The 72,089-nt window shown below is 36.7% G+C and overlaps 1 protein-coding gene and 2 long non-coding RNA genes across 5 annotated transcripts; 2 read left to right on the top strand and 1 right to left on the bottom strand.

The window, feature by feature from the left end:
- The first annotated feature begins 212 nt into the window (after window positions 1-212).
- LOC141379451 (uncharacterized) lies at window positions 213-4,118 on the top strand. Of its 2 annotated transcripts, none has more exons than XR_015519203.1 (3): window positions 213-302; window positions 1,675-2,651; window positions 2,863-4,118. It is a non-coding gene; the product is annotated as an uncharacterized LOC141379451 (long non-coding RNA). The 2 variants fall into 2 exon arrangements; XR_015519204.1 differs by lacking the exon at window positions 213-302 and adding an exon at window positions 1,503-1,596.
- A 10,745-nt stretch (window positions 4,119-14,863) lies between these two features.
- Window positions 14,864-31,499, bottom strand: LOC147832331 (uncharacterized). 2 transcript variants are annotated; one of them, XR_015519208.1, is made up of 2 exons: window positions 31,267-31,499; window positions 14,864-19,608 (listed from the first exon to the last, which is right to left on the bottom strand). It is a non-coding gene; the product is annotated as an uncharacterized LOC147832331 (long non-coding RNA). The 2 variants fall into 2 exon arrangements; XR_015519209.1 differs by lacking the exon at window positions 31,267-31,499 and adding an exon at window positions 29,743-29,877.
- A 57-nt stretch (window positions 31,500-31,556) lies between these two features.
- On the top strand, window positions 31,557-49,256 carry trib2 (tribbles pseudokinase 2). The gene is made up of 3 exons (XM_087298921.2): window positions 31,557-32,612; window positions 33,246-33,538; window positions 47,209-49,256. Exons 1-3 carry the CDS (start codon window positions 32,343-32,345, stop codon window positions 47,675-47,677), a joined length of 1,032 nt encoding a protein of 343 aa, XP_087155047.1. The 5' UTR covers window positions 31,557-32,342; the 3' UTR covers window positions 47,678-49,256.
- Window positions 49,257-72,089: the final 22,833 nt, after the last annotated feature.

Here is a 72,089-nt window from a genome sequence, read left to right as displayed (position 1 = left end):
GTCCTCGCCTGTGTGAACAGCGCTTTTTTCAATATACCGGTAAAGTCGTTCCGGAAATTTTCCAGAAATTTACCGGTATCACTGTGTGAAAGGGGCTATTTATTCATCAGGATTGGCAACATAAACCCAAGGTCAGATAGACTTCATAGTGGTAATGTCCTTACAACATCAAGCTGTAACATCATTAAATGTTGATATTTTGCCATTTTTAGGTTCTGTTGGAAAGTGACCAATATCCAGCATTGAGCCAACATCTTAAACCAACGTTTTATTGATGTCAAATACCGACATTTATTTGTCAGGTACTGTATGGCAACCAAAATCCCCTGTCTGATAGATGTCATAGTGGTAACATCCACACAACGTAAAGCTGTAACTTTATTAGATGTAAATATTTGGTTGATTTTAAGTTGTGCTGGAAAGTCACCAAAATCCAACGTCATATTGACGTCAATACCGACATTTATTCGTCAGGTATGGCAACCAAATTCTAATGTCTGATAGATGTCATAGTGGTAAGGTCCACATAACGTGAAGCTGTAACATTATTAGACGTTGATACTTTGTTGATTTTAGGTTGTGTTGAAAAGTGACCAAAATCCAATGTTGAGCCTTCATCTTAAACTAACATCATACTGACATCAAATTCTGATATTTATTCATCGGGTATGGCAACCAAAATCCAATGCCTGATAGATGTCATAGTTGTAACATCCAGACAACGTCAAGATGTAACATCTTTAGATATTTGGTTGATTTTGGGTTGGACATTTGACATTGTACATTGATGTCAACCTAACGTTCTGACGTCAACCCGATTTTCATCTTCAAACAAAATGCAATGCCCCATGACATTGGGGTACAATGTTATTCTGACGTAGTGTTGATGTCCTGTGCCTGCTCAGGGGTGGAGGGATGTATATTTCATCATGCATAAAATATGCAAAACAATTTACGAGCATAGATGAATACAATAGCTTTACTGTTTTCAACAGTACTCAGCTACAGTAATTGAATAATCACACGTAAAATAATACTGCGTAGTCTTCATTGAATAAATAATTCAATGAAAATAATCATTATTAAAGTTACAAATGAGACAATTATCTTATGCCTGAGTGCTTTCGATATAAAATATTGTGCAGTCCTAGTTTTCTTCATGCTGCTGGAATATGGTGTGATTTTGCTGGACGTTCAGCTCATACTGGTCAACTTGTGATTTCAGCCTGATTGAGTTCAGCCTCTGCCCGATCACTGTCCAGTGTTATTGGAATCCGTTCGCTTTATTCACTCGCGGCGACAACAGCCATATCAAAGTAATAACCAGCAATACCCTCGGAAGTCTAATGCGATTTCCACTATGGCGGTTCAATATCTTTCCATGCACAGCAACATGCTGTGGCAATGTGAGGGGGGGGAAATGCTTCTGTTGCTTTATTGGTGCCAGTTTCATCTTTTTTTTTTTTCTCTCTTTTTGACCTCGTCTTGATGGTGCTATCATTAGATCAGTGTTTACTGTAACAAAGTCTGTGATTTTTAGCTGTAAATACCTTTAAAAATGCTACTGTACAGTGCAAATCTGTTACCTGGTTAACAGTAAGTTACTGTATGCAGTGAATAAGTATAAATTGACTTTCACAGAATTTCTTGCATGACATTTTTTTTTTTGTTTAGTTCGTGTTTCTCAACCACGTTCCCGGAGGACCACTAGGACTGCATGTTTTGGATGTCTCCTCTCTCTGTCATTCCCATTACAGGTCTTTCAGTCTCTGCTAATGAGCTGATGGTCTGAATCAGGTGTGTTTGGTCAATAAGATATGCTGTTTCTCAATATGCGTTCTTCAGTGATCTTGCATCCTTGTGTTCTCGTGTAACGCATCAACTGTCAAAGTTTATTTTCAAAACTCAAGAACGCAAGAAGAGAGGATAGTGAAAGTTCCGGATGTGTTCTTCTTGATATCGAGGATGCGTGGATGTAGTCTTGGGTGCAAAACTTGCTCAAGAAGCCCCAGAAGTCATTGAGGCTGAATAAAGGTGGTGGAAAGTTTGTAGTTGCTAAACGTTGCTTGCGATGAACTCATGTCATCATAGTCTATTTTCTGTGTTTATATCAAAGGTACAATGTAAATATTAATACTAATATATATTTGAATACTAAAACCTTGACGTATTAGCATTGTGTAAATCGTGTAAAAATATTGTACTTTATTGTACACTGTAAAAAAAAATCATTATTTAACTTTTTTCCAGCAGCTGGAAAACAACGGCCATTAAATTACAGAAATGTACTGTTAAATTACAGGAATTAACAGTAAAATAACAGACGTTAAATGACAAATTTGCCGGAAATTTAAATTTAAATTATTTTAAGATAAATTTCTGTAATTTAACGTCAGTTATTTTACAATAAATTTCTGTAATTTAACAGCTGTTATTTTACAGTAAATTTCTGTAATTTAAAAGCTGTTATTTTATGGTAAATTTCTTTAGTATAACGACCATTATTTTAAGGTAAATTTCTGTCATTTGATGGCTGTTATTTTACAGTAAATTTCTGTAATTTAACGTCAGTTATTTTACAGTAAATTTCTGTAGTTTAACGTCAGTTATTTTACAGTAAATTTCTGTAATTTAACAGCTGTTATTTTATGGTAAATTTCTGTAATTTAATGGCTGTTATTTTATGGTAAATTTCTGTAATTTAACATCAGTTATTTTACAGTAAATTTCTGTAATTTAACAGCTGTTATTTTATGGTACATTTCTGTAATTTAATGGCTGTTATTTTATGGTAAATTTCTGTAATTTAATGGCTGTTATTTTATGGTAAATTTCTGTAATTTAACATCAGTTATTTTACAGTAAATTTCTGTAATTTAACAGCTGTTATTTTATGGTACATTTCTGTAATTTAATGGCTGTTATTTTATGGTAAATTTCTTTAGTGTAACGACCATCATTTTAAGGTAAATGTCTGTCATTTGATGGCTGTTATTTTAAGGTCAATTTCTGTAATTTAACGACAGTCTTTTTACAGTAAATTTTTGTAATTCAACGTCAGTTATTTTACAGTAAATTTCTGTAATTTAACAGCTGTTATTTTATGGTAAATTTTTTCTACAGTGTAAATTTATTAATGTTTCTATACCGTATTTTTAAAGATAAAATTGTTGGAACCACAGGTCGCTTTAAAGAGTGTTTTTTTATTTACTGATTTGTATTTTGACAGCAGTGCATATCCTTGGCCTGACGTAAGCAGGTATGATGTGTGCAAATGTGCCGTTTATATGTGCACTATGCTTTTTTCCACTACTGGCGCAGGAAATGGAACATTCCAAAGGAATGACAATCAGGCTTGTAGCACATCAAAGGCCTTCAGAAAACAGAAGGAAACCGGCTGAAGTGCCTTAACATCACATTCCAGACAGATGTGATTTAAGACATCTTAAAGCACCTATGAGAAAACTATTTGCTATTAAACCTCTGGTGCTAAACACTGATTCTTGAGTATTAATTAACATTTTCATAGTTGCGTCTGTTGAAGTGTCACAAAACATTGCATTTATTTGCATTTATTTGATCAAATTTTCAGCAACACTGTAAAAAATGCTGGGTTTTGCTCAACTTATTTGTGTTGGGTTGAAATGAATGACTTAGGTTATTTATTAGTTCTTACAAATTTAAATTAAAGTAAATGATCCCCAAAAAACCTCAAGCATTGTGTTCATTCATTTATTCATTCATTTTCATTTTTGGCTTAGTCCCTTTATGATCCGCCAACTTATCCAGCATATGTTTTAGGCAGCTGATGCCCTTCCAGCAGCAACCCATCACTGGGAAACTTCCATACACACACTCATTCACACACATACACTATGGACAGTTTAGCTTATCCAGTTCACCAACACCAAATATCTTTGGACTTGTGGGGGAACCGGAGCACCCGAAGGAAACACACGCAAACATGGAGTGAACATTCACACAGAAATGCCAATTGACCCAGACGAAGCTCGAACCAGCAACCTTCTTGCTATCCACTGCACCCCCGTGACGCTCAGAAGTGTGTTGTTTCAGCTCAATTTAAATAAGTAGTTCAAACTAATTCAAAATCGTCATTCAAAATCAAACAAAAAGGTAGTTAATGTGTCGGTGCTCTTTAGGTAAGGGATTCATAAGGATAAACAACAAAATCATAACTCCAAGGCACTCAAAGTAAGTGAAAATAATTATTAAAAAGCTTTTATGATATGGCTATTCTATAAAATGGCACCTATGTATTTCGGCAACATTTGCCTTTAACTGGGAAACAAAGTTCAGGTGCTTTTGGGCTTACATCAATTGTTAATCAATAAAATTTTGAATAAAACTCTCTTTACCAATAGGGTTTAATTACCTTCCTTACAATAACATTAGTTTGAAAGTTGTAAGTGTATTAGCTACCCTGTGTTCTTTAAATGCTTAAATAATAACATAAAAATAATATAAATAAATAAATATCTTAAGCAGTGAGGTTTTTGATTGTTTATGTGTGTGTATTGCGTGTGGTTTTCTTCTCTCTGCCTCTACAGTCTCCGAATAGGCTTCATCATTACCGCACGTGAATCAGGTCCCAGCCAGCACGTGGAGGCCGGCTTGTTTGTGAAGACAACTTAAACCGGACTGGAACGTCGTTCGGAATGTCTCATCTCTCCCGACTTGTGTATGTTTTGTGGATTAGAAACTGTGTTGTATTTTACTCGGCTAAATTGTTAAGAGTGAATGCTGAGTGTTGACTTTGAGATCTATACGGAGACACGTGTGCTGAGGAGAGTGCCTTTTTGTTTTATTACTTTTTCCTTATGTTTGGTGGTTATTTGGGAGGTAAGTGAATGTTATTTTATTTGTTTGATTTCATGTGCAGGTAAGAGGGTTAAAAACGTTTTTGGTATTTTGGCATTAACCTCCACAAACTTTTTATTGTCTCCTCAAATAAATTTGACTTTACGTTATTTCCTTGGTCATTCATCATTGTTGTTTTTACTTTTAAACGCGAGATGAGTCTCCAGGCTCCTCATTAATTTAAAGGAGTTTAACGTTAATTGTTTTAATTTAATATTATTTATTGTTACGGGTCTGTTTTGCTGTGTGGAGCCAAGCAAAGTTCATAACACCGGACTGACTGTGGTACATATGTGTAGTTTTTTTTTTTTTTTTTTTTTTTTTTACTTGGCAATATTTTTATTTAGTTCATTAAAGTGGCTCAAACTCGCTCATTTTGAGGCAGGAACCGGCGGACGTACAACAACTTTAACTATGAGGTAAACACAAAACAAAACTTTCCATCCGGAGCTCCTTCACGGGACTCCACACTTGTAAACAATCGCTCGCGAAATTCGCGCGGCTCTCGGTCCCACCCAGACTTGTCAGCGCTACCAACCGACCAATCACAGAGCTTACGCTACGTGTCGTTGCGACGTGTAGTTACATTTTTTGAGAGGTGCACGTCAGTGACAGCGATGGCCACGGCGAAGGGCTATGCGTCAGCACCGTAGCATACGCCGGCGTTTGACGCAGAAGTATAAATCAGCCTTTAGGTTAAATCTGTATTGGCTATTTCAGATATTGCGTCCAAAACCATGTTGAAAACGTGACACATGCTTCTTCCTTTACTATTTTAAATGTGTTTCTGAACTCACGATCCTCTGCTGTTTGCCTTTGCTCTGGCCACCATCAGCTATTCATACACATGCCTGGCGCGGCTAATTTTTAAAGTAGTTAAACTTTTGCCACTGTGTGGATTAATACTGAACGCGTATTGTTGTTGTTATTACTTGGGATTAGGGATAAGAGTAGAGTATATGCTGGTGTTTAACTGTATTGCTTTATTGCATTCCTGCATTGGGCTCACGCATAGTCTCTGCTACTTCCTAGCCGTGGTGGGCATTTCTCTCTGTCTCGCACTAAAAACCAGTCGACCAAGCGCAACAGACTGGGTCATCTGACAAAGATTAGCCTCACACAAGAGAGAGGTTTGGGAACAAATTAATCATATGGGAATCGTTGGAATAATTGGGTAAAAATAAATGGATATTCTAAGACAATGAAGTGTTTTTTGACCTTGCAATCAAATTAGCCTGTTGTTGGAGACCCCTAAAAACAAAATATGACCTTATATAATGCAAAATCAGGGTACTTTAAATTTGACTTGCTGAAACGTGCAGAAACCCTTGCATTTCTTCATAAAAATACATCTTTTTATTCGTATTTTGCATGAGGGAAGCTAGGTTAGCGAATGGGAATGTAAAGTCCTCATTTAGATAAAGATAAAATGAAATAAAATTGTATATTGATGCTAAGAAAATATTTAATATTCCATTCAAAACCAATGGAAGATGAAGCTGTAAGATGTACAATGTCTCATTTCTGGAGAATCAGTGTAATGTTCGGTCCGTATAGTTAAATTAGTATCCGAGGAGGGATAAATTTCAGTTTCACAAGCTCGCTCCCAACTGAATGCCATTTTAATGGCAAAGTACTTCTAAAGGTGCTGACTTAACATTTTCCTGCAGTGAAATGTCATTCATTACCATGCAAAACCTTATCTTGCTTAATCAACCGTTTCACTGAAATGTCTTTTGCCTCTCACAGGTATTCAGCGACAACTATCGTGCCATCTAACAAATTGCTCTTCTTGACAGATAAAACCGCAGTGAACTCTTCTCAGGAAATCACACGACTGGCGCTTTAAGTGAAATGATAAACGCCGGCCCATTGTATTAATTGATACTTCAGGGCCTTAAAAATTGCTAAAGTTGTCTAACATGATGAATAAAAGTTAAGGCGATTGGGTTTTAGATGATTTGCAGTGTATTATATGCGAGGTTAATTAAACACACACTCCAGGCTGCTCCTTTTACTCACGCAAGCGTGCCTTTTCCACCGCATTTAGATACGCATTTCTTCAAGGCATGAAAATTGCAGCTAGTGGTGCTGGAAACATGCTCTTGTAATCATAATTATGGTAGCATTACTGTAATTTCGCCTCAACAGTTCGTTAACTGGCAGGAGCTCATGCCACGGGCCTGTTTTGATTATACTCTTGGCTGCCTGGATAAAACGCTTCTTATTAACGTCAGCTATGATCACTCAAACGCCATCATGGATCCAAGCGAAAGCCTCCTGTTGGAGTCTTTGGTGATGGTGTTAAAGTCTGCATTAAAATCTGCACGAATTGATTGGATGGTTGGGGTTTGCTATTGGTGGTGGGTGTGTTGTGATTCAACTCTGAAAAGTGGAACGTTCTTCTGGGGAAAATTTTTTAGTTTAAGAGTAATAATTTGTCATTACTCAGAATTTGTGCACAAATCTAACTTTTTTTTTTTTTTTTTTTTGTATTTTTTTATACATAAACAAATGCATGGCTTCAATCCCTACTTTTCTGCATTTTCTGATTGAGGTTGACTCACTGCTTTAATCTTTCCATATGTAATACCAAAAAACTGTCAGATTTTTGTTACTATATAAAGAACTCTTATCTATTGACTCTGATTAGATTTGGTTCCTGTAATACTTATAATTCATTTATTTTCATACACTTCTATACTATTGTAATTAACCTAGGCTACCCCTTACTTTTTTTTTTTCTTTCTGAAAAATGCGGTTAATGTACCTTGTATTTTCCTTCTATGTCAATTAATTACTTCATAAACAAAAAAGTAATTAACAACAACATTACATTTTTCTGGGAATGTAACATTAGGCGAACATCCAAGTAATGTTATAAGAGAATAGATATTTAAGTGTGCATGCATGATTTGGATTTGTTAGTAGGATATATTTTTTTTTTAAATGTACACTGTAAAAGTGCTGGGTTTTACAACCGATTTGTGTTGGGACAACATGAAGGAATTAAGTTACTTTATTGTTTTTTTACAAATTTAAGTGGATTGAACTTAAAACTGTTAAGTTGTCCTCCAAAAAGCACAGGAATTATGTTGTTTTAACCAAGTTTTTTTTTTCAACTCATTTCTAAACATAATAGTTTTAATAACTCATTTCTAATAACTGATTTATTTTGTCTTTGCCATGATGACAGTAAATAATATTTTACTAGATATTTTTCAAGACACTTTTATACAGCTTAAAGAGACATTTAAAGGCTTCACTAGGTTAATTAAGTTCACTAGGCAGGTTAGGGTAATTAGGCAAGTTATTGTATAACGATGGTTTCTGTAGACTATTGAAACAAAATCTAGCTTGAAGGGGCTAATAATTTTGACCTTAAAATGTTTTTTGAAAAATGAAAAACTGCTTTTATTCTAGCCGAAATGAAACAAAGACTTTCTCCAGAAAAAAAAATATTATCAGACATATATAGTGAACATTTCCCTGCTTCATTAAACAGCATTTGGGAAATATCTTAATGTAAAAAGTTTGGAGGGGGGCTAATAATTCTGACTTCAACTTTAGTTAGTTTGAATAAACAGCAAATGGCATTTTCTGACTGTACTTTTGCTAGTGTGCGTGAAATATTTTTTTTACTTTTAATTAAACACAAGTTTAAATATAATTAATTCTCATTAATAGAGCGATTAATCAAGCACCCATTAATTAAGCACTTAAGCAGTAGTCTTCTAATAAAATGTTGATGCACACTGAAAAAAAAAATTAAGGAGCAAACAAAATAATTTGAAGTAACAAATCAAGTCGAATATTACTTAATTTAATTTGTTTGTTTAAATTAAGCGTTTGTAAATGATTTGAAACTATTTACCCTAAAACAAATGAGTAAATCCAATGAATCATTTTTTTCAGTGTATATAATACATGGAGCACTTTTGAGAATTGTTTTGCTTTGTTTAAACTTTTTTAATATATGGTAATATTTTACTAATTCAGAAGAATCAGTAGAGACTTTTTATGCAGCTTTGGTCAATATTGTCACAGTACTGTATATTGTAATAAAAGCTTCAGCAATTAATCGCAACAACATGTTATACTTTCATAAGCCAATTTTATATGCTCTACATCAGTTTCTAATATGAATATATCTTCATAAATATTTACAGATTTTTCTAGGTGTTAAACTACACTCAAAAAATGACATTTGCTGTTCAAACTACGTTTAAAATGCTCTGAATAATAACAATAATAAAAATTTAAAAACAATTTTTGAGATTTTTCAGGGGACAACTTAATTGTTTGATGTTCAATCAACTTAAATTTGTAAAAACATACAAGCAAACTGATTTTCTTCAGATTGATTGTGTGGAAGCCAGCATTTTTTTCACCTTAGTCCCTTATTTATCAGAGGTCACCACAGCGGAATGAAACACCAACTCCGGTATATGTTTTACACAATATGGCAAATGTTTTGCTGCAATCCAGTACTGGGAAACACCCATACACTCTGTCGAACACGCTCCTACACTGTGGCCAATTTAGTTCATTCAATTCACCTAGAGCGCATGTCTTTGGACTGTGGAGGAAATCCATGCCAACACGGGGAGAACATGCAAACTCCACGCAGAAATGCCAACTGGCACAGTCAGGACTTGAACCAGCGACCTTCTTTTTTACAGTGTAACCTAGTGATTCTCTCTTTGAAAAAATACAAAAACTAGAATACTGAAGAGTGAACAAACACACATTTGTTGTGGAATCACAGATGAGGGGAAATACCTCTGCTCTGGTACATTTGTGAAGCGGTTTTCATTTGTTGGGTGGGTTTCTTTGAACCCGCGGCCCTCGCGAGATCAGTGTCAGATAACTGCGATTCAGATGGTATGTCTGCCACCTGCATTGGCTCAGTAAATGCCTCGACTGCCAGCCTTTTAAAGCAAGAGTCAAAGAGATCTGTGTGTGTGTGTGTTTTCCGTGCCGTCTGTCTGGTAGATAGTAACAAGTCACAGCTCGACTGATTCACACATAGAATGGCATCGTTTAACAGCTTGAGTTTGATGAAGCCAGTCTTGTACTTTCACATTACAGTGAATGATTAAAGCTGGGGTAACTTGTTAGTATGAATGAGTGTGTGGCTAGCATGTTTAACACACTGTTAGCGGGAATTTGCTGGCTTCTTACATATTTTAGCACACTATTGACATGGTGTTTCTGTGTTATGTACTGTAAAAGTACTTGTTTTGTCTGTGTATGGTTGAAGTAGTTGTTTAATATTATATTTTAGCACATGGTTAACCTGCATTATTCTATTGTTAGAATGAATTGTGTTTTAACACTATGTAAGAACCTGTGAACATCCACATTTTTAGCATGTTTTAGCTCATGGCTAACATGTTTTGTCATTTTATTAAAAGTCTTGTACTTTCATATTAATGAATTATTAAAGATGGGAGAACTTGTTAGCATAAATGAGTGTGTGGCTAGCATGTTTAACATGCTGCTAGCAGGAATTAGCATGCTTCTAACATATTTTAGCATATTATTGACATGGTTTTTCTGTTATGTACTATAAAGTGTTTTGTGAAGTCTGTATGTATTTAGTAGTTATTTCGTTTACTATGCTAGCATTTATTAGTTTGTTGTTAGCATTTTTAGCACATGGCTAACCTTTGTTGTTCTATTAGATTGACTTGTGCTTTATGTTAGCACGTGAACATGTTGCCTCCATGTTTTATGTTATGGCTAACATGTTTTGTCATTTGATTAAAACTTGTGCTTTCATATTACAGTGAATTAGCATGCTTCTAACATATTGTAACAAAATACATGATGTTTCTGTGGTATGTACTGTAAAAGTACTTGTTTAGGTTATGTATAGTTTAAATATGAAATGTTGTAGTAGTATTTAGTATGCTAGCACATTTATGTTGTTAGCATTTTAGCACATGGCTAACTTGTGTTATTCTATTAGAATGAAGTGTTGCTTATGGCTAACATGTTTTGTAATTTGATTGAAAGTCTTTCATATTACAGTATATCATTTAAAGCTTGGGGAAATTGTTAGTATGAATGACTGTGTAGCTAACATGCTGCTAGCAGGAATTAGCATGCTTCTGACATATTTAGCACATTATTGGCATTGTGTTTCTGTGTTAGATACTGTAAAAACACTTTTTAGTCTGTCTTAGGTTGTGTAGTTTAAGTAGTTCATGTATTTAGTAGTTTTGTAGTATTTAGCATTCATTATGCTAGCATTATTATGTTGTTAGCATTGTAGCACATGGCTAACCTGTGTTATTCTATTGTTACAATGAATTGTGTTTTAACACCATGAACCTGTGAACATGCATGCAGCCTCCACATTTTTAGCACGTTTTAGCTCATGGCTAACATGTTTTGTCATTTGATTGACTTTCATATTACAGTGAATTATTAAAGTTGGGGGAACTTGTTAGCATAAATGAGTGTGGCAAGCATGTTTAACCTGCTGCTAGCAGGAATTAGCATGCTTCTAACATATTTTAGCACATTATTGACATGGTGTTTATGTGGTATGTACTGTAAAAGTACTTGTTTAGTCTGTTTTAGGTTGTATATAGTTTATGTATTTAGTAGTTATTTAGTAGTATTTACTATGCTAGCATTAATGAGTATGCTGAGTATGTTTTGTCTTGATTAAAAGTCTTGAGCTTTCATATTACAGTGAATTATTAAAGCTTGAGAAACTTGTTAACATGAATGAGTGTGTGGCTAGCATGCTGCTAGCAGGAATTAGCATGCTTCTATTATATTTAAGCACATTATTGACTTGGTGTTCATGTGGTGTGTACTATAAAGTGCTTGTTTAATCTGTTTTAGGTTGTGTATAGTTTAACTATTTAATGTATTTAATAGTTATTTAGTAGTAGTTACTATGCTAGCATTAATTAGTATGTTTTTAGCATTTAGCACATTGCTAACCTGTGTTTTATTAATATGAATTGTGTTTTAACACTATGATAGCACGTGAGAACATTGCCTCCACATTTTAGCTCATGGCTAACATGTTTTGTCATTTGATTGAAAGTCTTGAACTGTCATATTACAGTGAATGATTAAAGTTTGGAGAAGTTATTAGCATGAATAAGTGTGTGGCTAGCACGTTTAACATGCTGCTAGCAGGAATTAGCAAGCTACTAACATATTTTAGCACATATTGGCATGGTGTTTTTTGTGTTATGTACTATAAAGTGCTTGTTTAGTCTATCGTTTAAGTACTGAATGTAGTTATTTAGTAGTGTTTACTATGCTAGCATTTATTAATATGTCGTTAGTATTTTTAGCACATGGCTAACTTGTGTTATTCTATTGTTAAAATGAATTGTGTTTTAACTGTTAGCATATGTGAACATGTTGCCTCCACATTTTAGCATGTTTTAGCTCATGGCTAACTTGTTTTTGTGTTTTTTTACATGGATTTTAAAAAGATGTATATATTTCTTGTATGTTTTAGCACTTTAATAGCAACTTAATTTAGCACATAGTAGTTTTTTTTTACTTTTTGCTAGCATGAATTAGTATGTTAACAATGTGCTAGCATTTATCAATATTGTTAATACATGGCTGTTACAACCGGCTCAAAGTTGCAACATTAAAGAGACAATACGGACCAGGTAAATTGAAAAGAGAAATGATTTATTAACAAAACGTATAATTAACAAAAGTATTTAAAGCAATCAAAGTCAGTATAAGTGAAAGTCAGTAGTGAAAAGCATGTGTATGGTGGTGTACTGAGCTCATGATCCAAACACAAACTAAAATAAATCAAAAACACCAAGCAGAGACGTCCGGCTAATCGAGCCCTTCTCAGATAGAATGCCGGACTCCTTATAAACACCACACAATGGGTCTCAGGTGAGATGACCCACCCACTAATCTGCAATCATCATGCAGGCTCTGCAAATCACAAAAGACGCATACAAACAGGTCTCACATCGGACCTAACAATGGTTAACATGTTTTATCATGTTTTTAGCACAAGTTGTGTATTACACTGATGCATATTAGCATGTTTTGTGATGTGTGTCCTAACAAATGTGATCTCCGTAGATAAAAATAAGCACATCTCTTATTTTTATTTCAAGTTACACAGGTAAATGTGGTTATTGTTTACTGGAAGAAGATATATATATATATATATATATATATATATATATATATATATATATTTAACTGTTCCCATGTGTTTAATGACAACTGACTCCTGATAAAGTGTCTTATTTTAAATCAGATTAAACTTTAGTCAGCATGCCATCTGAAATCAGGATTTCACTATGTGAGCTAACAAATCATTCTTTTTTCAGTTATGCACAGCCTACACAGTACATGCATCCCTCATTATGGTTGCAAAATGTGCCATGAATGCATTTTACGCTGAATATATAGTGCTGCTACAGTATGTTTTATTCAAAAGCAATGTGTAAATGCAAGAAATCCCCCTCTATGACTATCTTCTGTTGTTTGTCTTGTATGCGTTATGTGTACAGCCATCCTCGGTACTGTATATTCTCATGAGGGCTGAGTCGTGTTGCCATAGCATCTGTGTTAGCAGTACGGTATCTAAACCTGCTGCAAACCGCTTTGAATTAAATGCATCAGTTCACATGTAGGACTCGAGCGCTTGATACAGTAAATCCGCTCTGGGCGAGGGTTTCAGACTCCTTTTGGCCTCCGTCTCAGGATCTTTTATTGAGTTTTGAGCTTTCATTGCCTCCTGGACTTGTTCAGGATCTTCAAAGATCACAGGCGTACAATGAGACCTTCCTCCTAGCTTGCATTTTTAGGCCATTCCTCAAGCTTTCAGCACGATTCTACATAATGCATTAAAGCTTCTCTGCCTGTCATTTATTTATATCCTTCCTGCACACATTTTCGGCTCTTTGGGGTGTTTATACAGCTACAAAATAACCGTGTGTCATTTGGCCTTCTTCCTTCATTAATAACCGTATGTATAATTGAATATGACAAATGTATTTTGACGGTCTTGTTGGTCCTCCCTTATGCCTGGAGCTCAAGTTCTTTTATGGTTTTTGTTTGCTGGACATTTTTTTGTGTTGTTATTCAGTCTGCATGTCTGAAATCTGAGTCACCTTGTTAAATCCGAGCGAAGCTCTTTGCGTTTTCTGCCTGGCCTTCAGAAATTCACAAAAAACTCTAGGTTGGATCTAGTTGGATCTAAGGTGGTCTGCTGTGTTTCAGACTTTACAAACTTTTTCAATATATTTGTAAAGTTTTTAGTTTTAAAAGTACATTTCATAGAAATAAAATGGATGATGAAGTTTGTTTGGATAAAACTTTCATATTGGCTTGAGAAATCCTTGCCTGAATGTTTGATAAACCTAGCCTGAATGTTGAACATTTGAAAGTTGAAGCTTAAGGTTAGGTAAAAAGAAATGCATACAGACAGAGAGAAAAAGTATGATTTAGCATATTGCTTTCATGCTTTAACACATTAATTTGTTATGTTACTACTGTAGTAGCACTACCCTATAAAAATTAGCATTGGCTTTATTATACTAAAGGTAACTGTGTCCATTTTCAGAAGGTTGGCATCAAAGAATTGGTTCTCCCAAAAACTAAAATTCTGTCATTAATTACTAGTTCCAATCCCAACCCAGGCTCATTCTGATTTCAAAGCCCTGTATACATTTCTGCAGAGCACGAAATATGTCCCAGGAGCTACGTTTTGTTGCAGTTTTTGTTTTCTTGAATCCACCAGAGGCAACTGTTTATGCTCTTTTAGATCTCTAATTTCTCTCATGAGTGCCATTTGAGCCTGCTGTTGACAGACTGACCAACCCATCGACTGACCCAACTTCCTCCTTCCCTAAACCCAACCATAAGTATTATCAAAAGTACCAATTGACCCGCCCACCTCTTTCCCTAAACCCAACCTACAGTGTTTTCAAAAGCAATCCAGCAAAAGAAAAGCCCTCACCACAGCCTTTTTTTTTTTTTTTTTTTTTTTACTACTTTTTCAGATTTTACTACATTCTTACCCTGTTATTTACTTGTTTATTTTATCTTTTGGCTTTTGTTTTTGTCTTACCTGCCTTCTGGAACCGTTCTTTACTGGACCTTAAACCCTGTTGTCATGTTTAACTACGCACTGTATCTGTTGTGATCACCAGCAGTGTGTTCTCTGCTGGAGATTACTTCCTGTAGTTGGTTGAAATCACCAGCAGTGTTTTCTCCCATTGGAAATCACTTCCTACTGAACTACATATCCTAGAAGTCTTTGCACCAATCACTCCTGCCACAGCTGACAGTCATTTGGACACACACACAGCTGATATTCATGATCCTTGATTACTTGGACTATTTAAACCCCTCTGTTTCACACACAAGTTGCTGAATTTTGTTTAACTGTGTGTGACACTACGACGCGTTTTACTCTGCCTTGCCTTTTCATGTTTGATCTTTGTTTTGATTGTTTATTTACGTTGTATGCTGACTGCCTTTTGATTATCTGCCGACTCTGGATTATCCCTATGCATCTGTTTGTTCCTGTATCGACCCTTCATTTGGAACTGCACCTGTGTTGTCAGCATTCCCTTCACATTACAGAGTCTCAAACGTGGCGTGCCACTGGCCAAACTGGTAACAGCAGAAAAGCCGTCCACACAAGGGTAATCGGTCAGCTTGTAAGCACATAAAGTAACGGTGTCATACCATCCTCTAGCATTCGTTTTAAAGAAAATGCAGCCATACGTACATCTGTCTACATAATTCACACTCTACAGAAATGTATGTAGGTCTATGTTTTCAGAATGAGCCTATCTTGTCTAATCCCCTAGGATTTTTGTTCTTCTTCAAGATGGAAATGACGATATTTTAGAATACGAGAGCTCCCTCATCCTCCATAGATAGCAATGGTCCCAAGACATTCAAAGTCCAGAAAAGGAGGCAAAACATTTCATGTGACTTCAGTAGTTAATCATACCAAGCTCCAGAAACACTTCATTCAAACTTTATTCAACGTTTTCTCTTTCTTGTTAAGTATTTATTGCCACATATTGACGTATTGCCATTTTGTTTGCTTTATGCCAAATAAGAATGTAACTATTTGTACAAGTAAATTACATCCAGTGACACAGACTGGACAATAAGGAATGCTTGATGTTTTGCGTTGCAAAGTCCATGTCAAATTCAACTCTAGTGGAAAATTAATGAAGCAAAAATAACTAAAGCATCACATGAGTAATCTAGAGCAAGTTTGTTTTTTGTTTTTTTTGAGTGCACAACAGTGTTAGAGTTTCATATGATTAATCACATTGAATGTTTTGACAATGTTTTTAGTTCCTTTTCTGGACTTATACCATCTCACAACCATTGCTGTCTATGGAGGATGAGGGAGCTGTTCGTATGAATTCATATGATTTCATTCATACAAGTTAGTACCATTTGCTCATTCCCCAATGATGGTTGGGTTTAGAGGTGGGGTTTGGTGCCACACCGCCTTTTAAATTCATAAGATCAGGCTGGAATAACATAATGGCGAGTAACTAATAACTGAATACGCTGCTGGGTTTGCTCTGGTTTCCCCTACAGTCCAAAGGCATGCACTATAGGTGAATTGAAGATACTAATTTGGCCGTAGTGTTTAAGTGTGTGTGAATGCAAGATTGCATAGATGTTTCCTAGTTCTGGGTTGTGGCTGGAAGTGCATCCACTGCGTAAAACATTTGCTGGATAAGTTGGTGGTTCCTTCCACTGTGGTGACCCTTGATAAAAATAGGGACTAAGCCTAATGAATGAATAAATGTTGTGCATGTTTTGCTTCAAAGAAGACAGAATGAAAAACATTTTTATTTAATTGGTATTTTTGAGCAAGGATTGGTTTCCCGGAACAGAAAGCAGGTTTCTGCATTTCACCAACCCCAAGCCTTAAAATACAGCAATAGAGACATTTCCCAGCAGCAAAATCTCTTCATTTTCTCTCAGCGGTGTGGCTGACAGGAGCGAGTGCCACTGCTGTAGGGGGTTAATGAAGATTTTAGCCGGCCACACTGACCTTTGGAAACTTCCAGAAGTGATCATCTCTCTACCTCCAGGAAGACTCCTCTCTTTCCCCTTTAGTAGAACTTTCCCAATTGAGTACAATTGCACAGTTCAAATGTGTCTGTGCTGAAAATAAGGCACTTTGGGAAAAGATAATCCAGTTTTTACTTACACTTCCAGTGTGCTTGCGTTTCACTGTGTGACACAAAGTGCTTTGACCTAAATATTTAACTGTATCTCCACAGCCCCCATGCATTGTATTAGGGTCTATTAGAGAGGGTGAAATTGAGTCACTCTGAGCCCAATCTACAGAAAGGAGCTAAACCCAGCCTGGGAAATCCTGACCCACTTTGAGTTTTGAACATGGAGCAATATTTCCAGTGCATTCGTAAAAAGTAAAGCCTCCAAAAAACGATGTTTGATTCTATCCAAAGTCGCACATTGGATTTATAGGAAAGCATTTGGTCAGTGGGAGGCTCTAGGAAGCAGCGTGCCTTTCATTGTCCACATGGTTTGCGAATCGATAAGTGAACAGACCTTTACTCGTCCTTTTGTTTTGTTTTGTTTTGATGTGTTTTTTGTACACACTCAGAAATAAAAGTACGAGAGCTGTCACTGGGATGGTACCCTTTCGAAAGGTACACATTTGTACTTAAAGGGTCCATATTAGTACCTCAAAGGTATATATATTAGTACTAAAAAAATTTAAGAGGTACACTTTTGCAATTTTTAGGTACTCATATGTACCGTTGAGGTATTAATTGGGACCCTTAAAAGCCCGTTTCCACTGAGTGGTATGGTATGGTACGGTTCGGTAGGCTTTTATGGCCGTTTCCACTGTTAAAAGGTATCAAAGCAATTGCACCATACCACTTTTTGGGTACCTTTTGAAAGGGAACCTACTGTAGCACAACAAAAGGGTACCAAAAGACAGAGCAAGATGCGCAACTGATGTTTTTACAGAGAAACATCACTAGCTCGTGCACAAGCCCGGAGAATGAAAACAAAGGGACCACCATTTTTAAATACACAGCCGAGACATTACACCATTATAATATATGCATAGAATAACGAGTCATGGCTGACCCTGAATTAATCAAACCTTGTTGTCATCTTAATGAACAACCACAAAGCCAAGAAGAACAGCAGAATCTACCCTGTGCCCTGTAGTTGTTTACACGACCAAAAGCTTGATTGGTTGTGCTTTTTTGTGTGCGCTCGCCGCGCATCTACATTTGAAATAACAAACTTCTTGAGCTTTCAGAAATGGAAGCTGAAAAAAACAAAGGAGCAAATGATTCTTTCAGTAATCTAACACATGAACAAACTGCCATGTTTAACTATTATCATCATCTTTTGGACTATTATGAACTAGGAATGATGGAACTATTCTCTAACTGAGGTTACTTGTGCTGATAAAGATTAAAGATGCAGATGAGAGGTTTGCACTGTCTGAACTATGTTGCATGTTTTTTTTTTTTTGTTTTTTTTTACCCAAATAAGGACTAAATGTATGCTCTGTTTTTTTCTGTAATTGGTAACATATCAGAGACTGTAAGGGTCTGTATGTGTTTATATAAGTTGCATTTATTAATTTATTTTATATAATTGCAGACTTTACAGTAGGCTATTTTATACCAGCAGTTATAACAATATCATGTTTATAGAAAGGTTAGTAATGAACATTTATACACAAGTATTTATGTGTATAAAGCATCTGTTTTGTAAGAAGTACTTCTCATATGACATGTGACCCGTACAGCTTTACTTTAACATTTGCTGAAGCGAGAACGACGTCTACTGAAACTTTGTCGTACACCATGCCCATTGGTATCTTTTTGGCAGTGGAAACGCAAACCTTATAATGGTGACCCGCACTGGCCCATACTGTACTGTACCACTCAGTGTAAATGGGCCATTAGTTACAAATGTGTACCTTTTTGAAAAGGTACCACCCCAGTGACAGCTCTTTATTACTGAGAGTGTAGACTGTAAAGTAACTGAAATGATTTGACATAGTTATATAACACAGTAATGCGGTCAAAAACTGCCTAGAACTACTTTAGCTTTTTCATAATAACTTTACAGCTTAAAATGCTTATTAGCCAATCAGAATTAAGCATTCAACATCTCTTTAAAAGTACATTGAAAACAATATTCATTGCATTTACTTATTTTTTTAAGGTACGTGGTTGCAAACAATTTAAATGGGCTGAATTTTAACAAACAAATACCATTTGGAGATGTTCAATTTAATTTGTAGGTTTAAATTCAGCCCATATAAATTGTTTGAAACCACTTACCTTAAAAAAGGAGTAAATCCAGTGAATATTTTCTCCTTGGAACCACCAAACAACCTTTGTTTTAAGAGTGCATCTAAAGCTGCAGCAGTCTTTGATGCTGGAATAAAGGGTCTGTTTATGTGTTAGTCTCATGAAGCGTGGGTTCAGCGAGGCCGTGAACTTCAGGAGAAGCTTCGTAGGCTCCCCGTCCGCAGTGTTCAGTCAGGGGGTGGAATCTGTGTGGAATGAACAGCTCTGTCTGTGTGTCTCATCCAGCTGTGTGCATTCCTTGTGACGCCCTGCATTCCTCAATGGAGAGTTGCTCAATCCTGCATTCACTCACCTTCCACCCCCTGCTCCGGGAAAACAGTTCAGGAGCTCAGGAATGCAAGTGGGAAGTCGCTTTCTGAGATGAACAAAACAGAAGAATCGTGACCGCTTTACACTAGGCTGCTCGTGGTGTAGAATTAAGTGTAAAACATCCCTACAAGGACAAAGCTGAGACAGACTCCGGTTTCTAATAAAGCTTAAAGTGCTGGGATGATGATCATTTAGGCATCATTTTGTCAGTTCCTTTGTCACCTGATTTTGTTCTTACTCCTCTATGATTGGTCATTGTGTTCACGCTCTCAATAGGGCTGCGATTAGCTCTAAAACTGTAAGCACTGTTCACTAATGACACTGAAGTATAGCCACGATTACAGTCTATAGATAATGCGGGGTTATCACAGCTAATTCGTAATAGACACGGTGGGGAAAAGCTAGCTCTACAGATATGCTTGTGTCTGGATCCACAAGTATTACATTAACAGCCGAGACAACGTTGCAAACATCTCAGCAGTTTAAATTTCCAAAGTGATGCAGAGAGAGAGATGGAGTTTTACAGCTTTCATTTTCTCCCTAACAGTAGCCACATTTCCATCCACCTATTTGTATGTGCATTTTGGAAATGCTCATAAATGCCGAGAAATGCTCATAAATGTTGAAAATGCACATAAAAAAACACATGCGCATGACCAAAAAAATGCGATGGAAACACTTTTACCAAACAAATTCCAGTATGTGCATAAAAAAAGGTCATGTGATTTTGTTATAGGAGATCATGTGGGGATGAAAATGTGTGCGAATGGACAAACCAGCAGGCTGTGCACATTGTATAACATCTGAAATGTTGTTTTGGTCATTCTAAAATGCCTTAACTATCTCAGTATTAGTGGTATTATCATTTTAATTACCTTCAGAATCGTGGTGTGCTCCGCATCTGACACCTTCAAACCCCACCGCGTGTTCACTGCGTGTCAGGATTGCCTTCTGAGGTGCAAGTCATTTATTAAATGAAGAAAAGATTCACTCAGCTTCTCTTATCGCTGCAAATTCCATTTTTACTATTAATATTTGGTGCCAGTTAATAAGGAAGTGACGATTTTGTTCGCTTTGACTTGTTGGATGGAAACGCTGCTTTATTCGCATGTCATTTATAGTTAATTCGCATTTATGGATATAAACATAGCTAGATAAATAGGTTAAATAGGTTTCTGGGTTCTGGTGTACCTACAGTGTCAGTGAAAGACTGTCCAGCAAAATCACAAGCAGTGAACTGTGCACAGTTGTCGGTTTTTAAGTAGCTGGAGCGTTTTATTTACTCTCCCTCACTTTCTTCACCATATTCTACGGCAGGGGTCACCAACCTTTTGGAAACTGAGAGCTACTTCTTGGGTATTGTTTAATGTGACGGGCTACCAGTTTGATACACACTTCCTAATAACAAATTTGCTCAATTATTATTAATAATTAATTATATTCATCTATGTGAAGACACTGATTATGTTAATGATTTCTCACAATAGTTGTCGACATTGATTGGAAACAGATAAATGTTAATATGCAACACTTCAATTGTCTGAAATTGTTTTTACAGTTTTTTTTAAATATATAACTTAAAGTCATTTTCAATTTTTCACCAATGCAAGTGTGATTTAAAAAGAATAGCTACAAAAAATATTAGATGCAGTGGTATGTGGTGCTATGGTAAGCTAATTTTTTAACAGGCCCACGGGCAACTCATGTGATCCTCGCGGGCTACCTGGTACCATGTTGGTGACCCCTGTTCTACGGCGACATATGAGGTAAATGACGTCAGCCCGTAATAACCTTTTCTGATTTATTACCGAACCGATACCAAATTGTCCACGTCTGCATCAGGTTACATCGAAGAAATATACATACCTGTATATATTTTTATCAAATTTAATATTTAATTTCAATAATAGTTTTGATTGGCCATCTCTTAATATAGATTAAAGCACAATTTAGTTTAATAGGTTTAGATTGTCTTTTAAAATACATTTAGACATTTCTTTTTGTAATACATAATTGTTGTTTATATTATATACTTTTTATATATTTTATTAATTTACATACATTGTATAACATAAACAATATATGGGCGAAGCAGTGGCGCAGTAGGTATTGCAGTCTCCTCACAGCAAGAAGGTCGCTGGTTCGAGCCTCGGCTCAGTTGGCGTTTCTGTGTGGAGTTTGCATGTTCTCCCTGTGTGCTCTGGTTTCCCCCACAGTCCAAAGACATGCGGTACAGGTGAATTGGGTAGGCCAAATTGTCCGTAGTGTATGAGTGTGTGTGTATATGTTTCCCAGAGATGGGTTGCGGCTGGAAGGGCATCTGCTGCGTAAAAACTTGCTGGATAAGTTCATTCCACTGTGGCGACCCCGGATTCATGAAGGGACTAAGCTGACAAGAAAATAAATGAATACAAATATATAAAATAGCAACACAATTATAAGCTAGTATAAATCATACAGAATCTGCTGTACAGCTTTCTTTTTCCTGAGCTTGCCAGCCTCTGTTTTCCATTCACTTCCACTGTAAAGATGAGAACAATGTGAACTTTCCACAAAATAAAGAGAAGTCATGTGGGTCTGACTTTGAACTAACATCAGAGTGAGCGAAATACACGTTTTCACTCGGAGTGAACGTATAACATTTCAATTGTGGGACATAAATATGTCACTCAACCCACCATTCACCGTTACACACAATAAACACTTTGTGAATGTTCCAGAGCGAAGCACAACAATGCCATTCATCCAAAACACACGAATTATAAAATAAAATCCCCCTCCTCCCGATTCCTCAAGTACATGTACTTAATTTTGAAATTTAACACCGGTTGTACAAATGAAGACATTGTGCAAGAAAAATAACAAGACACGACACAACTGGAGCATATTAAACGCAGACATAACAGAGTGTGTGCAACTCATCAGTCAAACTCTCAGATGTTTGTGGTGAATTTTACATCAGTTCATCAGTGTCGCGGCAGATGAACGAGTAAATGATCTGTCTGCTCTTATGAAATACTCTGGCAGATATGAGTCACATCTAAAAATGACTTCAGGATGCTGAAATTGCAGGGTAACATCAGTTGCATGTGTGTGCGTTTGTATATACCTCAAAAATAATCTTGTTTACAATAATTGGTTATGTGTTTGAGTAAAATGAAGTTGTGTTTTATTTTATAGCCTACTAATGACATTCTCTTCCAAATAATAATTAAAAAAAAGTATTTTCCAGACATTCAGAGAAAAAGTGAAAGTCAGGGAATATAGATTTTTCGTATCCAAGAATTAAGGAATTTGTGTTTTTCACTTTAAATTTTTCTTTCTATTTATCTATTCCCTCATTGTTTCATGCCTGTAATGCTGTGTTCACACTAGATGCCTCTTGCATAAATAAATTGCACTATTCACGCATAAATAGACATGTGACTATTTTGAGTTGACTCGCTTCATTCGCACATCAAATTCGCTTCACGTGTGAAATTCACTTCACTATAGACGCGGATTCGTGCCATGGTCGAGGTTTCTGTCTGTCCAGTGACGCTAGTCTTATTGCTAAATGGCTAACATGGACTTTAATGAGAGAGTAGCTGCGTCTATGTGCTTTAGGTAGGCTGAAAAACAGTGTGGATTTATTCGGTGCTGAATGATGGAAGCTTTCAGCGGTGCTTCTGACTGAGCTGAGTCCTGTTTGATGAGCTGTTGTCAGATGTCAGCAGGAGGATTTCCACTTGGGACAACAACAACAGGCGTAGTCACGCCCATACTAGAGCACAGCTATCAAGCCGACCAATCACAGAGCTTGCGCTATGCATCGTTGCTATGTGTATTTACATTTTTTAAGAGGTGCACGTCAGCTTCTGCATCAGCCACAGCGAGGGCTATGCGACCAAACGAAGGCTGCACCCAGGGCCGGAGCAAGCTGAACTGCCGCTCTAGGCAGAGGACGATCATGCCGCCCTCAACCCCAATGTGAAAACGAAAGTGACCGGTTATGTAAATGAAGTGAGGTGTCGCGGACCTTTTTTTTTTCCAGATCACTATGCGCGGATATAATTGAGGACGCGTGGGTGCTGAGGGAGGGAGGGAGGTGTCGCGGACACTGCGCTCTCTATTCTGCCGCCCTATGCGCGGATATAACTGAGGACACGCGGGTACTGATGGAGGTGTCGCTGACGCCGCCCTCTCTATTCTCTATTCTATTCGCCGGCCCTGGCTGCACCGGAAGTATAAATCAGTCTTTACAGTGCGAACCCTGAAAATAACTAAAAGGTGCCATGTTTTCAGATATGCTCAGGGCTTAATTCTTGCTGGAACACGCCAGATCCGGCACCTCTGAAATCTGATCCGACACCTCATTTTACTGATCCCCTCCTCAACCTCCCTCCTCCCTACGGTTGGGTATCGTTTGGGTTTTTTTCCGATACTGGTGCCTAATCGATACTTTTAAAACGATACCGGTGCCAAAACGGTGCCTGAATCGATACTTTTTAGCCACAAAATGATGGTGGATGACTACAAAAATATTTTATTTGACAAAATATTTTTTAAAATATTTTTAATAGAACAATATTATTACAGTTTAACGTAACCAAAAATTCATATTTTATTACATTAATACATTTCCTTTGATCATTTGTTGGTTAGCATGAATTTAAGATTTGCATTATGAAATTACATTAGCTTACTATTAACCTGTGTGGGGTGGGCAGGGGCCACGCACTTTTAGGAGCACATTTTAACATACATTACAAAATACTTAAAACATTATTGGAAGTTATTTGTTTTCATGCATCACTCTGCAGTCTTCATAAACAAGATAATTAAATAACTTAAACTCAAAATAATCTACCTTGTTTATTTATTTGACAAGTAACGTTATACTGGTGTAGGAGTACATATTTCTAACATTCATTAACATTCTAACATTATGCCTGTTAAGGTTTACAGTTGAAGTCAATTTATTTTGCCCTCCCATTCATTCACAATAATGTTTCTGAAAATGTTACACTGTTTCCTAAAAAATTATTATTCTGGAGTCATAATAAGTCCTATTTCTTATTGTTTGTTTCGTGCGTTGATAATGACCAAAACACATTGAATGACAGTAAAAAGTAGCAATTTCACCCAATAAATGCGTTAATAATATCAACTGATTTATATATAGTCATTCAAATGAACTTAAAACGATTAAAAACTACAACAAACATTTATTAAGGCCCAAACCACAAAACCAAATGTAAAACAATTTTAGTATCAGGTTTGCTTAAGTTGCCCGCTAGTGTTGCAGGAGAGGGGAGTGGTCGCTTTAAGACTTGCTATTTAAGGGAGTTGTAGTCCATAGCGAAGTGTATTGTGGGTAGTGTAATTCAACACACATGCTGGATGACGTGAGCTTGCTGTGTGCTGTGCAGCTGAAGTTGAGGAAGAAAGTTTTACTCTGCGTTGTTTTATGTTCACTTAAGTTATTCCCCCCGAGAGCTGTTCATAACCAGATAGAATAGACAAAGAGATAGAAATAGAGATAGATTGATCTCTGCAGCAGCTGCCGGAGAGCAGATGCAGCTGGTGTGAAAGGCAAACGTCTGCGTGCTGCTGCTCTCCACACGCGCTGCTCACGCACTGCTTTCACACTGCTTTCGCTTGCGGTCTGAAACAGGCGTCAAAGGCAAACGCTTGCATGCTGCTTCTGCTCGACATACGCGCTGCGCACGCTCTTATAGGCACCGAATTAGGCACCGAAATTCATATGCTGATTTAATACCGGTACATACCGGTTACCTAGGTACCGGTGCTATAATGGCAGCGGGTTTCGGTACCCAACCCTACTCCTCCCCTGTCTGCTGTTCACTTTCACTTTCTTCCCTAACCCTCTTCATTTTCGTCCACGACACCCCTACCCCAGTCTTCACTTTCGTCCGCGACACCACTACATCCTCAGGTAAGATGCTGGATCCGTCACCCCGATCTGTTCCGGAACCTCGCAATTCACAAATTAAGCACTGGATATGCTTATATTAATTTACATTTTAAACGACACAATATTAATGATTTTATTTTTAGAAGATTTAAGAACTCAATCTTTGTTGGAATAACCTTGGTTTTTATGCCCCTTTCATCTCAGCAAGAGATTACATTTAAACATTTACTGAAAACAAACATTTTCTAAATGACAATACATTTAGTTGCAATTTGAAAAAATAATAAAACGCTCTAAAATAAAACAAGTACTGTCATTTTACTCAGCATTTTACTCAAACCAATTTCTAATAAATAGTAAATGCAGAGAAGCTGAGAATTTTCTAGTGGTCTCTCTCATTTTTTACAGAGCGATAGATGAAGAGATAGAGAGATAAAAATATTTCATGACATTCACTCTACGCTTATTGGAAAAATAATCTGCTCATATTAGTTGTAGTGTCTTGTAGTTGTATTACGAATGTCCACATCTGGTTTTGTTCAGAAACACAGTCCTGCATCCTGCATTTCTAAAGCAGGGGAACAGACGTGCTATTAACATGTGGGGATTTAACCTCAGTCGCCATCTGGCCAAGAATTACATTCCAGACTTCCGCTTACAGTATATAGACGTAAAAACGGCTTGACAACCTACACACTCTTGTATTTCACATTTGAGAACAGCCGTGTAGTAAGATATTTGTATTACCGTATGGTTGAAGGGACTTTATGTATTATTCAGAAAGTCTTGTTTCTAGTGACACTGGTGGCCATTATGTGAACTGCAGCCAGTAAATTACTGTTGCATGAACATATTGTACAGTAAACTCAATGCGATTCAATGCCCTAATTTACTATTTGTAGAATTTGATATGCTGTTAACAAACACCAAGGTGTCAATACAACAACAAAAATCAGTCTAAGGCACTTAAAAAATGTGTAAAATTTAAAAAGCCTTCATTCACATGGCTAAACCTTAAAAAAAACCCTACACATTTCTGCAAGGAACTGCCTTCATCAAGGTAAAAGTGATCAGATGCGTCTAGAGTCTCTATTGAGTACTAGGTCACATGACTCATCTAAATATCTCAACAACACTGTTTTGATGAATCCTTCACCCAAAGAGCACCGATCAAATATTTGAGCTACCCCTGAGCTCTTTTTGTTTGTTTTTGGATCAAGGTGTCAATGTTTAGATTGATATCTAATTATATGCAGCACTCTTTCTTATCTATACGTGTAGATCTGGCTATGTAAGACAGTAGGTTTAAATGAAGCCCTTTTCTTTGCACATTGATGTTACAGAATGGATCTTCTGGCATTGTCTTGAACAATATACAGTAAGCATTCATTCCACGCATCATAAAACAGAAGAGAGGCCCTTGGGAGCACATATGAAGATTGCATCCTTTTGATTTTCTGGAAAATTCCATTTAGATGCTTTTACGCAAAAATGAGTGCTTTCATAGACAAGTAGAAGGGGTCCCAAGTTTTTCATTTCATAAAAGTCTGTTCACAAATTGGCAATAAAAGGAGCAATTAATACATAAGTCATGCATATAGCGTCTTAAAAGATTATTGCGAGTATTATTCATATTCAGCCAAGGGTTGTTTCAATATGCAATGAACATTACACGTCTCCTGCATAACATAACATAAAGTCTTTTATCAATTTGCACATATTATTACAAGGGTGAAGGACAGAATGTGTAAGGCAGAAATGCGTATAGGCCTAAAGGCAATGATAGCGGTGTGATTAAAGGGGTATTCAAGAGTTCACACTTAGATATTGCTTGACAACTGTAAGCAGGTTTGGCATGCTGTCCCGGGAGAGAACCCTGAGCTCGGAGATAGTTGAGTCCAGGGCTCCCGCCAGGTCCATAGAGCATGTAAGGGAGTACGAGATCAGGTGGTTCTCAAGAGCTCCCCTTTTTTGTAAAGGAGAAAAGGAGGAGAAAGGGGGTGGATGGGGGGTTTCTTCGGAAAACGAAGATAAGGGAGTAATATCTAGCTAGGCTAGTTATAGTGAGTTAGGATAGATCTGATTGGCTAACTAATAAGTGTAGACAGGTGGCCAGCTGCAGTCAATTATATCACGTGCTCCTCTCGAAATTAGTTTAAAAACTTCACTTATACCCAAAAATGAAAATGTGCTGTTAATATATTACCCCTCAGGACATTCAAGATATAAGTGGCTTTTTTGTTACATTAAAGAATATTTTAAGCTGAAACCGTGATCTTTGGTGATTCAAAAAATGAAAGTCAACAGATTCTGGCCAAAGAGCATAGAATCACCATGAGGCAACGCTCTAGTGCAATTTGAGAAACAGCCACTAGAGGGTGTGGCGGTCATTTTAAAATGAAAACTCTAATTGAACAACAGCATATTAAAAGTCTGTAAAATAAACTATTAAAAGTGCTGATGATAGATGATACATAAGTGCTGTATTGTCGTCTTTCTCGTTTGATCTCAGCTTTGAAGTGCTTTTTAAATAAATAAATAAAAAACAAAGCAGCTGCTTGCCATCGCTACAGCTATACGATCCAGTGGACAGCCAACCGCTTTCACTCCAAAATGGCGGAATCCGTGGCTGTTGCCGGGCGCTGCTGTTGCAATGGAACGTTCTATTGAGTGTCGCCTCTTGGTCATTCTAAGCTGTTAGTTTTAAGAGTAAAAATAATCATGCAGGAAAAACTAAATTAATACCAAGCATTAATGATGCGCTTACATTATTTACATTTTCATCTTAAAAGAGGACCTATTATGCAAAAATCACTTTTATAAGGGGTTTAATCTCAGTTATGTGTCAACAGTGTGTGAATATAGACGGCCTCTAATGGTAAACATTAAATAATTACATTTTTTATAATCACACTTCATAAAAACTGGTTGCAGAAACACTTTGATTGATATTCTCTCTTTGTACGTGTCATCAGAGGAGAAAAGCCTATTAGTGCGGATCTCTCTCTCATTAGCATAAACAGCCTTGTGTTTTCACACTGGAGTCTTCATATAGACTGCGTTCTTCTGACAAACTTCACATTTTCAGTTTTTCACAGTGATAATGTTAGTTCTTTTTAAAATCTGCCGCTATGCTTACGCAAAGGCATTTATAGCTCCGCCCTTTTTTTAAAAGATCTCATTTGAATTTAAAGTGACAGTCACCAAAAACGGAACAATTTGTAATAAAAAGCCTAAAAGGGGGAGCTACAAAGAGTTTTGAAACATTATCTGTGTGGTATTTTGAGCTGAAACTTAACATTCACACTCTTGGAACAGACTCATTTTATGTCTTGTAAAAAGGGGACATAATAGGTTCTCTCATATGTGCGACTGGAATGCATTAAAAAATCTGAAAGGGTTTGTAAAAAAAGCTCTAAATTACCCATTTATTTTAAATTGGGAAGAAATGTCATCAGTAGTGGCAGAATAAAGACAATGTTTTGGGTAAACATGTCTGAAAACATGGTATCTTTTTGTGTTTTTTTTCAGCAAATTTATTATAAATTTAAGCAAACTATTTGTATTTATATGTATATGTATTTATACAACAGTTCTGTCTGGTTCTGGAATCCGATTGGCTAATAGCCTTGCATTATTCTGCAGCACTCGTAAAGCCTCCACATCCTTCTGAATTACTCCACTCTGTATTACTAGAGTGAAGGCCGATCAATAAACTCACTACAGTTTGACAAATATTGCAGCTGTTGGACAACATAATACATTTTTTGAGGCTTTTTAGGCGAGAATGTAGTTGTTTAGATTACAAATGTGCAGTTTATTTATCAGGATAATGGCTTTTTTTATTTTTTATTTTTTTATTAAATATTTCTAATTTCAGAGATACCGCGCGTCAGTATCCATCAACTTGTCATTGAGCAAAGGTCGTTGACAATCCACCACAAGATGGCGACAGACTGAATAATAAGCCCTTAGAAGCGGAAAACCCAGTGTAACTTCAAACTACAGCTGATCAAAACATTATAAAACAGCTAAGTGACTTTCTAAGTTAATCTACATGTATCTGTTTTGTATGTTGTAGTGCTGTTTTTATACCATAGTCTGGTAGTGTTTCTGGTAGTGTTTGCTCTGCTTTGGCTTTTTCTGGGTTAATTATTGTGATAACCCGATTGCAACGGGAAATCTATAGGGAAATCTCTGTAGATGAAATGATGACATTTCATGCCGTTCAGCCTTATAATCTTAAAATGTCTGCAAAATCACCTGTTTTGTCATCACTTTAGACATTTTCTTGTCGCTTAGTCCCTTTATTAATGCGGGGTTGCCACAGCCGAATGAACCACCAACTTATCCAGCAAGTTTTTATGCAGCGGATGCCCTTTCAGCCGCAACCCATCTCTGGGAAACATCCATACACACACACACACACACTCATACACTATGGATAATTTAGTCTACCCAATTCACCTGTACTGCATGTCTTTGGACTGTGGGGGAAACCGGAGCACTCGGAGGAAACCCACGCGAAGGCAGGGAGAACGTGCAAACTCCTCACAGAAACGCCAACTGAGCCGAGGTTCGAACCAGCGACCCAGCAACCTTCTTGCTGTGAGGCGACAGCACTACTGCGCCACTGCTTCGACATATATATATATAAAAAAACAGTGGTGGGCTGTTATCGGTGTTAACGTGCTGCGTTAACGAAAAACTCTTATTGCGCAATAAAAAAAAAAAATCGCCGTTAATCTATTCTCAAAGTTGAGCTGGGTCTATATGCGAGCTATGGTGACTTTCACTTTGATATTTTAGCGTGGATGTATACCTGACCGGTGAGCCGTCTGACAAAAAAGTGCCCTTCTGAATCAAATCAGCAGGATAACGTTACCTGACTTTAACTGCAGTTCGGCAGTTTCACTTTAACTCATGAACATTTCATTCATGCCGTCATGACAAACTGGGGTATTAGACGCAAATAAGGAGTAAGGACTGGTGAGCGTTTTATGGAATTTAATAACGTATGCCAAATGGAAAGAAAATACTTCCGCATTTCGCGATGTTTGTGTGTGGTCCTTTACTGACAGTCATGTGTGTGGTACTTGTCGGAAAATATGACAAAGTCCTACATGACGGTAGTAGTTTGATTGCAGTGTTTACTTCCACATTGCCACTAATATATGCACACTCCACATGTCTTAATTACATTTCTGTTTTGTTCAGTCTTGAATTTAGACTGATTAAGGTAATCAAAAAAATGCTGTTTCGAGCTTATCAAGGCTTACAGTTCAAAAATCATGTTTAACTGAATTAATAAACACAAGTACATCTTATTGGACATCATTTATTTTCATCACCAGTTATCACAGTAGAACAGTTTCTCAAGCAGATTGTGATGCATTTTGGAAACAGGAGATGAGCCCCTGGTCTAATGCGCCACCTGGCTTGAAAACCCTTTCTCAAAGACTTTTTATTTGGGTAGCACACGTTCTGAATGCCTTCGGCCGAATTCAAATGAGCCATTTTAATCTAGATTAATGTAGATTAATTCAGAGACTAATTTAGATTAATCTTGATTAAAAAAATAATCTATGCATTCCTGTAATATGCACATAAACATAAATCATAGTTTAAAAAATGTGTGTGTGTCCTGCATTCCACCTCTAGTAATTATGCAACAGTAATCATCAGGAACCATAGACATTCATTTTTTTTTTGTATCTTTTTTTCTTGCACTTTATGAACCACTAAGGATCATTGCTTCTGCTAAAACTTTTTATTGCATTAGCTTACCAAATACAAAAACGTCTTCATCTTCCAAACTGGCAATCCCTTCCTCCAGAGCTTTGTCATTTATGCTTCATTGCAGAAACCAACTGACATTTAATCATAACACACTTCTCTCCCCCTGTCTACATTCACCCTATAGACAGATAATTTCGGCTGCTTCAATTAAAACTCCAAGGACAACAATCATCTCACATGACCGCGCGGACTGTGGATGTGTCAGCTCCGAGCGAGCGGCCAATGAGAGCGCGCCTCGTGGGTGACGTCATGGGGGCTGGTCGCGCGCGTGGAGCTCCAGTCAGTCCCGCGAGCGCAGTCAGTCAGTCAGCGGCTCGTGTGTGTGTGTTTGTGGCTGACCCGCGCTTAATGGACTAGATTTCCAGCCACGTAAGTAAGATGATGATGGTGTCCTGTTGCTGAAACAAGGGATAGGCCCAGGGGGAGAACGTCGGCCGTCCCTTCTCGCCTTTGTCTCCGAATTATATCCATCCGTCGGAGTTTTGCGTGCTCGCGCGGAGAGAGGACATCGACTTCCCAGGCGTAACAAAAGGCGGCTCGCGACCTGGAGGACAAAAAAAATATCTCCCTGGCTATATTTAGGTAGATACACGGACATGATTCGCTCGGAAGCCCGCATGAATGAACCCGGAGCGCCCTCTCAGGATATCCGAACCCGGCTGGCACTTTAAATTTCATGCACAAAAAGGGAAGGAAATAATTGTTAATTTGTACCTGCTGCGCTGCATCGATTGTGACGTCACACTCTTTACATTCACAATCGCGACGTATTACATGCATTTTCGCGTGTGTTAACCAAACCGTGCTTCTTTTTTTTTTCTTTGAGGGCACCGTGAAGCATAGAGGTCACAATTCATGCATGCACGTCATCGCATGTGTGCTCAAATGACGCCACATTGGCATTGCAATCAGCATTATTAAAGTCGAGGGGAATCGCCGCTTGCATTCATGCCCAGTGTTAAATAGAGGGCATCTGTTTGTTTGTTTTTTTGGCATTCGCTTCTACCTCCCATTGAATCCGTCTGAATCAACCTCCTGATCCGGACGAACCTCCTCCTATACTCATGAACATACAGAGATCCAGTCCCATTAACATTTCGCGTTATGGGAGATCGAGGCACAAAGCGCACGACTTTGAGGAGCTCTCTTGCCTAAGGACTACAGAATCCAGCCAGAGTTTCAGTCCCAATTTAGGATCTCCCAGCCCCCCCGAGACCCCGGACTCCTCGCACTGCATTTCTTGCATTGGAAATTACCTTTTGTTGGAGCCCATCGAGGGAGACCACGTTTTCAGAGCCACCCACCTGCACAGTGGGGAAGAGCTCGTGTGCAAGGTAAGGAACTCGCTTCTCTATGCGTGATATTTTTGGATGGGAACACTCATGCATGCAATTGCATCAGCTATTGATAGGGATCAAAGCATGACATGCATCTGGCTCATTGCATGCATGCATTAGCAGAATGAATGGCTTTTCTTTTGTGATGCATGGAGTGATGAGTTATAGTCACGTGCAAAAAAAAAAAGCATGAGGGAATACCCTTTAAGTGTGTGTGTGTGTGTGCATACAACCATGCATTCATGCGTGCAAGTCTGCATGACTTCAAAACCCAAGACACTCCGAATAGGCATTAGTGAAAACCTCTTATCTTCAGATGAAAGGGAATGGCCTGCCATGTCCATCCCTTCTGTTATATTTAGCCCATCTCTCTGTTTTAGGTGTCTGTTACTAAGCAACATCAAAATTCAGTGTATGTTTTGGGGACTTGAAAATGCAGCAGAGGTGCTCGACTCTGTGCCGCATGGATTTCCATTCTTTTGTTTCACAATTAAGCATCAGCTCTAAAGATGCCACTTCTCTTTGGTGGGCTGATACCTTTGCGCTCCCACCTGAGATGTTGGGTAATCGATGACTGCTTCTAATTTAATTTAAAATGCCCCTCTCTCTCTCTCTCTTTCTACCCTCCAGGTGTTTGATATCAGTCGATATCAGGAGTCACTGGCTGCTTACTTCGTGCTGGGTACCCATGAGAACATTAACCAGATAGTGGAGATCCTTCTGGGGGATACGCGAGCGTACGTGTTCTTCGAGAGGAGCCATGGCGATATGCACTCTTTCGTTCGCACTTGCAAGAAGCTGCGAGAGGAAGAGGCTGCCAGACTTTTCCATCAGATAGCATCAGCTGTGGCGCACTGCCACGACAACGGCCTGGTCCTCCGAGACCTCAAGCTGAGGAAGTTCGTCTTCAAGAATGAGGACAGGTAATAAAGATGTCTGCTTGCAAACCGAACATGCATATTCTGACTAGACTGTTAAAAAAATGCTGAGTTCCTTAAGGAATTAAGTTAACTTATTAGTTTTTACCAATTTAAGTGGATTGAACTTAAAACAATTAAGTTGTCGCAAAAAAAACTGAAGAATTGTGTTGTCTCAGTTTCAAATGAGTAGTTTGAACAAACAGTATGTGTGTAGGGATGGGTACTGAAATTCGGTACTTTATCAGTATCAGTGCTACATTATAAAAGACCGAAGTATCGTTAATCTCTGAAGTTAACACGTGCTATCGGTACTGGAGAATTATTGCTGAGTAAACATTACTTACAGTAGCATAATTTAACTGACCAACCTTTTCTAATTTGGGATATTTGATACTCGTCTGCACAGTTCTCACATGAGAAATGCTTGTGTTTCCGGCGAGCACGTCAAGTATAAAAACCTTCACAGTTCTTGGGTGTGCGCACACACTCAGTGGAGCCTCGTGCTAAGCGGACACACAGCTCATAAGCTTGCGGAGTGAACCAAACTGGTTGTATTGCCCGAGTGAACAGTGACAATGTCAGTTGCAACAAGTTGTTTTCTTGTATAAGTGGAAACGCAAAGAATCTGGCTAAGTGAAAGCATCTTTCGAAAGTCCATTAACTGCAGAAGGACAAACGAAAAGTTTTTGACTGCCTAACTACTAACTGTAATGTTAAATCATCCACATCATTACGCCAGCAGTCAATCACCCAAATTAGTATTTTATAAATAGTTGCATAAACATAAACATTCGGTTACAATGAAAACAGTATTTTTTTCTGCAGTGGCATAAATAAATTTTAAACGATATAATTGCTTTTTCATCAGCTGTATTTACTAATATAGCTTATGAATAGCCTAATAATAAACTATATGCTTATGAAATTATAAAAAACTGCTTATTTTTACATTGCAAGATGTTCCAAAACTGTATTTATGTGTATTTATGTGGATGTGTTAATAAAACATCATAAACATTTTCTCATTAAACTGTATTTTGCTACTCAAATAGGGTATTTTTAACAGCAGGGAGCCCAATAAAGCAAGAAAGATCCCGAAAAGGCAAACATGTTGATTTTTCACCAGAAGAATGGTTTAAAAAAAACTGAGTAATTTTCCTTCAAACGATAGTACATTTATATACAGGAAAATTTTTATTTATTTGTTTTTTAATTATTGATTTAGTTTTATTTTTTCATTAAAACGTAATAATAAAACAAAGTGTTGTTAATTCTGTTCAATTAGTTTTTTGTTTTTTCATAAAAAAAACCTACAAAAAGTACCCATAAGAGAACCGTTAAAGTACCGAACCGATAAGTGGTATCAATAAAAGTAGTAATACTGTTAAAACCTTAACGATACCCATTCCTATGTATGTAGATATGCAGTCTATGTAGATATTTGGTCGTTTACACACTGGTTGTTGTGTGGTAAGTATCAAGGTATTTTAAGCTGACTTGACGAATTGTTTTTATGTTTAGTGCTGACATATGTTTGGTTGCGACTAACAATGAAGAGGTTGTTTTCTTTTTTCATATGGGCTCATTTAAATGCAAGTGAAAAGTCTTGTTCCTCTATTCTCTTTTAATAGTTATTGGCAACCTGTAGAGATATTTTGGTACCTTTAGGGTATATTGCACAACAGTTTTCATGCAAACAGTCATACTGTTGTAAGCATTTAGACTGTTCATTTGCATGACAAACATTTTAATCTATAAAATGCATGTTATACTGTTATCCTGTGCAAACATCAAAAACGTGATGTTGATCTGATTTTGTTTTTGACAACCATAACAAGTATAAGTAGATTTCAGGGGGTTTTCGTACCTCTGTTAAATGATCTAAGACAGGGGTGTCCAAACCTGGAGGGCCGGTGTCCTGCAGAGTTTAGCTCCAACTTCAACACACCTGCCAGGAAGTTTCTAGTATATCTAGTAAGATCTTGATTTGCTGGTTCACGTGTGTTGATTAGGGTTGAAGCTAAACTCTCCAGGACTGAGTTTGGACACCCATTATCTAAGATGATTTGGCCGATCCTGGATTTTTTGATCTTGATAATTTATCTCTGGCTAATTTAGTTCTTTAAACAAGTTTGTGAATCAGATTAAAATGTCTGAGATCGTTGCGTGTGTTGTGAAGGACAGATCTATCGATCCTCAATCATGATCAGCAATGCAAGGATTTGCTGACGGCACAGCAGTGTAATGACATCATCTGAATAATATTCAATTATCCATGTGAGCAAAATTAAATAATTTGTAGTAAACGGTTTGTTAAATATGATACGCTCTAATGTTTCACCTTTGCTGTGGGCTACAGGCTGTACACTTTTATGTCAAGGGTGTTTAGCAATTTTAGTTGTACATTTAGAGCAAATTTTTTTTATTGAAGGGAATAACTGGCTGTTTAAATTAATTTTGCATTAAAAAAGCGTTTTGATATTGGCAAAGGTTTCTGCAACTTCTGTGAAGCATCAAATCACCGTCATATTAGATGTCAAAGCTTGTATAATGGCATAAATTATTATTACTTTAAAAAAAAAACAGTCAATTGTGCATGTCTATTGTCATACACAAATTGTTCTAAAGCTGGTACCTTAAAAAAATAGTATGCGTTTAGATCTAAAAAGTCCATATGTTGTCATTGAACTTCTTAAGGAGAACCACCCTGTGACAGTATTTTTACTTTTATTTTAGAGTGTAGATTGCACTTTTTAAACTTTATACTTATAACTAATATATATATATATATATATATATATATATATATATATATATATATATATATATATATATATATATATATATATATATATATTTTTTTTTTTTTTTTACCAATTTACTATTTTCCCAAGTGTATCAAACTACTACTGTAAGAGTGTCAATTTGGTACATACTTTCAGTATTATCTTTGCTTGAAATGACCTGATGTAATCCTGTTAATATGAAATAAGCCTGCACCCGAGCAGGTTTGAGCTACCATAACAGTTGACAACAACTCTCGGATGAGTTTTGAAGAACAAATTGATCCAGGATAATGTCAATTTGTCAATAACGAAATCCAGCTCATTGAGTAGTCCATGTACGAAGAACAGTTTTTGTACAAAAGCTTAAAGAGATGGACAAAAGGGTCCAATCTGGTCGCTAGTTTATGCACCATCTCCAATTGCCAAACTCTCATATTTTTCAATCCTTTACAATCCAGTCAAGTTCAATATGACATGATGTTCCATTGTTTTCTTTTTGCATATTTTGTTTCACTCAGAAATGCATCATGTTGTGGACTTTTGAGTGCTATTTAATACTTTTTATAAAAATCAGCCTACCCATGAGTCTGTCAGTAAAACGAGTCTGAAATGATTCTGAGCCTGGTTTTATGAATCTGGGTGGCCTTCCCGTTTAAGCTAAATGGCAGTCGCCCCAATGGCCAAATGAGTCAGCTCAGCTAGATTCCCTCCGGCTCGCTGGATGGAAACGGAGAGCGCTGCCCGCTGCTTTAAATGTGAGCCGGCTGACCTTACTGTTCCCATGCACTGTGGTCTGGTGCGTCAGCCCCGTCCACCTTTCACTGAGTGATTGCAGACGAGCGCGAGTAGACGTGGCCAAGGGGTGGTGAGCATTACCCTGGCCAGAAATCAAACACCGAGGGTGCACCAAGATTGGAACCAGAGAGGAAAACGAGCCAGACAGAACTGCATTCCTCAGCGTAGTGGGTTCCTGACCTGGTTATGTCATCTAGGCTTGTAACACACCACCGCCAAACGCTAGAGACCGCGGTGCCGTTCAACTGGAATTACCCCATAATGTAGTACCGCGAGCTTCCATGTGTCCTGCTCTAATTCTCCTGCTATCATGCAAGGTCTTTTTTTCTCAATCAAAATGAGCTTTATTTGCCAAGTGACAACCACACAAGGGATTTGTTGTGGTTTTCTGGAGCTTTGAGTGATTACGTACTATATAGACAGGAGAGGTTAGAAAGGACATTTAAATAAGGTTGAAAAATGAAATGAGAATAAAAAAAATAGCATCCAAATTAAGTTTGTTTTGACATTTTATATATATTAACTATTTCCTACTTAATAGTTTTGAAAGGGTCTTTAAACTCTTAAAGCACACATGAAATCAAAACTGACCATATTGAATTTGTTAGCTCATATTGCTAGTTTTGTGGTGAAGAATTTCATCTGTGCATGTCATTAAAAAATAAAAATAATTGTTTGCCTCTGAAATCTAAAATTGAAATCTGTAAAAGCACTTCCTGTTTGTTTTCAGGTAAATTCGCAGATTTAGGTCAGTCTGAGGTATTGGGTGTGGCTAGCATACTTAACCACACCCCTTAACCACTCCAAGCATAAATTATGACAACAAACTGAAGTGGTAAGGAGCTGGAGTCTGTTAGGTTGCAATTACTCTCCCTAAACCCTTTCTCCATCTTTCCACTTTACTACATACAATCAACATCCAAAACAATCCACACTTACGGTTTACTGTTTATTATTCAGTTCCTCAAGGAACTGCGTCACAATATTAAAAAAAAAAAACAGGCACAGCTTCCGGTTCATGCAGACTTATATTTGACTTAATGAAGCCGAAAAGTAAATGAATGAATGAATGAATGAATGAATGAATGAGTGGTGTGGCTTTTGACCTTCTGTAACTTAGCTGTGACTCACATGTGCTGCATGTCATTAAAGGAATATTTTGAGCATGTTGTGCTCTCTTTAACACGACGGCGCATGGAAGCGGGTCATACGTTCAGGTCAGGGAAGGGCCGTCCTGCTCGTTTCTGACCTTCAGGTAATTTAGAGGCCTTGTAACCTTTCCACGCAGCAGAGCAGCGCTTGTCGTGAAAAATAATACGACTGTTTTTGAGTGCTGAGGATTGGATGTTTTGCTGAAACTGAGTGGGAGTACGGTTTCATTCGGATAGTTTCTGATTCAGAATCTGAGTCACGAGGCAGTTTGCAAAAGACTTCAGATATTTTCGTTGCATTGTTTTTTTTTTTTTGTTTGGTTGTAATTTTGGCTGTGTGCTGTGGTTAAAGTGTGTTTTTCAGCTATTTTCACTGTTAAGCAATGTAGCACAAAGTGACTTGCATGACTGCATTAAAGTTTTTTTTTTTTTTTTTTTTTTTTTTTTTTTTTTTTTACCCCTTACTGTGTCTCATATTTGGGATGTTTTTTTTTAGTACATTTAAAATATGAGTGATTTCTAATCCTGAACTAACTTGAACAAAAATGTATAATATGCATATATACACTCACCGGCCACTTTATTAGTTATACTTTACTAGTACCGGGTTGGACCACTTTTGCTTTCAGAACTGCCTTAATCCTTCGTGGCATAGATTTCAACAAGGTACTTGAAATATTCCTCAGAGATTTTGGTCCATATTGAAATGATAGCATCACACATTTGCTGCAGATTTGTCGGCTGCACATGCATGATGTGAATCTCCTGTTCCACGACATGTCAAAAGTGCTCTATTGGATTGAGCTCTGGTGACTGTGTAGGCCATTTGAGTACAGTGAACTCGTTGTCATGTTTAAGAAATCAGTCTGAGATAATTTGTGCTTTATGACAGGGTGTGTTATCCTGCTGGAAGTAGCCATCAGAGGATGGGTAGACTGTGGTCATAAAGGGATGGACATGGTCCATCCATGTCAAGAAAATATCCCCTATATCATTACACCATCACTACTAGCCTGAACTGTTGATACAAGGCAGGATGGATCCATGCTTTCATGTTGTTGATGCCAAAATCTGACCCTACCAACTGAATGCTGCCACAGAAATCTAGACTTAACAAACCAGGCATTGTTTTTCCAATCTATTGTCCAATTTTGGTGAGCCTGTGTGAATTGTAGCCTCCGTTTCTTATTCTTAGCTGTTAGGAGTGGCAGTCGGTGTGGTCTTCTGCTGCTGTAGAGGTTGGATGTGTTGTGCTTTTAGAGATGCTCTTCTGCATATCTCGGTTGTAACGAGTGGTTATTTGAGTTACTGTTGCCTTTCTATCAGCTCAATCCAGTCTGGCCATTCTCCTCTGACCTCTGGCATCAACAAGGCATTTGTCACAAGGCATTTGAACTGCCACTCACTGGATATTTTCTCTTTTTCGCACCATATTCTGTAAACCCTAGGGATGGCTGTGCGTGAAAATCCCAGTAGATCAGCAGTTTCTGAACTACTTAGACCAACCCGTCTGGCATCAACAACCATGTCACGTTCAAAATCACTTGAATCACATTTCTTCCCCATTCTAATGCTCTGTTTGAACTGCTGCAGATCGTCTTGGCCATGTCTTTATGCCTAAATGCATCGAGTTGCTGACCTGTGATTGACTGATTAGAAATTTGAATTAACAAGCAGCTGGACAGGTGTACTTAATAAAATGGCCGGTGAGTGTATAGTGCCTATTATTTAGACATTTGCTGAAAATTCAGAAAAATATTATAACAAAAAAATTAAAATAACTTTTCTATATATTAAAATGTAATTTATTCCTGTGATTCAAAGCTGAATTTTCAGTATATGTTTTTACTTAAATTTCACAACATTACTTCCCAGACCTTACCCTCACCACCCGCGTTCTCAGTTATATCTGCGTCTAGGGTGGCAGAATATAGAGGGTTAAAACTATTGATTTTGAAAATGTGTTAAACATCACTTAGGAAATAAAGATAATAATCGTGTCTTTAAAAAAAAAACAGCTTATGAACATGATTCGATTCACAATTAGAACTGCACAATTACTCGTAAAAAGATCGCGATTTCGATTCGACCCTCTAGACCAGGGGTGTCAAACTCAGTTCCTGGTGGGCCGAAGCCCTGCACAGTTTAGTTTCAACCCTGCTCCAACACACTTACCTGTAGGTTTCAAACAAGCCTGAAGGACTCAATTAGTTTGATCAGGTGTGTTTAATTAGGGTTGGGACTAAACTGTGCAGAGCTGCGGCCCTTTTGGAACTGAGTTTGACACCTGTGCCCTAGACGATCTTAATCCAGCATTTCTACGATTCTGCCAATCATATTTTCAAGTTCAGGAGAGAAGCAATGGTGGTAGTGATGGGAAGTTCGGATCATTTTATTGACTCGGATCTTTGAATCTCGTTCATCAAGGTGAACGAATCTTTTTTCGAGTCATTTGGTTCAATTTGCCAAAATATTATTAAAATGTTACGAATTGCTTCCAAACACATCTACAACTAGCCCAAAAGGTTGATCACACAACAAATAAGTCATAAATAGAATATAAGAAGGAGAACATAATAATTCAATGTTTACCTGCTCTTTTGTCTATGGAGGTATGGTTGTCTCTTTGCTCAGCTCACCTCTTCATGTCTTCAAATGTAAGGGTTCATTCACGTTACACTGACAGTCACATATAATCTTAATCAATGCACAGTCTAAGCCGATAGGAGCCATGATTGTTCGTTTATCACGTGACAGAATGACTCAAACCCGAGGACTCGAGAGATGAACGGTTCAATTCTTTTTCCGGCTCTAAACGTGTATGATTGGCCCATGAGGAACGAGAGACTCAGACCCGATAGAGGACTCGAGAGGTGAGCGGATCAATTCTTTTCCCGGCTCTAAACGCATATGATTGGCTTGAAATTAACGATCCTACCTGCACAAATGTGCGCACGCGCGGATGAACGAATCGTTCATGAACGACCCATCACTAAATGGTGAGCGCACAAGTCTTCACATTGTTTTACATACGTTGTTCAACAACGTGGACACCTCCAAATGGTGTTGAAAGAGTCACATGCTGTATTTATAAGATATAATTCACCTCAAAAATGTCATTTCAGTCTTCATGTAATGTATTTGCGACCGCAAAATCACACGTGACTTAAGCTGAATGTCAGCTGTTACCACAGAGATGGCGGACGCGCGCGCCTCTGAATGAAGTGTACTTTAGTGAACAGAACCTGCATAGGCTGTGAATAACAGCTAATAAAGTTGTAAATAACATTCAAATTGTGGCACAGAGTAATCGTTTAGGAGCAGCGCGAGAAAAGAAACCGCTCCTATCAGTAAAAATGAAACCGAAAGCGCACACAGTGTTGCCAGATGTAGCTGACTGATTCCAGCCCAAAATGTATCCAAAACCCGCCGAAATGCAAAAATACCCACCCAGTCTTCTGTATTTACAAAAATCACGTCAGTGACAGATTTTAAGCAAGAAATGACCGATTGTAAGCATATGTCTCAAACACAATGATTCAACATCAGAATTATCATCAACATTAATGACCAGGACAAATCTAAAGTCTGTTCAAGTCCACCATTGCAAGTCTATACAAAATGTAGTATTTTAACCAACAGTACAGCTACACAAAGCCTATTGCTGTTTTACCACATGTTTGAGAGTAACAATAATAACATCCCACTCATCTTACCCTTTATTTTACATCTACAGAATCGTGAGAAAATCGGGACCTTTATTATAAGCAAAAAAAAAACGCAATTCTCATTTTAGCCAGAATCGTGCAGCTCTATTCACAAACATTAATTAAAACATTCATCTTAACACTCGCAAACATCCAAGTAGGCCTGTCATGATATCTGTTTTTTCTTGTACGATATTTTGCACCAAAATATATTGCGATAAACAATATTATTGTCATTTTAAGGCAATTTTATGCCACTCGTATAATGCTCGGATGATATAATCACATGAAAATATACTACAGTAATTTATAGTAATTAGTGTTTTTTTTTTACCATGAATCTGACACCTTCAATAGAGATGGAGAGGTTGCACAAACAGCTGAAGTGTTGCTAGAATTGGTTTTTATGTATGGGTGATATATATTGCATCACTAAAAATGATTGAGGTCATGTCCATGTGTTGTGCGATTAGTCCATATACAGATTATTGTGACAAGCCTACCTCCAAGACCAGAAAAGCTGCATATTTAGTCAGCCATACTGTTCAGATAATGACCAGATAAAGTAACCATAACAGCACATCATCTGCATGTTTTGTGTTTTGCATTATTGTGCAAATTGCAAGATCGCAGTGGAAAAACGAGGATCACAGGGAAATCCTGATGCTTTGATAAACTCCATCTCTGGTGCTGCATTATTCCTGCTGCTTATAATTCCGAGAATGAATTCCAGATTTCCCTCTGGATTACACTGGCAGGAATGTCCCGAGGCTGACTTTATATTGCTTTTTTTTAATGCAAGGGATTTACCATCCAATACGTGGAGCATATTTATGCTTTGCTGTCAAAAACTACTATGCTTTAAGCATAGTAGAGTGAAAATGATTTGAAACGTTCTTTGGGATTTTGGATGGATTTGAGAGCAGTAATTTCACTTAAATTGATCAAGTAGTTTTGTCGTTTTATTTACGTCAAACATCAGATCTTTTTCAGATGTTTTTCAGTCATTTTTGAATAAATTTGAGAAACCATGATAGGGTGCACGATATTCAAAAAATCGGACATTGTGCTTTTTTGTATTTCTACAATATATATTATGATATAATTACAGTTTTACCAGATTACCGAATAGATCTCTTTGGGAACAATGTATTCATTTTCAATTATTTTACGTCAAATATAAGATGTTCATGTCATTTTGTTTTAATGAATTTGAGGCACCGTGTGATAGGGCTGCTCGATTATGGGAAAAATCATAATCGCGCATATTTTGGTCATAATTGTAATCACGATTATTCAAAACGATTATCAGTTAAAGTCAAAATTATTCGCCCTTCAGTGAATTTATTTTTATATACAAATATTTCCCAAATTATGTTTAACAGAGCAATTTTTTACAGTATTTACTATAATATTTTTTTCTTCTGGAGAAAGGCTTATTTGTTTTATTTTAGCTAGATAAAAATCAGGTTTAAATATTTTGAAATCTATTTTAATAGCTCAATATTATTAGCCCCCTTAGGCAATATATTTTTGATTGTCTGCAGAAGAAACTACTGTTACATAATGACTTGCTTATTTACTCTAGTTAAGCTTTTAAATGTCACTTTAAGCTGAATACTAGTATCTTGAAAAATATCTAGTAAAATATTATGTGTTGTCATCATAGCAAAGATAAAAGAAATCAGTTATTAGAAATGAGCTATTAAAACTGTTATGTTTAAACTGTGTTTTAAGCATCTTCACTGTAAGAAAAAACTTTAACTACAAAAGTCCTTCAGCCAAGAGCAGTGAGTGGATTTTGTCCTTTTGTTGTTTGATTAATAATAAAAACAGCAGCAGGAATATCGCACGCTGTCACTTTAAGAATAGTGCAGCTCCGATATGGTTTCTCTTTCACGTGTCTTTTGATTCTCATCTTGTTTATTACACAAATGAGGATTAATTTGAATAATCACTAAACACCGTGCATGTATTTGACCATTAAAGCGCTCGCATTAAGATGGCGTTAGATGTGCGTGTGCTCTGCTGTCTGAGGCTAAGCGCGAACCGCGAGCACACAGACACACACAAACACACACAATACCTGTCCGAGGCTAAGCGCAGCGCGCGCGCACACAACAGCACGTGCACTTTCGCGCTTTTAAAAATATGAAAGATGCGCATCCCATGCTGCAAAAGTTACATTACAGCCTATCTTTCAGTCACTTTCATGTGGAACTGGAAAGGAGGCCGTATATGATGGAATAATCTTTTATCTCGATTTTTGGTTTTTCATAATCGTTAGAAGTCGTAATCGAAATCGGATTTTCGATTAATTGCACAGCCCTACCGTGTTATTACTAAAATATTTAGATCTGTCATTATTTTAGCTGACTTGGCTTCTTAATGTTTTTTGAGGGTTTTGGACCGATTTGAGACCAATAATTTATCTTAAATTGATCATATAGTTTTGTCATTTTATTATTTTACATCAAAGATCAGATGTTTGTGTCATTTTTGAATGAATTTAAAGAACTGCAATTACTTCATGAAAAATATTTAGCTCTGTCTTTATTTTAGCCTAATTATTTTGCAGCAGCTTCTTTGAAACTTTTTGGAGGATTTTCTCTTTACTTTAGCTTAATTGGCTTCTTTGAAAGGATTTTTGGGGATATTTGGAACGATTTGAGAGCATTAATTTTTCTTAAAATGATCATATAGTTTTGTAATTTTATTAGTTTATGTTAAAGATCAGATGTTTGTGTCATTTCTTTTTATAAATTTGAGGAACCATGTATTTACTTCATGAAAGATATTTTGCTCTGTCTTTATTTTAGCTTAATTATTTTGAAACGTCTTTGAAATATTTTTTTTTTGATAGATTTAAGAGCATTAATTTCTTTTAAATTGATCATATAAATTTGTCATTTTGTTATTTTACATTAAAGACCAGATGTTCGTGTCATTTTTGAATAATTTTGAGCAACTGTCCAATTACTTCATGAAAGATATTAAGTCTTTATTTTAGCTTAATTATTTTGCAGCAGCTTCTTTGAAACATTTTTTGGGGGATTTTCTCTTTACTTTTAGCTTAAATGGCTTCTTTGAAATGTTTTTAGGGGAGATTTTGGATAAATTTGATTGCATTAATATATAAATTGATTATATAGTTTTGTCATTTTATTAGTTTACGTCAAAGATCAGATGTTTGTCATTTTTGAATGAACTTAAAACCATGCTGGGAGCTGCACGATATAGAAAAAAATCGGACATTGCGATATTTTGTATTTCTGCGATGATTGCGATTATAAATACAATGCCACCAGATTATTAAATTAATTTGACGAACCGTGCGTTTACTTCATGAAAGATATTTGGGTCTAGTTGTTATTTTAGCTTAACTATTTTATTTCATGAAAGATATTTAGCTCTGTCTTTATTTTAGCTTAACTATTTCGCAACGGCTTCTTTGAAACATTTTTGGGGGGATTTTCTTTTTACTTTAGCGTAATTGGCTTCTTTGAAAGGTGTTTGAGGTTATTTGGACATATTTGAGAGCAATAATTTCTCTTAAATTAATCATTTAGTTTTGTAATTTTATTAGTTTACATCAAAGATCAGATGATTGTAATTTTTGAATAAATTTGAGAAACCATGATGGGGCTGCACGATATTAAAAAAAAAAAAAACGGATATTTTGTATTTCTGCGATTATTGCGATATAAATACGATTTCACCAGATTATCAAATAGATCTCTTTGGGAACAAATTGTATACATTTTCAATCTATTTTATGTGAAAGATCAGATGTTTGTGTGATTTTTTTTTTTTTTTTTTTTTTTTTTTTTTTTTTTTATGAATTTGAGGAACCGTGTGCTTGCTTCATGAAAGATATTTAGGTCTGTCTTTATTTTAGCTTACTTGGCTTCAAAACTTTTTTTTGAGGATTTTGGGCAGATTTGAGAGCATTACTTTCATTTAGCATTTAGTTTCCATCACTTGTTTCCAATGTAGTGTATCTTACACCTCTTCTTTATTAGTTTTTTTCAGTCAGTTTCCAGTCTTTGAAACCAGACATTTTATTTTACAGCATTCGATGTCCATAACCTTTATTTTCCCATTTTTCCATCAAAGATTATTTAGTTTGTTTGAGTCTCCAATATTTTCCATTTAATGTGTTTTACATTAAGCCAGTTGTTCTGACTGAAAGTGGTGGAAACTCGTATATTTGGAATCCATATTTTAAGGCTGCAAACCAAACATTTCCTTAAATTTACAATATTTTATGTCAATAAATTCATTATAAAATGTTCTGTTTGGTTAATTTGTCAATCACTTAGCATTTAAAGGTTGTTTAATCTTAAATCAACTTGTTAAATATTTAGAGTTTTTGTCTAAGGTCATAAATGATCAAATCTTCCAATGATCTTGAATTTGTTCAGTTCAGTCAATATTAGGATTTCATTTATTAGTTTGTCAGCTATTGCTCATTTAAAACTGAAGAAACGGGATTCATTTTTTATGTGATGCACATTGTAAATAAGTGCACCTAACATTTGTGTCTTTGTGGTTTTCACAAATGCAAAGTGTTTCCATTTTTTTGTCTTAAATGTCATAAACGATATTTGTAAAGGCTCAGTCTTGCTTTAATTCAATTTGAATACATTTTCTAACACTTCTAAGCTCATTTACCAATAATTTTGCAGTAAAAATGAATTTAATTCTGATTCATCTTGTAAGCAAACAAACATTCCAAACACTATCGCAAAACTATAAAATTCCCTGTTTCTGCATCAAATGTCGCTTATGTTTATATTGTTTATTAAGTATTTTCAAACTTTATAAACTAGACTGTCCATTAACTGTTGCACAGTCCATCTTGAAAGCCAGCAAACCAATCGTTTTCTCAGTTTTGTTTTTTACAAGAAGGGACAGTGTACATTAATCGGCATTCCCCAAAAACGTAAATGTACCCAAAATTAGCCCAAAGACTAGTATAGTTTCATAGCCTACACCAATGAAAATACAAATTTAATAAACAACTACAAACAATACTCAAATACTATAAACAATACTTAACAATACACAACACTGCTCTGGGTGTGTTTATGGTGTGTGTTGGATGGGTAAATGCCAAGTACAAATTCCCATACTTGGCCAAAAATTACAACTTTGAAAGTTGAACAACTGAAAACAACCACATAGATGTCTTAACGAACACCTTCAAATATGTTGTTCTTTGTCTTTTGCAGGAACCATGTAAAGTTGGAGAGTCTCGAGGACACGTTCCTCCTCGAAGGGGGCAATGATTCCCTCTCGGACAAACACGGCTGTCCTGCTTACGTCAGCCCTGAAATCCTCAATGCAAACGGCAGCTATTCGGGAAAGGCGGCGGACGTGTGGAGCTTAGGAGTGATGCTGTACACCATCCTGGTTGGCCGGTATCCCTTCCACGATGTGGAGCCAAGTTCGCTGTTCAGTAAGATCCGCCGCGGGCAGTTTAGCATCCCAGAGACGCTAACACCCAAAGCGCGATGCCTGATTCGTAGCATCTTGCGGAGAGAGCCCGCCGAGCGCCTCACATCCCGAGAAATTCTGGACCATCCCTGGTTTTTGGCCTCCATCACTCCGGCCGTCAACCATGGAAGAAACGAACGGGAGTTGGACCAAATGGTACCAGAGGCCAACATGGAAGAAGAACTAGAACAGTTCTTTAGCTGAGCACAAACTCGTCAAGACATTTATGCCACGTTCTTTTAGATTATCTGATAAACAAAAACGCAAAATACACTCATATTACAATGGTGTCTATCGTTATTTCTCATTCCGCGGAGAGATGTGGACTGTTTCTGGTTAAGCTACGACTTCTGGACGAAGCGAAATGCTAATGGCGTTGAGTGATGTAGCAAGACTTTTTTTGGTTTATTGTTTAGGTTTTTACGTGGTGCTCACGAGTCGCAGTAAGCTACGAAACATGCATTACAGCACAGGAGAACGCAGCCAAGGAACAAAGAAAATATCAGGCAAAACAGCTCCTGTTTCCTGCGCCAAGTTGTCGACCGTGTTTTCTTTCTTCCTCGAATGCAGTTTGTTGTTGGTTGCGTCTTTTTTTTTTTTTTGGTTCATTCTAAGAATATTTAGCCTTATCTCACGAGGAAGCAAAACTATTTTACGCTTTGACAGTTTAAGGGCTAATTTGTATTAGTTCAGTCATACGAAAATGTATGACTATTAAAAGGAGGTGTGACACCAAATGCCACCCCTAAACCCAATCATAATTGGCGGATGAGCAAATCATACTAAATTGTACAGATCAGATCTACAATTTTATACGAATTACCCTCTAAATCAAAAATTTACGAATTGGCATGGTCAGTTTAGTGGCTAATTCATACAAATTCATGAGTCAGTTGTACGAAAATGTACGATTTTTGAAGGGAGCCATGGCACCAAACTCCATCCCTAAACCCAATCGTTACTGGGGGGATGAGCAAATCGTACTAAATTGTATGAATGAGGTTGCATGAATTAGCCACTAAACCAACAAATTACGAATTAGCATAGTCAGTTTATTGGGTACTTCATATGAGATAAGTTATACAAAAATTTACAATTTATAAAAGGAGGCTTAGCACCAAACTTCACCCATAAACCCAACTATTATTGGGGGATCAGCAAATCGTACAAAATTGTACAAATGAGATCATACAAATTAGCCACTAAATCAAGTTGCGAATTAGCATGCTCAGTTTAGTGGCTAATTCTTACAAATTCATGAGTTCAGTTGTACAAAAATGTAAGATTTTTAAAAGGAGCCGTGGCACCAAACTTATATATATATAAACCGTCATTGGGGAATGAGCAAATTGTACTAAATTGTTTGAATGAGGTTATATGAATTTATACGAATTAGCCACTAAATCAACAAATTACGAATTAGCATTAGTCAGTTTAGTGGCTAATTCATACAAAATCATATAAGTTCGGTAGTACGAAAAGTATGAATTTTTTTTTTTTTAAAGGAGCCATGGCACCAAATGCCACCCCTAAACCCAACTGTCATTGGCAGATGAGCAAATCATGCTAAATTGTACAAATAAGATCTACAAATTCATTTGAATTAGCCACTAAATCAACAAGTTATGAATTAGCATGGTCAGTTTAGTGGCTAATTCATATGACATAAGTCGGTAGTACGAAAAGTATGATTTTTAAAAATGTCACCCCTAAACCCAACCATCATCATGGGTTGAGCAAATCATATTAAATTGTTCGAATGAGATCTATGAATTCATACGAATTAGCCACTAAATCAAAAAGTTTCAAATTGCTGTGAGATTGTTGGAATATCTGCAAACGTCGACAGCCATCCTCTGTGACCTTTAGTTTTTACATTAAAAAAAAAAAAGTTTGTGTTGCATTAAGCTGTTCCTTTTACTATTATTGCTGCTTTTTCTGCTCTAACGTTACTGAAACGTTCTCCTTTCGGAGAATTTAAAGAAAACGTCAAGCACTTGACTCGCCTAGGCTTGGAGATGCTCTCTAAACTAGTGTCATCTATTTAACTTTTAGTTAGGTTTTTCCTTTTTGCTGGAGCAAAATGTAACTTTTTTTATTTTATTTATAACTTAACAACTACTATATTTAAAAAAAAGGAATACATGCAGGGTTTTTTGGTTAACCGCGAATATTGTAGGCAATATATTTGACACAGGACAGGTTTGACTTTTTGCATCAAAGTTCGTCCCAAGTTGGAAAGTCTACGATTTAAACGTCAGTGCCAGTAACTGCGCACCCCGAACTCACGTTTTTATTTTTCTTCTTTTTTTTTCTTTTTTTTTTTGGATTGTTTTTGCATTTGACTCCATAAATATTAGACGATATTGCTACGACTACAAGGTCTCGAGTACCTCTACTGCCTGCATAGGTCTGTGAAATGATCATGTTTTGAATGGGTACGTGTAGACTTGTTTCGTCGTATATCATTGTTACTTGAAATCGTGATTTATATCTAGTCAATGGCATGTGCCCTTTGAATGCTTTAGCCTGCCTAGCAAGAGGGGAGTTTGTTTTTTAAAATATATATATATAAATATAAATATATTTTATTTTTTCCTTGAAGAATATTACGAAGGATTTACTAGGAGTCCAATTGCGCTTTTTATTTTAGTTTGTTTTATTTTTTGCTTGTTTGTTTTCTTCTGGTCATTGTGCTTTGCCCTTTTTCTGTAGAAGGAACTTGCCTACTTAAGTTGGTGCTGATTAGGTGCTAAATTTGAAGGATTTTTTTTCTGTTCCTTTATTATTATTTTTTCCTCATGTTTTTGAGGGGAGGGGGGAGTGCATGGTGGGATTATCTGCCTCAGATGCTCTGATTGTAATGTAACAAATTTTTGGTGTTTTGTCCAGATTTATTCAGTAAATAAATTGTGAACTGCACACTGAACGCTGTATCTTTTTATGCAATCTTTAAAGGACATAAATAGACAATAAAACAAAACAAAGAAAAGGAAACGTTTTTATGGTGGAAACGAATTTGAAGTGTCATTAATATGCTTGCATGGAGTTACAGATTTATTATTTATATTTATTTAATTTAGCAAAAAAAAAAAAAAAAAAACTGTATATGTGTATAGGACAGGGGTGGGCAAACTCTGTCCTGGAGGGCCGGTGTCCTGCACAGTTTAGCTCCAACACTAATCAAACATACCTGAACATGCTAATCAAACACACCTGAACATGCTAATCAAACACACCTGAACATGCTAATCAAACACACCTGAACATGCTAATCAAACACACCTGAACATGCTAATCAGTGTCTTCAAGATCACTAGAAATCTTTAAGCAGCTGTGTTTGATTAGAGTTGGAGCTAAACTGTGCGGGACACCGGCCCTCCAGGACCGAGTTTGCCCACCCCTGGTATAGGATGATCTCAAACCTTTCACTCAACATTCACAAAACAAAAATTAATTTTATTCAAACATTTTAAGAATTGTAAAACTGCACAAATACAATGGTTTAAAAAAAACAGATTTAATTAAATGAACATGATTTCCAAAAATATTTTTAATTTTAAGAAAAAGTCTCAGATTTTTTTATTCATTATCATTATATATTGTTAATATATTTATATTTTGGGTGGCATTATGCTACAGTGGACAGCATGATCGCCTCACAGCAACAACGACTCTGGTTCGAGCCTCGCCTGGGTGAGTTGGCATTTCTGTTTGCATGTTCTCCCTGTGTTGATGTAGATTTCCTCCAGGTGCTCCGGTTTCCCCCCACAGTCCAAAGACATGCGCTATTTGTAAATTGGGTAAGCTGAATTGTCTGTAGTGTATGTGTGTGAATGAGTGTATGGGTGTTTTCCTGTGACGCCACTGGCTCGCATGGTTCAGGATTGGTAGAGCTACGCATCGATGAATTTGCTCTTCAGTGTTTGAACTCTCAGTAATGATTAAATCACACTGAACTGAGCTGAACTGAACTGAACTGAACTTAAACACTAAAAACTGAACTACACTGTTCCAGTTACTGTGACCATTTATGTGAAGCTGCTTTGACACAATCTAAATTGTAAAAGCGCTATACAAATAAAGCTGAATTGAATTGACGGGTTGCAGCTGGAAGGGCATCCACTGCGTGAAAAGTTGGCGGTTCATTCTGCTGTTGTGACCCCTAATTAATGATGAGATCAAGCTGAAAAAGAAAATGAATGAATAAATATATTTTGTAAATATACGTTTTGAATATATATTTTTTCAGAAAATGTACACAATATTTGCATAAACCTAAGTTATATTTTAAGAATTATACATCTGCACAAGAACCCAGATTTTAACTACTTTATTTACAAACTTCACAAAAAAAATGCATAAAAGGTGTGTGTGTGTGTGTGTGTGTGTTAGGGGTGTAACGGGTCATGTTTGATCTGTGATTCGTACGGATCACAACCCACGGTTACGAACACATGACTAGCAGATTAAAAAAAAAAAATCATCTTAATAAATTTGTAATGATCTCAGAGAGATCACCTCATTCAAATCACATGTATGAAAGCATTTGGGTTTTCCTGTCAAATATAAGGATGACGGAAGTTATTGTAGGTTATTGGGGATGTGGTGGGTTTCTAAGGTTATTAAAGGTGTTTTCTGTCACTGTTGTTTAGCCTGCATTAATGCGTTCAGTGTAGGCTGCAGGATTAATCATTAAAAGATTGGGATCTCAACACCCACGCAACATAAATTATAAATGATGGTGATTTACATGTTTATTAATCTTTGGAATCGCTGCATTCAAATCTGTGTTTAAAAACCGCAATAATCAAGAAAGAGATTCAGTCTTTAGTCTTTTGAGTTGGTTATAAAGTTACAAACAGTCGAATAACACAGAAATACTGGAAGAACAGTTTATAGTTTAAATAAAACCATTGATGTTTATGGTAAAGATTAAAATCACTGTCATATGCATTTAAGTTGATGCTCAAAACTGAAAGTTGTAAGCAGTACTTACATTATTTTTTAACCAATAGGTAGCGACAACCAGCCATCAAAGGTATGCCACTGAATGATTCTTTAAAAATGATCCATCTAGCAATAAAACATGAAGATTTATGAGTGAATAACTGAATCATTTATTGAAAATGAGACTTAAAAAAGGTTGTACAAATTATAATGTTAGATTTCTACATTTAGCGTTATCAGCAACAGCAGTAACGGTGAATTTTTCACACTACTGAATATTTTACTATTTTATTTTCATTCAGATGATTATTCTTCATTTTATTTTTAATAACATTACAGGTTCTCAGTTCTGCTGGTTAAAACCAAACGTTTCCTGCAGTACTGCTTTTGTGATAAATAGAAAGCAAATGACATTGGTCTCCTCTTTTTAGCTGATCTAAAAAAAATGGTCTGATCCATGACTAAAAAACCATAACGTGATCCGAACCGTTAGATTTGTGATCCGCTAGAGTTGATCAGCACAATTATGATGCCTAAATACAAAATGGCTGATTTTTTGCAAATATGAATCTGTGTGATAGTTATTCCAGTGTTCATTAATCATGGACTATTTCTAGATTAGATTATTTAAACCATTTGATCTAGACATTATGACCTATGACTTGTTAATATAAAGCTTTTCTCTTTTTCTTTTTTTACCCCAGCAGACCGGTTCATTGCTCTGATTACATTGCTTGACCGCCACTAAATCCGACTAAAGCCTGTTGGGAAATAATCCATCAAACACAGATTAATGTCTTGTGCATTGGGCCCGTTTTATATGATCTGACCCTGTGGCCTGCGCTGTAAACATACACACTATACATTTAACACTTGTGTCTCTTGTGGATTCAATTAAAAAGAAACAAATAAAACTGTCAAATAAAGCTGATTTATGCAAACGCGTCCTTTTCTATTAGAAAAAGTCATTTATTATGGCCAGACCACATTAAAGTGCGCTATTATTCTGTTTCAAATGTTTCAAATGATTAGTTTGAGATTTATATCTAAGCCCTGCCTTTCTAAGAGTCTGCTTTGCTCTGGTTGTACTGATGATTGACCTAGTATTTTATAATTGGTCGCCAAATTACAGCACAAACTAAATGTAAACAATGTAATGTGTATTTATATAGCGCATTTATTGTGTATGGCAATACACCCAAAGCGCTTCACAATCATGAGGGGGGGTCTCTCCACACCACCACCAGTGTGCAGCATCCACTTGGATGATGCGACGGCTGCCACAGGACAACGGCGCCAGTGCGCTCACCACACACCAGCTATTGGTGGAGTGGAGAGACAGTGATAGAGCCAATTCAGTGGAGAGTGGATGATTGGGAGGCCATGATTGTAAGGGCCGATAGAGGGACTTTGGCCAGGACACGGGGGTTACACCCCTGCTCTTTCACGAGAAGTGCCATGGGATTTTTAATGACCACAGAGAGTCAGGACCTCGGTTTAACATCTCATCTGAAAGACGGCGCCCACTGACAGTTTAGTGTCCCCTTCACTTTTACTGGGGCATTAGGACTCACACAGACCACAGGTTGAGCGCCCCCTGCTGGCCTCACTAACACCACTTCCAACAGCAACCTAGTGTTTCCTAGTGGTCTCCCATCCAGGTACTGACCAGGCTCAGCCCTGCTTAGCTTCAGTGAGTAACCGGTCTTGGGCTGCAGGGTGACATGGCTGTGGCAATGATATAAACAATGACATAAACAGTTTCTAACAAATGTTATGGTATAGTTTCATGTCTGAAGTAACACTTGATTTTTTTTTTCTGACTTCTTTCAACCAGAATTTGCATACTTCCCTATTATGTAGGCCAGTGGTGCTTAACCCTATTCCCGCAAATTCAACACAATCTCACGGCAATTCGTAACCTTTTCATTTAGTGGCTAATTCGTACGATCTAATTTGTACATTTTAGTACGGTTTGCTCATCCCCCAATGACGGTTGGGTTTAGGGGTGGTGTTAGGTGTCACGCCTCCTTTTTGAAATCGTACAATTTTTTACAACTGAACTCATACGAATTCGTACGAATTAGCCACTAAACTGCCGAAACGTAAAATACTTACGTTTTCTCGTGAGATCAAGCTGGCAGATCTACCTTCCTGAAAAGTTCAGCTCCAACCCTGATTAAACACACCTGAAGCAATTAATAAGGACCTGAACAGCACTTGATAATTACAGGCAGGTGGGTTTGTTATGGGCTGCAACTGAAATCTGGAGGAAGGTCGATCTTCAGGAGCAGGGTTGCTCATCCCTGATGTAGGCTATGTGGGGAAAAAGGTAAAGTAATCCTGCACCAGAATTAGTATTGGAAAAACAGTAAGCACTTGGATGGACCTACTGCCGGTAAGATTTTGTCAATAAAAGAAAATGTCAATATTGCAATAGCAACCAAACTGTTTAGTGTATACTTGTATACTTAGCAGGCCAGGCTGGGAGATGAGCATCTTAGCCTAGCCAGGCTAGGAGCCCAGACAAAACCAGCTATGTCCAGCAAACTTGGATTCACATGTTTTTTACAAGTAAAATCTCACAAAAGTCATGGCCTGGTTTACATAATTATCAGAAGAAATCACAATCTAGAAACTTGTGAAAACATCATGCTTCCAGTAAGTTAGTCGTTGATGTTTTAATTTTGTACTTCCCCTTTATTTGTGTTCTTTTATTCTTATTCTATTTCTTATTTGTCACTTACTTTGTAACTGTAAGTACTTGCATTACAGTCTCTTACAGATAACTTCCTGATTTATATTGTGCATTTCTTCTTTTCTAAATAAAAGCTTATTTAAATAATAGAATAAAAATAAATATAAAAGCTTTGTCCAGCTTAAACCAGCTAAGATCAGGCTGGAAACCAACCTGGAAATGGCTAGTTTAAGCTTTTTTTCTGCAGTGATGGAGTAGGTCTACATAACCGGACATATTTTTGCGAACAAATTTGAATTGTTAGCTATACCTTGTAACTTTTTTCGGTTCCACTTTATATTAAGTGTCCTTAACTACTATGTACTTACATCAAAAAATAAATACAATGTACTTACTGTGTTTATAATGTATTTGAGAACACTTGTGGTGCTTTTGAGTTGGGATTGAGGTTGGGTTATGGACAGGTTTGGTGGTATGGGTAGGTTTAAGGGTGGGTTAAGGTGTAAGGGATGTTCAACAGTGTATTTACAAATGTAATTACAAAAGTTATTTACAGATGTAATTACATACATGCATTTAATCAAGCATAAGTACACAGTAAATACATGTATTTACACAATAAGTACATTGTAACAAACTATTAATTCCTGTGTAAATACATATTAGTTAAGGCCACCTAATATAAAGTTGGACCCTTTTTTCTTCTCAGTCAGTTGTTTACAAATTAAACAACAAATAACATTTGAGGTGAAATCATTCAGAGTTAAATTCATTAATTTTCAAGAGAAACTTAAATTTACAATTAAATAACAATTTTAGAAGCTACACCTATATAGAATCTGGATGCAGCCTTTATGATGCAAACTGAGATTGCATTTCTCAGATAAATCTGCTCTATGCGCCATCTTGTGGTCACATGCAGAACTTAATTTATTGCAAACTTTCACAATGCATTGTGGGTATTCTCTACTCCTTAGCTGCGTCCCCAAATGGCACACTATACACTATGCACTCATGCACTATGTACTCATGCACTTACACACTCAACAGGATAGTGCATGTATGTAGTGTCGTCCCAAATGGCACACTTGTGTTTTTTTACTAAACGGAAATTCAAACCGTTTCCCTGATGACGTTTGACGGTCGCCAAATCAGTGAAATAAACAACCGAATTATCAAATAATACCTGCCATGAGTATAACCGCATTCACCATCGGGAGGCGCTATAATCACTCTCGTAGGAGAATTTTGTTTTCATCATCCAAAATAAATAAAGTTATCCAACATGTGCGTCCGATAGCTCCGCCCCTTCCGCTACGTGAGCAAACCTGCGGTCGTTGAGTGCGTAAAGTGTCCATCATTACACACTTCATTTTACCAGCTGAATGAGTGCATCATCCGGGTAATTAAAGTGCACTTATTATTTTTAGAGTTTTCAGTGTGAACACACTACTTACACTATTTATACTACAAAATGGCGTAGAATAGTGCATAAGTATGCGATTTGGCACGCAGCTCTTGAATTTACATGAATTCTACACACGTTCTTGCAGTGCATTGTGGGATTGTCTGAGTGCACTTCAGAACATCCACTATTCGGTTTGGGACACCACTACAAATCCCTGCTTCCTCAAATATTGCACTATTGAATCCTATAGACCAGGGTTTTTCAAAGTCCAAGACAGTGGGCCTCCCTTTTGACACAACTTATCCATTGGCGCCCCCCCCTCCTCCCAAACACACACACACACACAAAAAATTCTGGAGGTTTTCCAGCTACCTCATCATGCTTGGTTTCAAGGTGTCGCCGAAGTTTAGCGGGTCTCATGCTGTCATTAGCCAAAATATCTTGACAAACCACACATAAAGGTCGTGGTTCATCAGCTGGTCCTTTCCACGTAAATCCTAAACTCAAATACTGATCATCATATCGTCGTTTTTTGGGTTTAAGCCCTGAACTTAAAGGCTTTGAATCGGGGGGTCTCAGAAACCGATCCATTGTATTAGCAGCATGATTAGCAGGCTTGCCAAACAGAAGCAAATTTACAGCTATGGCCTTCTGGGTGAAAAAGGTTTTCTTATTTTTGACGTATTTTTTTTTTTTAGCTTTGTTTAATTAAAACGTTTAAAATTATTAAAAAAAACATATAATTAAACTTAATAATTATATTTTTATTATATTATATTTTTTCCCGCCCCCCTGACATGCTCTGGTGCAACCCAGGGGAGGCGCGCCTCACACTTTGAAAACCTCTGCTATAGACCATTTCAAGGTGGTCTTGTCTTTGGCCCATGAACATTTCCAGCTTGTTATCAAACTATTTCAAAACTGTAACAAGTGGCAATGCAATCATAACTTAATGTTAAAATAGCTATCATAACATTATTTATCAATAAGTGGCTCTTTTTAGATTCTCGGAAGCTATCAAAATTAAAAATTTAAACCAGGAAATCTGTTGAGACCATTGTTTTTGTCTACATCCCTCAAAATGGTCTATACGAGGCGTTTTTTTGGATACAATAGTAAGAAGAAACATCCCAGGAGGACTTGAACGCAGCAGGCAATATCAGAAAAAGCACAATATAGGCACTTTAAATATAAGAGCCCACAATAACGGAAGCTGTTAATATTTATTTGATACTCAGCCTCTGTAAATATATGCAAATGTGTTCTTGTACAAACACACCTCCACACTTCCAGAAAAGGGAGTTTTTTAATGTAGGCAGGCAGTAGCCATGCTGTGCTGAAAATAGATGACTGCGTTTGTTGTGCCAGATGTGCATATGCTGCAACGCTAGCTTGCTCCAACTTCTACTAAAGCTTGAAGCCAGAATACTGGTAAGCGTGCATGCACTTTATCCATGCAATTATGGTTTAATCCATTTGAGCATAATGCATGCATGACCTGGCAACAGATTAAGTGCCTTTAAATGCATCTTGCCCTTTTTGGGTTGCATGATTAGTTTAGTACATTCAAATTTAAACTAAAAAGGTCCCACGTCTGCACATTAAAAGTTATGCAATTACTATTTGAACGTAAGCAAGTAATGTATTCAAAGATGTTGCTTAAAATACATAATGAATAATCATGTCACAAAAATATTCGATAATTGTTACTTAACAATAAATATTTACTTTAATATTAGGCCTACTTTTGAGTCTAACATAAATTGAGCGCTCTTAGAAGCACACTTAAAGTGATAGTTAACCCAAAAATAAAAAAAATACTCACTATTTACTCTCCAAAGAGTGATTCCAAACCTTTATGACTTTCTTTCTCCCATTGAACACAAAAGAAGATATTTTGAAGTATTCTGAAAACCTGTAACCATTGACTTCCATTGTTTTTTTTTTACTACTGTAAAAGTCAATGGTTACAGGTTTCCTACTTTCTTCAAAACATCTTTATTCGTGTTCAACCGAAAAAAGTAACCCATAAATGTGTAAATCAAGTAAGCAATAAGTAAATAGTGAGTAAACACTGACAGAATTTTTCATTTTTAAGTGGACTCTCCCTTTATGTTCGATAGTTACCTTAAAAACACATGCTGCTGTTTAGCACATAACTGATCAAATAAAAAAATTGAGTCCCTCTAGAAACACACCTAAAGTGATAGTTAACCCAAAACTAAAAAATACTCACTATTTACTCTCCATCGAGTGATTCCAAACCTTTATGACTTCCTTTCTGCCATTGAACACAAAAGAAGGTATTTTGAAGAATGCTGAAAACCTGTAACCATTGACTTGCATTGTATTTGTTTTTCCTACTGTGGAAGTCAATGGTGGAAACATCTTCTTTTGTGTTCAACAGAAATAAAGTAACCCATAAATGTTTTAAAAAGTAAGTGATGAGTAAATTGTAAGTAAACAATGACAGTATTTTTTATTTTTTGGTGAACTGTCCCTTTAAGTTCGATAGTTACCTTAAAAACACGTTATTTATTTTTATTGTGTTTTTTTTAATGGTTCGAGCTCTTGATGTGTGCAAAGCAGATTTTAAAAATCGAATTACCTGGGGCTCATTACTCAGACCCCATTTAATAAAGCTTAATAAAGCCGCGGTTGCTCTAATTAGCGGTCGCATCTGATAAGAGCAGGCGGTAGTGGTGCGTGCAAATCCATGCAAAGCAGCATAGTGTGCTCATAAATAATATTTCTGCAGATAATCTCCTCTAATCACTGCCGAGGCCAAATTGAATATCACACTGTGTAAAACGCCATTAGGTTGACAGTTACTGCCCATTGTGCTCCGGTTAATTTGGCCCTGCGCCGCAGTCTGGAGGTAAATGGGGCGATAATCAGCGCGCATTTGCCGCCCCCTGCTGGACAAAAGCCACAAGAGCGTTTGTTTTACATCAATTAATCACAGAGATGCCAAATCCGCTTATAATACACGACTTTGACCACTTATTTTGTCAAGTTGCGCTAAAACTACAAATCTTGAAAGATGTAGGCTACTGCATTTTATGAAATTAGAAAAGATTAGATATTCCCTTCAAAAACTTTTGCTATTGAAAGCCGTTTGTTTCTTATGTTAATACAGCTAGATCTAGATCAGGGGTGCCCAAACTTTTTTTTGTATGAAGGGCCAAAAACCAAATATCATTGAGAGCCGTGGCCCGAAGGCCACCAAACTATTTACAATGAAGTTTCCATAAGTTATTTTATTTCATAATATTTCAAAATGAACAGAAAACATCACTTTAAATTGTATTATCTAATTCAGTATAACTGTTAAAATGATAACTTATAGCAATAAAAAAACATAATCTCATTTATAACATAGTGGAGTTTAATTCTGAAAACTGATTCATTTACACCATTTAATTGAAGCATTTTATTTAGCTTTTAACAAACAAACAAACAAAGGGTTACAATAAATTTGAATTGACAATCTCTGAACCATCCCTATAATTCTCAGATGGGATTGTGGGCCAATCAATGCGGGCCCTAGTTTAGACATCTCTGATCTATACTGATCACCCTTGCCAACCTCTCATAATAATAATAATAATAATAATAATAATAATAGTAATAGTACATAACACTTTGTAACCCTTTATTGCCTTGAATTTTAACTTTCATTTTGAGATTGTTGTATACATATAGACATCTGTCTCTCATTTAGTTATGTACTTTATTTATTTATTTATTCATTTATTTTGTCCCCACTTACAGTGTTTTTGACGCATCCAAGTGTGTACAGTTGTTTTTTTGTGTTCTCTATTTATCACCTTTTTCCTTTCCAGCTCTGTTCTTGGTGGTTTTACAGTTGAAGTCAGAATTATTAGCCCCCCTTTGATTTTTATTTTATTTTCTTTTTTAAATATTTCCCAAATTATGTTTAACAGAGCAAGGAAATTTTCATCCAGATACTAAAAAATTATTTTGATGGTCCTTTTGAGTATGAGTAGACTGCCTGCTTAATATCTGCTGATTCTGCTCCTTCAACAGACATTTAACAGACTATATGAAACTTTGCAAGTACATGTCAACTTACACTAACCCCAACCTAACAAATCAAATGAGATTTAGTTGGCATGTATGCAATATTAATATTAATAGTAACTTAATTCAACAAACGGACCACCCCCCCCTCCTTTATAGTCACTGTTTTTTTCTCATTCATCAATCTCTCAATTATTAATTATTATTATTAAGTAACCTAAACTAACTGTGCATAATTCTAAAAGTTAAGTTGAAGGGCTTACTGACTTTAAAAAAAAAAAAAAAAAACTTTTTTAAATCAACTTGTTGCTGTTAAGGTAACGGGTTTGACAGTGTAGCCTATACTGGCGATTCACTACAGAGTGTTAATAAGCTTAATGATAATAATAATAATAGGGCCTCATGCTGGCGCAGTGGGTAGCACAATCACATCACAGCAAGGGCTGCTGGTTCGAGCCCCGGCTGGGTCAGTTGACGTTTCTGTTTGGAGTTTGCATGTTCTCCCACAGTCCAAAGACATGCACTATAGGTGAATTAAATAAGCCAAATTGGCAATAGTGTAGGAGGGAACGTGTGTATGGATGTTTCCCAGTAATGGGTTGCAGCTGGAAGGGCATCCGCTGTGTAAAACATATTCTGGATAAGTTGGCGGTTCATTCCACAGTGGTGACACTTGACGAATAAAGGGACTAAGCCGAAGAAAAATGGATGAACGAATTGTAAAATTATAATAAGCTGTGACATCATACATCTCCTTACTTATGTTAATTGGAGAAATATGACATTTATTTTTAGACATAAATTACATTTCATTTTACATTTATTTCCATGGTCTATATTTGCAATGTTTTATTATCACTAGAGCTTATATATTTTAGCTCTATTTATAGGTAAATTTTTTGGCCGTATTACAGCTCTCTCTTAGAGCAGCTAATCTTTTTCTCTCTTTATCTTTTTCTCCATCTCTTCAACTCTCTGCTGCTCACAAGTCATTGGAGATTAGTGGATGACCTGTGATTTTTATTATTTTATTTATTCTATTATTTATTTTTTGCCTTTCGATATTAAACGAAAAAAACAGATTCAGTTTAACATTTAGATAATAAAAATACAATAAAACATATATAATAGATAATAATAGCCTATCTAAATGACAATTATCTAATAGCCTAATATTGGGCTTGTTTTTAAAGCTTTGGTTGTATTTTGTTGGTATTTGGCAACCCTGATAAATCCCGCGTAAAAAGCATTGTAGACGTGTGAATGTTCTCCGCAGGGGGATTTCTTTGTTTATTTACTGCAGATTTGACTGTGGCAGCAGTGACTCTAATCGTCTGTAATGTGTTGTTCTGGTTTGTTCAGGTTGTATAGTTAATCTCTCCTTCAGACATCTGGATGAACAGGCGCAGAGCGATTACTGGAAATTATTATTAAATCATGCCGGCCATTCTTCGGGAACAGTGCCATTACTGTAAATTTTAGGATGGTTTTATTTGAAAGAATGACTGCCGGATGAAGAAATCACACTGCTCAGCCTGAGGCCTAAAAACTGAAAGACAAATGTCACAGAACTGAACACAGTGGAGGACAGTCCTTCATTTTTTGTAAGCTGAAATAAATAAATGAATAAAATTATTTGATTAAATTAAGAGCAAAGATCTAAACCCGGTAATAAAATGTGTACCTAATAAAGTGGCCGGTGAGTGTTTTTTATAGTAATAATTAGTTGTTTATATCACTGTATTACTGAAAATTACTTTATATTTTACAGTAAAGATACACAATACTGTAAATACACACAGCAATGTAAATGGTGCTGTGTGTGTGTGTGTGTGTTTATATATATTATATTCTGTCTGTTTCTCGAATCTGATTGGCTGATAGCCGTGATATATTTAAATAATATCAGCACCCGTACAGCCTCTTTACCTTTGGTGTAGGCTATTACTCTGCCCACATACAGCCAGCAACAAACACAACGTAATCTAAACAACTACATTCATGACTAAAAAAAGCCTCAAAAGTATATTTTGCTGTCCAACAGCAGTAATATTTGTTAAGCTGTAATGTCTCTGTACAGAGTTGGCGGTTCATTCTGACGTGGCAACCCCTGATAAATAAAAGTACTAAGCCAAAGGAAAATGAATGTAGAAGGAAACTTTCTTGGGTTATGTAGAGGAGGCCAGCTAGTGTGTGCTGTGCAGGTAAACCTCACTCCTCTGACCTCTAAAGGTGCTTTAGCGACAGATGCTAAAGGCCATGGTCTTTAGCCTCCTTGTTAGAGCAACCGACTCCTATGCAGAAGGTCGCCTGTTCGATACCAGCTCGGAGCGGGTTGGGTGGTGTATGACCGGCGGGATTACATTGGTGCCGTGACCCGGATGGGAGTGAGGTTTAGGGGGGTGAGTGTAATGGAGGCCAGCTAGTGAGAGCTGTGCAGGTAAACATCACTCCTCTGACCTCTAAAGGTGCTCTAGCAACAGACGCTATAGGCCATGGTCTTTAGTCTTGGTAGAGCAACTGACTCCCATGCGGAAAGTCGTTGGTTTAATACCAGCTCGGAGCGGGTTGGGTGGCGTAGGACCGGCGGGGTTACAGTTACATATATTTTACTGTAGCATTTTAATAATGTATTATCATTGGAATCATGAACATTTTTACAGGCTTTATATCGATAAAAGCTTCAGCGATGAATCACAACAAGAAAGTTTGATACTGTCATATAAGCCTAATATGTTTTATAAAAATTTATAACAAACATACGTAGTCATTTTTACACCCAGACAATAATATGTGAAGAAAGCAATATTGAAGAGGTGAGTGTCTGAGCTCAGTGTGTTCTAATATAAAACCGGCAAAAATTAGAGAAATATGGTGCGTTCAAACTCGGTCCTGAGGGCTATTTCCTGCATAGATTAGCTCCAACTTCCTTCAACACACCTGGAAGTTTCTAGTATACGTAGAAATAGTTTGATTAGCTGTTTCATGTGTGTTTCTTTGGGGTTGGAACTAAAATATGCAGGACACCAGCCCTCCAGCACTGAGTTAGGGCACCATGGTCTAGTGAGACTCAGACGGTGTTGAGTTTTGCCGTGGAGTTGGAAGCTAAAGTTCCTCTGTGTTTATTCATCTTTTTCCTGCCTCATATCCTCGACAGAAGCCGGTAAAACCGACTCTAGGACGCAAGCCAGAGCTCAAATATCACTCGGTGCGTTTTTTTCCTCCATCTGCGTGTTTTCAGATCCTAAACAAAGCCGGTGTGGATGTGCCGGTTTGCTGCGGTTTACATCAGGCTTACTGGCTTTTCATTATCCCGTGTGTCAATAAACCGAGCTCCTTCTCTGAACCGGAGAAACGGGAGCTATCTGACAGAACGGAAACTGTAACCGCAGAGTCCAATCACCGTGAGGGAAACCGCTGGTAAATATGTGTGGATTTATGGCAAGCCAATTTAACATTAAATCAATAAAACATGCTAGGAAAAGTTGTCATGCTGTTGGTAACCTACAAAGGCGGCATGGATGCTCAGGCTCAGTGGTTAGCACTGTCGCCTCACAGCAAGGTAATTTCTGTGTGGAGTTTGCATGTTCTCTCTGTGTTGATCCTCCGTTTTTTTTTTTTTTTTTTCTCAGTTTCCGCCATAGTCCTTAGACATGCGCTATACGTGAATATGGTAAACTGGTTTGGGCGAAGCAGTGGCGCAGTAGGTAGTGCTGTCGCCTCACAGCAAGAAGGTCGCTGGGTCGCTGATTCGAGCCTCTGCTCAGTTGCCGTTTCTGTGTGGAGTTTGCATGTTCTCCCTGCGTTTGTGTGGGTTTCCTCCAGGTGCTCCGGTTTCCCCCACAGTCCAAAGACATGTGGTACAGATAAATTGGGTAGACTGAGTTGTCCGTAGTGTATGAGTGTGTGAATGTGTGTGTGGATGTTTCCCAGAGATGGGTTGCGGCTGGAAGGGCATTCGCTGCGCAAAAACTAGCTGGATACTTTGACGGTTCATTCCGTTGTGGCGACCCCGGATTAATAAAGGGACTAAGCTGACAAACAAAATGAATGAATGAATGAATGAATGAATGAATGAATGAAACCTAGGTTTGGGTTTGACCATATTTTACCAAATGTGGGTGTAATTAACCCAGCATTTTTGTGTAGCCATTTTTAGATAATTTTTTTCATTTTCTGGGTTTATAACCAACATGAGAATCACTAGTGTTAGTGTTAAAGAGAAGTTGTAAATACTATGATATTAACAGTATAATACATACTTTTAATTTCATAGTATTCACAACTTATTTTTTAACAGATGACACCGCTTACTTTAGTATAGGTAACTGATAAACTGTAATAAATGCTGTGGTATACTTTGTTTTTACTACAGTAAACTGTTGTGGATTTTAGTGAAGTATACCCTATAGTTGTAGAAAACTACAGTGTTGAGTAATTTGTTTATAGTGGTTGTGTTACAATAGCAAGTATAGATTTACTCAACAAATTATTCAAATACTGTTTACTATATGGTTAAAAACTACTTGTAATTATTTTAAATCTCTGCACTTTTTTCATGTAGTTATAAATTAACAAATTATTATTATTATTTCTTTCCATTTACTTTTTCAGGTATCAATAGCATACCAGCTATTCATTTTTAAGATGTGACGGTTGTTTCACAAGTAAATCTTACCAGTACATAATCATGTTAAATAAGAATTATTATCAGGGATTGACATTAACATTTTTGATCAACAGCCACTGTGGCTAGTAGTTTTCCAACGTTACTAGCCACTCTGCATTTTCACTAGCCACAATTTTATTGTTGGGTCAATATATTTTATATGCATAAATATGACTTTGACATGCTTAAATGACTTGATTTAGATTTGGTGTTATGTCTGCATGCCTCCTCATTCGTTACACTTTATTTGTGTATGAGCTTCCTCGTTGATTCCTCATTGATCATGAACAAATGAGTCGTGGTTTCATAGTGACGTATTACAATTAGTTTTTATTTAACATGACTGTTCAAAGCTCAAAATCAAGAGCTGCGTCCCAAATCACATACTCATGCACTATTCTACGCCATTTTGTAGTATAAATAGTGTAAGTAGTGTGTTCACACTGAAAACTCTAAAAATAATAAGTGCACTTTAATTACCCGGATGCTGCACTCATTCAGCTGGTAAAATGAAGTGTGTAATGATGGACACTTCACGCACTCAACGACCGCAGGTTTGCTTACGTAGCGGAAGGGGCGGAGCTATCGGACGCACATGTTGGATAGCTTTATTTATTTTGGATGGTGAAAGCAAAATTCTCCTACTAGAGTGATTATAGCGCCTCCCGATGGTGAATGCGGTTATACTCATGGCAGGTATTATTTGATAATTCGGTCGTTTATTTCACTGATTTGGCGACCGTCAAACGTCATCAGGGAAACGGTTTGAATTTCCGTTTAGTAAAAAGACATTAGTGTGCCATTTGGGACGACACTATATACATATACTATCCTGTTGAGTGTGTAAGTGCATGAGTACAAAGTGCATGAGTGCATAGTGTATAGTGTGCCATTTGGGACGCAGCTAAGGATTTACCAAACTTATCTCTGACCACACCAAACATAATTAAATAATTATTTCTTAGCCACAAATTTTAAATCTCAAAACAAGCTGGTTTTATGCTATACTTTTTATATAACTAAACATTTTTTAAAAATAAAAAAGACATAATTATTGTCATGTATCTAAAATATGCACATTAATCTGTCCTGGCTAAAGGTCCCTGATCACAAGTTAACGACACATAAATGGGGAGTTAATCTCTCATTTAAGCAATGTTATAGCAAAAAAATATAACTAAACCATATTAACGCAAAAGAAAGGAGGTGAAAAACCATGTGCGATAATAAAAGGATGATCACGCGTACACGGTTAACAATAAGCCAATTAACAATCTGTTCAAAGAATTCTTGGTTAAAGCGAAAGCAACTGGTGCTGCAAAAAGATAAATCTGGAGCTCTTGAAAGCAGCAAGACTGTGGGTGCATGATCCTAAATTTTTGCCTAGTCCAGTGGTCACCAAACTTGTTCCTGGAGGGCCGGTGTCCTGCAGATTTTAGCTCCAGTCCTAATCAAACACACCTGACCAAGCTAATCAAGGTCTTACTAGGTATACTTGAAACACCCAGGCAGGTGTGTTGAGGCAAGTTGGAGCGAAATCCTGCAGGGCACCAGACCTCCAGGAACGAGATTGGTGACTCCTGGTCTATTTGGAAAGAGAACCGATCACATCAGTTGCATTTTTAGGCATGGTTGCTTCATGCAAGGAAACGGACTCATAAAAATGTAACACCCACATGTCATTTTTACAGAATATCTAATAAATAAGATGTTTTATCTAATCTAACAAATACTACCTAATAAATAACTACTAGTATATTAAAAATATGTACTAATCTCAACTAAAACACGTAGTCAAAACTATAGTTGTATCCCAATGACTAATACTATTGTTAAGAACTAGTATGCAAGAAGAAAGTGTAAAACGATAAGTTCTAGTACCTAATGAAAAACATATTGGTATCTAAAAAGTAAGCACTACATGATGAAAATAGATATGCGTTTATTAGATTAAATGTTTAAAAAGCTTGCCATATAGTGTGATTCCCATCCCGGCAGAGCCAGAAGTTTGTGTACTAACTTGACCCAAACTAAACACAGTAAATAGACTGTCACTGTCGCTCCCTTGAGGTTGAGGGCACTCAATAGACACCGTGAGCTTGTTTACTCTCCTCATAAACCTCATGATCCGCCGAGCCTCAGGATGTGATTCATTAGTGATTCAACAGCTCCATCATTAACACACTCCATTGGTTATTGGATTGCTGGTTAATCCTAAACACAGATCTCATAGGTTTCATGTGAGGGGACTTGTTTGTGTACATGTACAGTGAATCACTAAAACCACTGTAAATAAACAAGTGGAGTTCTTTTAATTGCAATAGATGTATTATTTATTCATTTTGTGCTTAATTAAGGGTATGTTTAAATTGATTAATGTTGAATTAGAGTTTTTGTTGTTTTCTATATATATATATACACACACACACACACACACACACATATATATATATATATATATATATATATATATATATATATACATATATATATATATGTATGTGTGTGTGTGTGTGTGTGTGTGTGTGTGTGTGTGTGTGTGTGTATACATACATACATACATACATACATACATACACACACACACACACACATATATATATATAATAACTTAATAAGTGTACTCAACTGTGCTATTTTGAGACACCCTGAAATTGAACTAAAATGTGCTTTCAACATACTATATCTGTATTTTAAAAAATATATTTAGTTACAACTAGAAATACACTTGAACCCTACTTTTAAAACATTTAAATATATTTATGACTAATTTAAAGTATACTAGTAATATATTAAAATAATATACAAATTGTAAAAAAAAAAAAAAAAAAGTGTGCTAAATACTGTATTAAAAGTATTTTGGGAAAATGTACTTCTACTACAATACATTACTAATAGATTTTTTTAAAAGTCGATTTAATGTAAACTTAAAATTACCACACTCAAAATCTATTTAAGTGTTTGTGATAATATTGCATTCACATTAAGTGTACTTAAGTACAACTTTTAGAAAAATATACTTCTACTACAATAAATTACTAATAGATTTTTCATATATTAACTTATTTTAAACTTAGGATTAGTATGTAAACATTGTACTAAAAGTCAACTAATGTTTAAAGCATTTAAAGCACACTTTTAAAAAACACACTAATAAAACTCTTTTGGATGTTTTTTCTGTAGTGTACTTTATTGTAGTACACTAAAATGTATTTAAGTATTACTGGTATTTAGTATACTTTTGTCTGGTGTACTAAAGTCCTACTGAAGTATAAACATACTTTTAATTAGTATATTTATAGTGTAAAACCATCAAACTTTGATTTAAGACAAAAAATAACAATGTACTAAAAATGTATTTGCGGGTATTTAAGTGTTTTTTTTAATTGCATTTAATTATATATTTTTTTCACCTGGGAACAACAACCATGCCAGGTTCAAAGTCACTTAAATCACCCATTCTGATGCTTGCAGCAGATCGTCTTGACCATGTCTACATGCTGAAATGCATTGGGCTGCTGCCATGTGATTGGCTGATTAGAAATTTGCGTTTACGAGCAGTTGGGCAGATGTACCTAATAAACTGGCCAGTGAGTGTATATTGATCTTGGAGCAGCATTCCAATCAGCCAATTAGAAATAATGGATACATTTACCGTTTATTTTGAGTTTAGGCTTATGGTTGAGTTTATGCACTACATGACTGTAACTACTATTCCTCTCTGATTTTGGGTTGGGTTAAGGCAGGGTTTTTCAAAGTCTAAGACAGTGGGCCTCCCTTTTGACACAACTTATCCATTGGCGTCCCCCTCCTCCCATACACACACACACACACACACACACACACACACACACACACACACACATATATATATATATATATATATATATATATATATATATACACACACACACACACACATATATAAAGACACAGACAGATGTCATACTGTTAACTCACTTTTATCATCATTTGCATGAAAGTGCAATTATTTACAGAGTAATAACAAGTATTTTAATATAACGTTTTTAAAACTAGAATGATGGTTCAATATGAATAGAACAGATCCAAGAACTGTCCATTCCAGTCAAAACAGTCGAAGTTTAGCGGGTCTCATGCTGTCATTAGCCAAAATATCTTGACAAACCACACATAAAGGTCGTGGTTCATCAGCTGGTCCTGTCCACGTAAATCCTAAACTCAAATACTGATCATCATATCGTCGTCTTTTGGGTTTAAGCCCTGAACTTGATAGCTTTGAATCGGGGGGTCTCAGAAACCGATACATTGTGTAAGCAGGCATATACCTGTATTGGCGGGCTTGCTATGGGCGGTGCTAGCCTTCTGGGTAAAAAAGGTTTTCATATTTTAGACGTATTATTTTTTTAGCTTTGTTTAATTAAAACGTTTAAATATATTAAAAAGTACATATAATAATTAAACTTAATAATTATATTTTTATTATATAATATTTTTTCCCGCGCCTCCCCTGACATGCTCTGGCGCCCCCCAGGGGAGGCGCCTCACACTTTGAAAACCCCTGAGTTAAGGGATAGGGAATAGGTCTGGATTACATTTTCCAACAAAAATTATGTTCCAGGATCAACATAGATGTTAACCCAGGATCGCATCATATTAGGCAAAATTACACCTACAAACGTAACATACCTTGTTTTGTCAAAAAGACAATAAAAACAAAGCTGAGCCCTTTGCCTTACAATTTTAAGTTGAGTCAACTTCTTTATTTAATTTTTTTACAGTGTTTTGCCTTGACCAGTGAAAGGATCAACAGAAATGAGGACAGCATTAGAGTCGCGCATATATGTGTGTGTGTGTGTGTGTGTGTTTGCGGACCCTGTTTATCTGGTCAATATGCAATTATCCTCCCTGTTGCTCTTCCTGTAGATGGGAAGTGCTGAAAATAGCGGCGGGAAAGCTTTGTCTCCTAATTGCAGCTATCAGTCGTCACTTGCCGTATTGATCACACATTAGATGCGGCTGCGTGAACTGGATTAAGGGTTGTCTATCCATTTTTAAAGCCTCAAATAAAGCCTCCAATTAATGTCTGTGTGCACAAGGGCTTCTCTCCGGCGTTTAAGAGGCGCTCTTCATCCTCATGCTGCTCCCTTTATATACATCAAGTGCCCTTTTGTGAAATAGAGAAGATCTCAAATGGTTCAGGATGTCCTTGTTCAGGCTCTTTTTTTGTTCATTGTTTTTGTACTTGGCAGCATGGTGGCTCAGTGGTTAGCACTGTCGCCTCACAGCAAGAAGGTTGCTGGTTGAAGTCCTGGCTGGGCCAGTTGGCATTTCCGTGGGTTTCCTCCGGTTTCCCCCACACGACAAAAGCATGTGCTATAGGTGAATTGGACGGATTAAATTTGCCATTGTGTGTGTGTGTGAGTGAATGTAGAGGTGTATGGGTGTTTCCCAGTACTGGGTTGTGGCTGGAAGGGCATCTGCTGCATAAAACATGCTGGATAAGTTGGTGGTTTATTCTGCTGTGGAGATCCCTGATAAATCAGAGACTTAGCTGAAGGAAAATGAATGGATAAATGAATGAATGAATGAATGATTGAATGAATGTTTTTTTTTATTAATGTTTTAATTTTGGAAGTGTTAAATCTATATTTGATGGAGTAACTGTGATAAAAAAACATTTCATAAACATTTATTAAAAAAACACATTTTAAAAAGGTATTATTCAGTTGTTTGGTAATTAAAAAAAATATTATTATTTTTATTCTTTGTTTATTTTAATTGAATTTTCCCATAATTATCACCTCTAACCTCTAAACATCACAATTATGGAAAAAACAGGTGCAAGCAATAAATATATTTATAAAATGAAAATAAAACAAATGTACACACACACACACACACACACACACACAGCTATGGAAACAATTGAGAGATCACTTGGAAATCTTCAGATTTTCTGGATTTATTCTAAATTTATGAAGGATTTATTTTGAAATTATTGTATGACAATAATAAATGCAAATATATATATTTTATTAGGTAATGACTAGGTAATAACTGCTTATTAACTGCTTATTAACGCAAATTTCTAACCAGCCAATCAAAGGTCAGCAACTCAATGCATTTAAGCATGTAGACATGGTCAAGATGATCTGCTGCAGTTCAAACCAAGCATAAGAATGGGGAAGAAAGGTGATTTAAGTGACTTTAAGTGATGTGGCATGGTTGTTGGTGCTGAAACTGCTGGTCTACTGGGATTTTCACGCACAACCTGTTTACAGAGAAGGGTCCGAAACAGAGAAAATATGTGGGCGCAAATGCCTTGTTGATGCCAGAGGTCAGAGGAGAATGGCCAGACTAATTCGAGCTAATAGAAAGATAACAATAACTCAAATAAGCACTGGTTACAACCGAGGTCTACAGAAGAGCATCTCTGATAGCACAACATGTCCAACCTTGAGACGAATGGCATACAGCAGCAGAAGACCTCACCATGTGCCACTTCTGTCAGCTAAGAACAGGAAACTGAGGCTCAATTCACACAGGCTTGCCAAAAGTGGACAACAGAAGATTGGAAAAATGTTGCCTGGTCTGATGAGTCTCGATTTCTGCTTTCATCCTGTTTTGTATCAACGGTTCAGGCTGGTGATGTAATGGTGTGGGGGATATTTTCTTGGCACACTTTGGGCTCATTAGTACCAATTGAGCATTGTGTCAATGCCACAGCCTACTTGATATTGTTGGTGGTCATGTCCATCTCTTTATGACCACAATGTACCCATCTTCTGATGACTATTTCCAGCAGAATAACGTGCCATTTCATAAAGCGGGAATCATCTCAGACTGGTTTCTTGAATATGACAAT

Source organism: Danio rerio, chromosome 20, assembly GCF_052040795.2.
Source record: "Danio rerio strain M-AB ecotype USA chromosome 20, GRCz13ab, whole genome shotgun sequence".
Lineage (NCBI taxonomy): Eukaryota > Metazoa > Chordata > Actinopteri > Cypriniformes > Danionidae > Danio > Danio rerio.
The sequence above is the reverse complement of the archived record's forward strand: the minus strand, read 5'-3'. Positions and strand labels throughout refer to the sequence as shown.

Excerpts from the sequence above, each read along its gene's own strand:
- trib2 (XM_087298921.2), top strand. The coding sequence starts at position 32,343 with ATGAACATACAGAGATCCAGTCCCATTAACATTTCGCGTTATGGGAGA. Across the intron at positions 32,613-33,245 it reads GGGAAGAGCTCGTGTGCAAG|GTGTTTGATATCAGTCGATA; the intron begins GTAAGGAACTCG and ends TCTACCCTCCAG. Across the intron at positions 33,539-47,208 it reads GTCTTCAAGAATGAGGACAG|GAACCATGTAAAGTTGGAGA; the intron begins GTAATAAAGATG and ends TGTCTTTTGCAG.